The 72,089-nt window shown below is 33.6% G+C and overlaps 5 protein-coding genes and 1 long non-coding RNA gene across 13 annotated transcripts; 3 read left to right on the top strand and 3 right to left on the bottom strand.

Annotated features, from left to right (window-relative positions):
• Nucleotides 1-5,108: 5,108 nt before the first annotated feature.
• On the bottom strand, nucleotides 5,109-7,287 carry LOC145006572 (ATP synthase F1 complex assembly factor). 2 transcript variants are annotated; one of them, XM_078965656.1, is made up of 5 exons: nucleotides 6,908-7,287; nucleotides 6,117-6,413; nucleotides 5,742-5,821; nucleotides 5,552-5,610; nucleotides 5,109-5,476 (listed from the first exon to the last, which is right to left on the bottom strand). In XM_078965656.1, the coding sequence occupies exons 2-5, from the start codon at nucleotides 6,402-6,404 to the stop codon at nucleotides 5,172-5,174; spliced, it is 732 nt and encodes a 243-aa protein (XP_078821782.1). In that variant the 5' UTR covers nucleotides 6,405-6,413; nucleotides 6,908-7,287; the 3' UTR covers nucleotides 5,109-5,171. The 2 variants fall into 2 exon arrangements, with proteins under 2 accessions (XP_078821782.1, XP_078821783.1); XM_078965657.1 differs by lacking the exon at nucleotides 6,908-7,287 and adding an exon at nucleotides 6,588-6,817.
• A 25,406-nt stretch (nucleotides 7,288-32,693) lies between these two features.
• LOC145005144 (GDSL esterase/lipase At5g45950-like) lies at nucleotides 32,694-41,057 on the top strand. The gene is made up of 5 exons (XM_078964195.1): nucleotides 32,694-33,059; nucleotides 33,214-33,344; nucleotides 38,952-39,185; nucleotides 39,423-39,669; nucleotides 40,591-41,057. Exons 1-5 carry the CDS (start codon nucleotides 32,762-32,764, stop codon nucleotides 40,773-40,775), a joined length of 1,095 nt encoding a protein of 364 aa, XP_078820321.1. The 5' UTR covers nucleotides 32,694-32,761; the 3' UTR covers nucleotides 40,776-41,057.
• A 14,577-nt stretch (nucleotides 41,058-55,634) lies between these two features.
• Nucleotides 55,635-61,549, bottom strand: LOC145006738 (uncharacterized). Its single transcript, XM_078965795.1, has 8 exons — nucleotides 61,535-61,549; nucleotides 61,390-61,462; nucleotides 61,070-61,318; nucleotides 60,889-60,960; nucleotides 60,108-60,778; nucleotides 59,749-59,989; nucleotides 56,593-59,665; nucleotides 55,635-55,674 (listed from the first exon to the last, which is right to left on the bottom strand). Exons 1-8 carry the CDS (start codon nucleotides 61,547-61,549, stop codon nucleotides 55,635-55,637), a joined length of 4,434 nt encoding a protein of 1,477 aa, XP_078821921.1.
• A 2,497-nt stretch (nucleotides 61,550-64,046) lies between these two features.
• On the bottom strand, nucleotides 64,047-64,907 carry LOC145006138 (uncharacterized). The gene is made up of 3 exons (XM_078965236.1): nucleotides 64,592-64,907; nucleotides 64,211-64,502; nucleotides 64,047-64,137 (listed from the first exon to the last, which is right to left on the bottom strand). Exons 1-3 carry the CDS (start codon nucleotides 64,733-64,735, stop codon nucleotides 64,058-64,060), a joined length of 516 nt encoding a protein of 171 aa, XP_078821362.1. The 5' UTR covers nucleotides 64,736-64,907; the 3' UTR covers nucleotides 64,047-64,057.
• A 433-nt stretch (nucleotides 64,908-65,340) lies between these two features.
• LOC145006341 (uncharacterized) lies at nucleotides 65,341-65,933 on the top strand. Its single transcript, XM_078965431.1, has 2 exons — nucleotides 65,341-65,707; nucleotides 65,818-65,933. Exons 1-2 carry the CDS (start codon nucleotides 65,388-65,390, stop codon nucleotides 65,888-65,890), a joined length of 393 nt encoding a protein of 130 aa, XP_078821557.1. The 5' UTR covers nucleotides 65,341-65,387; the 3' UTR covers nucleotides 65,891-65,933.
• Nucleotides 65,934-67,257: 1,324 nt separating this feature from the next.
• LOC145005219 (uncharacterized) lies at nucleotides 67,258-69,627 on the top strand. 7 transcript variants are annotated; one of them, XR_013662525.1, is made up of 7 exons: nucleotides 67,260-68,116; nucleotides 68,320-68,418; nucleotides 68,523-68,618; nucleotides 68,751-68,817; nucleotides 68,963-69,094; nucleotides 69,165-69,214; nucleotides 69,307-69,627. It is a non-coding gene; the product is annotated as an uncharacterized LOC145005219 (long non-coding RNA). The 7 variants fall into 7 exon arrangements; XR_013662521.1 differs by having other exon boundaries at nucleotides 67,262-67,762; nucleotides 67,845-68,116; nucleotides 69,165-69,627; XR_013662524.1 differs by having other exon boundaries at nucleotides 67,258-68,116; nucleotides 68,228-68,418; nucleotides 68,526-68,618; nucleotides 69,165-69,627.
• The last annotated feature ends 2,462 nt before the right edge of the window (nucleotides 69,628-72,089 follow it).

Raw genomic sequence — 72,089 nt, 5'->3', positions numbered from 1 at the left:
ACTGCTACTCACTTTACCCCCATCAACTCCCCTCATATAAGAGTTATTGGCTTTTTGAACAATCCATAAGAGATTAAGCCTTTGGCTTAAACTCTTTTTATTTTATTAAATATAAAATACGAGACAAATGCTCCATCGAATGATACAACTTTGCCTTCATCAATACACGAATCCAAGCTCTTCCGAAGCTCTTCCGAACTGAAAATGAAAACTCATAATCAATTGTTTCAATACCATTACAAACATTGATAAGATATGGCCCATAAGGTTTTAATCATATAAACTACAACATTAACAAGAAAAAAAATTGAAGCTCTACAACATTAACAAGAAAAAAAAAATTGAAACTAAACCAAGTTAACATCAATAAAGAGCAGTTAGGTATTTTTCTTGTTAACATAATTGACTTATACATTGATGTAATATTTTGGTCACAGGAGATGATGCTATAAGTGGAATAGGTTGGCTCCTATTAAAATTAAGATATAATGATTTAAAAGGGTAATATATTTTTTTTATTTGTATATATTTGGTCACTGACTTTTTTTTCCTTCCACATTTACCCATTTAACTTGTTAAACTGTAAACAGTCAGCCCTTATGACCGGTTACTCCAAGTTAGCCGGAAAAATAACTTAGTATGGTAATATATTTATCATTTTGTACACATTTAGCCCTTAATATTTTTGTGCATATTTAGTCATTAATATTTTTTTTTGTTTCAAAAGAAGTCAATTTTGTTTTTTGTACTCATTCAATACTTATGAATGATTTCTTTAGGTTTTTCTCACGACATCTTATGTAGGACAATCATTGATGAAGTGTGTGAGACTATTGATGTTTATATGCAACGTCTCATTTTCACAAACACAAAATTTCACTTTTAAATAAGGCAAAATGCCCTAATTATAAATCCATTATTAAAAAAAACGTTTATTCCAAAATACATTTATCGAAAATTAGAGTAATATAAGAAACGCGAAATAATTAATATTGTTGATGGGTGTGTATAGTCATGTCTTCACCTTCCTATGATTAACAATAGAACTGGAAAACATAAACAATTGGGTAAACACAAACTTTAGTGAGTTTCCCCCAAAATACCCGATACAACAAATGTATTATCATGCATAACGGGCCCACACTCATCATATTGGAATACATTGGCCCAATCAGTCATCAGACTGGAATGCCAACATGCAACATGTCCAATCAATCATCAAACTGGAATACCCAGGGTTTGTCGGCATGCCACCTTAACCCAATTGCTCTTCTCGAGCCTCCGTGCCTACGTCTTACAGTCGGCCCGCACCATGTATCTTAGCCTACAACATATAGCAGGACCACCTCAATCTATCCTACCACCATATGACTATCCCACATAAGATGTCGTGAGAAAAACCCAAAGAAATCATTCATAAATACTAAATAAGTACAAAAACAAAAATAACTTATTTTGTAACAAAAAAATATTAAGGACTAAATGTGTACACAGTGAAAAATATACCCTATTAAATCATTTTACCGGCTAACCTGGAGTAGTCGGTCATAAGGAGTAAATGTGTACAGTTTAACAAATTGAAGGGGTAAATGTGGATGAAAAAAAAATCAATGACTAAATGTGTACAAATCAAAAAAATATATTACTCTTTTATGTCATTATCCCTAAAATTAATATTTTGGTGGGAGAACTTATATGGATTGGTTGCCTACTAGAACTAATTTGGATAAAAGAAAACAATAGATTTGGACTTTATTCTTTATCCTATTTGTGAAAATCATGTGGGATCGGTTGACCAATTATTCATGTCTTGCTTTGTGGTTTATCCTTTTTGAAGGAAAATTAGCCGTTAGTATGACATTGAGCTAATTTGCAACGGTAGTGTCTAGATGTGGTTCTTTAACAACTATATGAGCTTTCCACAATTCATGGTTTTTTAGATCAAAAGTTCTTAGGAAAGATGCAATGTTTGGACGTTATCTTGATTTTGATAAATTATTTAAAATAACTTATTGATAAACTATTTTATAAGTTAAAACTAGTTTTTCAACTGGTATTCCATATAGAAGCGTATGAGGTGGTAAACCATAATGGTCATATTAGCAATAAATATGATATTTACATTGGCTTGAAACTTGAAACCAAGACCTCATTTATGAATTATTATCTATTAATTTCAACTCTTAAAATCCATTGGATGGAAGAGTTACATGCGTTTTCAACAATCTAGGAAAAAGTAATCTTTTGACTTAAGTTTTTTTTATTGCTCCTATATTAAATAAAATATTGATCGACAGCTAGTCGACAACCCGATGCTCCATCAAATGATACAACTTTGTCTTCATCGATGCGCTGATACAAGTTCTTCCCAAATGAAAATGAAAACTCACAATACCATTACAAACATTAATAAGAGATGGGCCACAAGGCTTTTCATCATATAAACTACAACATTAATAATTAAAATAAAATAAAAATAAGGGGTTGCTATTTTAATTGTATCTTTAATTTTCTTTATTCCTTACCACCTGAATAACTAGAATGAAAAAAAGGGCAACATCAATGCATTTGGGAAAAAGCAATTAATGTCTCCGTATGAAAAGTTCATAATGTTAACTGAGTGACCGCTACTCCAATAGATTAACTTGCAATAATACATACGACTTCTCCTAATTCGACCAGATCATCATGAGTTGGACTCCGGCCATAACACAATTGACAAAGGGGGTTCAAATATAGATTGGTTGTGCTCTAAAAGTTATGAATCTCCTGACAACTCCAACCTCAATATCTTGATTTCTAGTAGCAATACATCATGAATATATATATATATATATATATATATATATATATATATATATATATATATATATATATATATATATATATATATATATATATATATATAGATCTGGTAAGAAAATTTTTTTGGTAGAAAGGTAAGAAGTTTTTTTTCTACATATTTTTTTGACGAACAAAATAAATGAATCACTAGATGATTCATTTGTAAGACGATTCATAAGAAAAAATTCTCAAAAAAACATCTTTATGATTCATTTTTAAGTAAATTAAGAAAAAATTCATTTTTATGATAATTTTAGTGAATAACAACAAAATCATTGTATAAATGAATCATCGAGATGTTTTTTTGAGAATTTTTTCTTGTGAATCATCTTACAAATGAATCATCTAATGATTCATTTTGTTTGTTCGCGAAAAAAATATGTAGAAAAAAAACTTCTTATATATATATATATATATATATATATATATATATATATATATATATATATATGAATTTAGGTCGTTTTTGGTCACTTAACTTTTTAGTTTTGTGCTCATTTAGTCACTTAAATTTTGGTTTTGTCACACTTAGTCATCTAACTTTTAAAATTGTGCTTATTAGTCACTAAACTTTTAAATTTTTTTAAGTTTAGTGATCAAATAAACATAATTTTAAAAGTTAGGTGACTAAATAAGCACAAATCTAAAAATTAAGTGATTAAATGTGATCAAACCAAAAGTTAAGTGATTAAATGAGCACAAAATCAAAAGTTTGATGATCTTTTAAAACTTAAAATAATTAAATGACCAAATGAGCATAAAACTAAAAGTTAAATAACCAAAAATGAGTTAAACCCTCTAACACAGGACAAAATAATGTTTTGATAAAAATCATGTCTGCCATCATTCCATTTTAAGGACTTACACAAATGCCTCGAACAGTGCCCTTTTATCTTTGGAAAATCATACAAATACCTCATGGGGAGTTAGTTGCGCCCACGAATGATATAAATACTACTATTGTTTTGGTTTTACTCACATTAGTGACATATTTCTTTGCAAGTCTTAGCAAAAACGGATTATATTATTTCGGTAAATATATTCAACCAACTCCAATTCTTTTACCTATTAATATCTTAGAAGATTTAACAAACCCCTTATCACTTAGTTTTCGACTTTCCAAAAATATATTAGCCAATGAATTAGTAGTTGTTGTTCTTGTTTCTTTAGTATCTTCAGTGGTTCCTATCCCTATCATGTTCCTTGAATTATTTACAAGTGGTATTCAAACTCTTATTTTTGCAACATTAGCAATGACTTATATGCGCGAATCTAGGGATGAGCAAAAGGACCGAACCGGCCGGAACTGGCCCGAACCGGACCGGAACCGGCTTTGGCCAAAATCAAGAACCGAACCGGTCCGGCGGTTCTACCGGTTCTTGCCGTGTCTTCAAATGTTGGAACCGGTCCTCGAAAAGTAGCATCATACGGTTCCGGTTTTTACCGGTTTTTGCCGGTTCTAACGGTTCCAGTTATATCGGTTCCGGTTCCTATCGGTTTCCGGTTCCAAAAATCCACAAAAATAACGTTCCAGTCCCGGCCCGACCGGTTCCATCGGGTTCCGGTTCCGGTTCCGGCCGGTTCCCCGATCCACATGCTCATCCCTACGCGAATCCATGGAAGCCACAATTGACTAGTTTTCTAAGAAATTATTACAAGTTAACATCAATATAGTAGACTTATATGTTGTTTCTTGTTAACCTAATGAACTTACACATTGATGCACTAGCTTTGGTCATGGGAGATGGTGCTACATGTGGAATGTGGAATACGTTAGTTCTCATTAAAATTAATATTTTGTGTTGGAGAACTTATATGGATAGGTTGCTTACAAGATTTCATTTGAATAAAAAAAAAAAATAGTGAGACTCGAATCCTATTCTTTACTCTATTTGTGAAAATCACATGGCGTCGGCTAACCACTTATTCATTTCGTGCTTGGTGGCTTAAACCATTTGAAGGCAACTTGGTTGTTCGTTGGACATTGAGCTCATCCTATAGTGCAATATCAAGATGTGGTTGATTTAACCAATAACAACTATACGAACTCTTTAGATTAATTTGTGGCTTTTAGATTAAAAGGTTTTAGGAAAGGTACAATTTTTTGAAGTGGTTTTGATTTTGATTTGTACGAGATAAGTGAGCCCATTGCTAAAATATAACTTTTTCTTTACTTTCATAATTCTTTTTTTAGTTTCAATGCGTTTAATTAAACAGATCACTTATATCGAAACTTTGAATACGAAAATGAAACTTCTTTCAAGTCAAAAAAAACAAACATCACATTATTATCATTCCTATAAAATAACATAACAATTCAAAACAAATTACATCATAGGCATGTCTAGAGCTCGTAAAACATCTTTAAACTCAAACTCACTTGTGTTTTTGTTAAATCGTTCAACCAATTTGTACCTCATGTCATTCAAATAAAAAGATTGTGCAGTTTCCAAAAGCCATTTCGCCTCTGAATCGGTTAATTTGCTTGTAAAGACAACATCACCTCTAATAAGAACTAAATCCTTTGTTTCACAAAACTCTTTGTAATGAGAAACAGTCAAATAAGGAGAAGCTTGAGTCCCTCTTGCTTTGTAATCCTCAAGTCCAGTAAAAAGAATATGTGGCATTTCCACTGTTTTACAAATCACAAAATATTAGAAATAAGACCAAAATATAATTAACTTTTATTTAAAAAAGGAAATCAAACCTTGCATAAACATGGTTGTATAACCGCTTCCTTTCCACACTGGAATCACAAAATATCGGCTGCAAATTACAAAATAAAAGTCCACTTGTGTAGTTGTGTAGGATTCCACAAATTAAACAACCAAATTTAATAACAACAATAATTGATGATGTCATGATGAAGATATTATGGAAGTTAAGATGTGACTTACCAATCAGCAGCTCTGTGTTCAAGCAATTTATACAGCTTTGTCTTCATTGATGCACCAATATGACCTCTTCCAATGTGAAACTGAATACAAAGTGTAAACTCACATTCAGTAACATTCATAATAAATATCTTCATCATGAAAAGGATGGAAATTGGAAAGTAAAACAAGATTTTAATATAATGGAAAACAGCTGTAATGTTCTATCAATCTTATGTTCCTGAAACTCAGACACCTGTCGTTGTCTAGATGACAGAGAATGGAGTAATTGAAGTAACATGTAATTGGAAATTAAAATTTAAAGAAAAAAGATAATTCAAAGAAAAGTATTGGGATTGAAATGGAAAGAGATCAGATCACAAAGTGAAAGGAACATACATCATCCCAAATCGAAGCTAGATCTTCTGGAGTTTGAAGCTTTGCTCTTTCAATATCAATGAGGGATTCCAATGGCTTGTGCTTCAATGGAGTGAAGCCAGAGGCAAAGCTTGAAAAGCTGTGGGTGGGAATTGAAGCCCGTTTGTGAAAGTCACCTGGAATGGAATGCTTTATTCCGGAGTCTATTCCCACTGAATTGGTGAAGAATGACTGGTTTCTGAAGAGTGATGAATGATATTCAGCTGAAGATAGTATGCGTCTTGAGAGTCTGGTTGCTACACGTAGCATTGTGATTCTCTGTTATGAAATGTAAAAGAAAAAGTTATAGATCTTTCAGAGCTATACAGAGAAGATATCAAGAAAGAAAGTGTAACTCTTTTCATAGTAATAACTACAGATCAATCGATATTTCACTATTTCCCAATCGAAAAGTTTCATGTTTGACATTGACAATCAAAATGCAGCTCTTACTGTTGCTATAGAGAGAGAAAAAGACGTTTCGAAGTTGGATTTGAGTATACTTTAACCTAAAAGCCACACGTGTCTTACACGGGCCTGATCAAACTTCTTACAGGCATTTCGTCGAACAGTTGGAATGCATGATATGTATGCAACATCGGTAATTCAGCAGAAAAGAATCGAAACATGTCACAGTCACGAAATTAAAAAAGACTAATTACAAGCGTACAGATCTTTATTCAACAACATACTTTTGATAGATCCACCTAAGCAACTTGTGAAAAAACTGTAAACTTTCCTATAGCTGTGTACATAATAATCAAATCAGTAACCTGTACTCTGTTGTTATACAAGAGAGCCAATCGCAGGAGCGGATAAACGGAGAAACAAGGAAACGGTGGCCGGAATGAGATGCCGGAGCTTCTTCGCTTGGTGAGAGAGACACAAGGCGTACGATGTCGTTTGAGCAGCTTCTCTGTTCTCCGATCGATTCATTCATTCCCGGACCTACAAAGGCTACAACTTGAATTTTTGCTGTCTGGATCTTGAGCCCAATAACTTAAATTTAATCCCAAAGTCAAAGCCCAAGATTTATTCGTAAAACTAGAACCCTAATCCATTATTATCACTATCTTGGCCAATTTTTTATGAAATTGATGTTTGGGGAGTGCACTTCAAGTGTCTTTTGATGTTAATGGTGTTATGGACTTATTGGGGAGTTTAATATCATCAAATCAAAGACTCCATAAATCAATACCAAATCAATGAATAAGACAATGAGATATTACTATACTAGATTTGGTAGTAAATTTGTAGTTTTGGTATTTGTTCGTTTATGCAATTGCCGACTTCCATACGACCAAATAGGGTCCCAATAAATATATCATAAAGTCATATGGGGCACTTAGACAACAATTTTGATATTTTTGTGTTTTGGTCTCTATTTGCATTCTAGTGGTTATATGGGGTCCTAAGATTTGTGTAAGAGGTATTAGAAGTTTGTATGTGTGACTTGATTTGGTTAATTGAGTCGTTTTGGTGTTGTAGGTGTCTTTAAGATTTAGGGGGTTAGGGGGGAACATTAGGTGGTAATTAGGGTGTTGACTTCTTTGAATACATAGTGTTTTCTTACCACATGTCCTATAAAATAATGTATTTTAGTCGGTGGCAAGTCTAGAATAGAAAACTATGTAGTTCACTAATTTTGTTATAGAAAATTTTATCTACAAATTCAAAGATTTTATAGGTACGATAGTTCTTAAAATTTTTTTAAGGGTAGATCATTAAAAAATTTCTATAGAAATTTTAAATAATTAAAAAAATTAGGTGGGTCATTGGATGCACCTTGGTTGCACTTAAGCTCGCTGTTGATTTTAGTTGTTGATACAATTTATAATAATATCTTTAAATTATGATGCATATGTTGTTGACACAATTTATAATAATATCTTTAAATTATGATGAATATTTAAAGTTTTTTTTTATCGTGCGGACAATGGTTTTGTTTGGTGTGACACAACTTATTTTTTGAGCATTTCTAAGTTGTCATGTTTGAAAAACCAAAAAATTGTTTTTTAAAAAGCTACTTGGACTAGTTTTATAAGAGTTTTTAATTTTTTTTTTTAAATATACCTTTAAATTAATTCTAAAAACGCTTTTTTTACATGTTCTTTTATGTCATTTTATATCTTTCAGTTATTTTTATCAAACGTTATTTTATATTAGCTAATTTTTCAGCTACCAAATAGCTTTTTATTTAACAGATAACTTTTCAGCTAGTACATCAAACATAACCAATATCATATATGAGATGCATACAGATTTATGGGGGACTGGTGTTTTGACTTTAGTGCGACTTGAACATTTGATGTCAGATATTAGTGACTCGATGATCACTTTCGTATTGCAAAGTACTAGTTGTTTTTAGATAGGTAAAAAGTCTGCAATTTGCAAACCATCTTTGTGACAATTGTAGAAGAAGATATGGATCAAACATCTGTAGTTTGCAAGAAGAATATTGTTTGTTTTTAAATTCTACAACATGTCAATATAAACTAACATTTAAAGAAATTAATTTTTTAAAACTTCAAAGAGTTTTTTTCTCGATTATTTTTTATCAGTGGTTATCTATAATTTATTTATTAAAAAAACAAATTTGATAATTCAAAATAATATTCATGTGTAACACCCGTGTTCTAGTATGGTTTAACTTTTAATCTCTAGGGCTAAAGATGGAGTTTTTGAGAAAAACTCTATGTCACGACGTGGAGCAGGGATACCCACGGCGTGACAATAGATAAATAACATGCGTATTTATTGAGTTGCCACAACGTGACCAAGAGTTGCTACAACATGGTAGCTGATCTTGCCCAAGCCCATCATTCTTTTAGGGTTCCTTTCGTATTTAAACATCTCTAAACCCATTTTAGGGTTCATTATCAGTCTCCAAGCCCTCTTTCACCATAGAAAACCCTAGCCTTCATCCCTTGTTTGATTCTTGAGCTTTTTGGAGCTTTCTTAACTTAGAAAAGAAGAGAAGAATGAGAAAAAGGTGCTCTATTATTGGTTCTTACAATGAAGCAACACCATCAATGTCTTTCATTGTTTCTGGACCTTTGTAAGTATCAAAGGCTCAAACTTTATGGCTTGAAGTGGTTAGATCTAAGATATTATACTATGTTCCTCATGTTTGAGCAATTTTGGAAGGAAGGAACTCAAAAGGTTGGCAACTTTATGATTCTCATGAGTCCCAAGAGTATTATATGTTATGGATCTAGTCTTTGATGGAAGATCTTAGATTTGCCTAAGTTTTGGCCTTTAGGGTTTATATTTTAACCTAAGATGGATCATAGACATGTATTAGACATGCATGTCTATAAAGCTTCCACCTTTATGATAGATCTGGTATTAGAAACCCTTATGGAGTAGTTAGGTTAAGGAAGTTTTAGGATTAAGGGCTTAATGATTAAGACATCATGGATTTTGGATATATTGGGACCTAGGGTTTGAGATCTTGATCTTCTTGGGTGTCATAATGGATAAAATTGGAAACTTTATCCATTTAGACAATAATATAGACCAGATCTAAACTTTGGAGCCCTTGGGATCTCCTCCGTTTTCCAGCCATTTAAACACATCCTCGCATGCGACATGGGTTGAGACTAACACCCGCATGACGGAACTCATATACCCACAAAGCAGCAACCTCAACGTCGGAGGCAGGCGGCAGCTGGACAATCCCATGATCATGAAACAGAAGAAGCAGCGACGACGAAATATGATGGTAGTTACAGTGGCTAGACCAATGACCTGAGTAACAGAACCGAGCCAAACGGTGACGATGGTCGTGACTGAGAAGAGACCACCATGAAATGAGGCAACGACGATGGCAAGAAAGAGAGAAGAGATGTGGTGATCACAACTGCCCGACGAACGGCAGCGGCGGTCCACAACAACAACTTCCGATGTAGATGGGTTGGCTCCGACGATCTCCATCTTTAATGGCATCTAGGAAGTCACGAATAAGAGGCACCTACAACATCAGTTCCTTATCTAATCTTCAACTGTTGCAGTGTCCTTTCCCCAGTTTCCATCGGTGTTCTCTATTACCGGTAAAAAGGGTCATTCGATGGTGCTAGGTGGTCAGAGCCGGCAGCGACGGCTGGAGGTAGAGAGGAAGGTGGAAAGGGTGGCAACTGGTAGGAGACATAAGGGGGTGACACCTGGAGGGTTTAGTTAGGGTTAGGCTTTGGGTTTGTATTGGCTATATACCCATGCCCTAGGAAGCTTAATTCTATAATGGCAGAAATGGTCCCTCCCCATATCATTTTCTTTCAACCATAATCCCATATTTACCATTTAAACCCCCAACATTAAAATCTATTACAGTTTAGTTACAAAATTTACCATTTACACCCCTCCTTCCATAATTCCTCTCAAATTTGATCCTTAATGTACCAAACAGCCCCTTAGCCTCCAAAATCTTTTCAAAATAAATCCCAAAATTACTCTTCAACCCCCGAATAAACCAATTTATAACATGTGGCTCCCCAAAACCAACACCCCACTAAATAATATGGATTTAGGGCGACTATTCATTCATCAATTTTATCTATTTATTTATTAAATAAACAAAATGTTACAACTCTCCCCTACTTAAATTATATTTCGTCCTCAAAATCATTCCTTATCATCCCTTACACGCCCGAAAACTTGGGCGACATGGTTACCATCCTGGGCACACCCTAGCCTTCCCAGGGTAACCGTGACAAACCTTCGTAAGGTTCTAGAACCCGAAGATGAACGAATTTCCCGTAACAAGATCACATCTACTCCGTCCGACTTTTGAAGTCTCGAGAGGGTTTGTCTCCCTGACAGACCGCCCGCACTGACTCATTGTTGAATTCATTACACTTATCTCCTAATTGGCTATGCAACGTCTGGTAACCTGAGGTTCCCACTAGAAAATAGAGCAAAATACCAAATTTCCATGCAGTACACTTATATCTGACCGAAGCTCAGATAATCCCTCGAAACAACGGACATCTAACCGATTGCTAAGCCAAAACACACTAAACAGTCTCATGCGACCTCTGAAGGATACCTCGTCCGAAAATAACTGCCCTAACTATACCGCCACTCATGGCTCATTCAATCCATTTGATCCATCCGATCATGATATGCTAACAACCTGTCACCACTGAATCCAACGCAAAAGGTGAGTGCTATTAGAATAACCGTAGTCTTACATCATACACGGTTTCCTTCGACCTACCCTTCATTGATTCTAATTATGTTGTGACCTACTCAAAACCTTGCGAACTGGCCATCCCTGGCCTAAGTCATCTATACGAATCTGTGAATGTCACGACTGCCCTGCAGTCTTTCTACACTTTCTACACTATCTAACTACTGGTGAATGCTACGGCTCCCCCGTAGTCATACAATACTTTCACCCCACTGACCATTAGTGAATGTTATGGCTCCCTCGTAGTCTTACAACACTTTCATACTGATTAACCATTAGTGAATGATATGGCTCCCCCGTAGTCTTACAACACTCCCATACCAACTGACTATTAGTGAATGCTACGACTCCCCCATAGTCTTACAACACTCCCATACCAACTGACTATTAGTGAGGGCTACAACTCCCCCGTAGTCTTACAACACCCTCATCCTAACACAACCATAGCCTAATACCTTACCCCTAATCTATTGATTTGAAACGCATACAGAGTCAAGCACACACTCCACCGAACACCCAAACTGAACTCCATTCATGATTGGAGCCCTAACCTGTCTCCCCAAATTATGTTATCAAGCCCCCATGAAGACGTGATTCACATGACAGGGAGTTTTACCGGACTCCAAACTCGAACAACCCTCAAACCAAATAGCCACTTGGGCCACCATTTTCCCTTGATGAGGACGAGAAGCCCAACCCGGTCTTATACATGTCCCTGTCCTGAATACCTGTGTGATTCTCCCCCACTTAGATTCGACTAAGTCTTCGCAATACATGAGATTTGAAGGATTTCCAATCCTTCTTACTCTTTAATAACCAACTGCTGACAACTTGTTTCTTTTCCGTGCGAGTGTTCTATTACGGTCCCAAATCCCCAAGGACCATGCAACTCTTGAAGATCGGACAAACACTTCCCAAATCCCAGCAAGACTAATAATCTTAGATGCATTGGAATGATGTCGCACCTATATCTTGAGGTTTGAATAATCGATGTCCAGGCCAATACTCAGCAGTAACCCACTTTCCCTAGAGCTTCTAAAAGCCGACTCGAGCATAATGGTCGAGTCACCAATCCTGTCCATAGGCCTTCCGCATCATGTCCCTGAACTGATCTCGACCTTAGACCCAAATAACATTGAACGTGCCAAACCAGCAAAGAGGGAAACAACTTTTCACTAACCGCCCCGTAACTCACGGTATGCAAGTGACATATGAAAAATGTTTGAATGTATAGTCTAAACTTAAACAGGGCAACACACCTAGGGATACTCTTACTAAAAACCCCAAAACAAAAACTCCCTTGTGCATTTTCCCACAAGTACCACACTAAATCCGACCCTGTTGGCCTCTCACAACTGACTCGAACCCTTGGGTCCCTTTCCGAGACCCTCCAATGTATGTACCTGATCTGATCCCCTATTCCCAATGTGCTCCAAATCAATACTTGTTCTCGAGCTCTAGAAATCAAATCATTCAGGGTCTCGCACCCTGGCACACTCACCAACTCAATCATCAATGGATGAACTGCAATAGTTGGAGCAACCTCTGCTCTATACCAGACTACTAACCATCCCCAATACATAGTTTCTAATCCTGAAAGTGAAATAGAACGCACAATCAATCTGTGTCGTCCGATACAAGAGATCCACGATGATCTCAAAATCCTGACAGTCCTTCTGCTATCTGGCTCATCACCGGAGCCGGGACCAAACCCTAGTCCTCCTTCATGTGTGCTCATCCTTATCTGGCAAAGCAGTTATCCCCACTATCATAACATAACCAAGAATTCCCCTTCCCATCAGCTTCTTAGATTCTCCAAGACTCTCACTAATTCGAGTATGGATCCTGTGCTTTCAGTAGTACGAGCTCATACTACCTTCCACACCTATCCATACTTTCCCCAGCAATCGTCCTGAATCCTTTAAGTCACCTATGCCACTGATGCACCAAATATCCGCCAAACAGCAACACAATATCCACTGAAGCACCTACCGTGCTCCCCCTAGGCTCCCAACCTCACTGAACTGCCCCACTAACTCACTGGAGCATATCCTAGGATTTCCTAGGTTCCCAACCTCGCCCTGCCATCAGCTGTTGAAAAACTCCCCATGATGCCAGCGATCCACCTCTTGGATATCGTCGTATCCACTTAATAAGTATTTTAAATAAATAATTCCAAACATCCACTAAATACTTAATCTTTTTTAGAGTGACTAATTAGTGTCTGGAAAAATAGAACTAATGAACTATTGAGGTGTGGGGGAGAAGGTGGGCCTCCGTGTTTATTTGGCATTTTGGCTTTTGTTCTATAGTCATTACATATACCAGATTTTTGAATTATTATGATTGGGCTGGCCCAGAATCTTGTGTCCTTTTAGTATATCTACGACTATCAGATAAATATACAAAAACATTTTTTAAAAATACATTTGCTTTTAGTATATCAATTTAACCTTATTTAACTTAATTTTTTTACTCGCTTATTTTATTTAACCGTACATGTTATATTAGTTATTTAAATAGAAAACATACGTTACAGTATTCTAGGTTTAATAATTTTTTTAATAAAATAGTTAAATATATGGTAATTATTTTGGGGCTCCTTGCAGGATATTCAGGATGGATCTTACCATATCAACTTTCACTCCTGCTCCAAACCTGAAAAATTGGGCCCGCAGAATCGGCTCCCACGATGATTTTTCACATCCCTAATCAGAGAATAAATTATAAACCAAATTAATATCTTATATAAAAAAACAAAAAAAAAATTACATCTTTAATAATAAAAATAGATATAAAATAATATTTTTTTAGTAGATGTACTACAATTTTTTTCTTTTGAAAAACGATATAATATACATTGTTTCTTTACAATACAAGGTACTATATAAATGTATGTTTCAGGTGACGAATTATAGCTTTTGTCTTATGGAGTTTGTGAAGAGACGCTTTTGCTTTAGATTGGGCTTCATGATATTTTGACAATTCTTTTAAAAGTAATGTCTTCGTTATTGGTTGGATATTATTAGTGAATTTTGCCAAAAATAGCTGATGTTAGAATATATTTCTGGTGTTTAAACTAGGTTTCTAAAGTTTATCAGAAAGCATACAATTGGTGATACAATTTAAGTCTAAGAAATTAAATATCGTCGTGTCTTTTCTTTCTATTTATCTTTCTATTTATGTGAAATAGTGATAAGTATCATTTTTTTAATAAAAAAATAACATTTTAAGACACTTATCACTATTTCGCATGGATAAAAGATAAAAATAAAAAATGAATATTTAATTTCTTTAAGTTCAAACATACTTACTTAATCCATAATACAACTATAAACCTATGATGTTTTAAAATAAAAATATAATTAAACATCCATTTTGAAAGTATGATTACAAACCAAAAATTGTTTTAAGATATCTATGTAAACTTTTCAAAATATTTTAAATATCTGATTATTAAGCAAAACGGTTCTATATTTCAAGCAACGAATAAAGAAATAAAAGTGTGGGGGAGGGTGGGCCTCCATCTTTATTTGGCATTTGTTCTTTAGTCATTATGTTTGCCAGATTTTTTGAATTATTATGATTGGGCTGGCCCAGAATCTTGTGTTGTTTTATTACATATATTTAATCTTTAGTATATTAATCTACGGACTACTGATAAATATAAAAACACTTTTGTAACATGTAATAAAATAATTATCAACTTATTTCATTTATTCATATTAAAAGTTATATACCATACATATCAATTTTTCCTAAACCGGATCATATTGAAATCAGTTTTTATGCTAAAAGTTGTTTATCTTACTGGTTTACATCGAGAAACTGGTTTTGTCTGATTATTTTTCTAAACCAAATATTTATCCGATAATAACCCAACGATAATTATGCAATTTGGTTCGGTTAATAAAAAAAATAGTATTAATGAAACCGCTTTAGATCGGTTCAATTTTTTTTTTAGTGGTAAATTCTATATTTTCATATAATACCATTTATTCAATTTGAGAATTTCGGATTTTCATCCACAATAATACAATATCATATTTTAAATTTGTCGCGCCTAACAATTATCTCACTACAATATCATCATTTTTTTAAAATGGTCATAATTATCACATTAACAACTATGTTATTGTTATATTTTCGAATGTTGTAAAAGTCGTTAGACATTACCAAGTCGGTCGACTAACAACTAGGGATTAGTCGGTCTAGTCGGGGACTAATCAGAGATCCTAAAATATAAATCAATTACATGTAAAAATAAATAAATATAACTAGTATCATAACAAAGTATGTAAATACCACTAATATCATAACTTAATATAAATAATACAACACCAATTATTTTTCGAATAGTTTTTTTTTAGATTAAACTTATTCAAAGTATTGAACATTTACTAGCTTCTACATATCCACTCATTGCCTATGTATGGACTAATCGATAAACACCTTTTAGTCGGCCGTGTAACACCTAGAGACTAATTGAAGATTAATCGGGACCTAATTGAGATTTTTACAACACTATTTAGCACAATATTAATTATGTAAAATAATAATTAATTCAATTATATATCAAAATAAATGTAAATATATAAAAGTTATATAAAAATAATTAATATAACTTAAATAAAAATTATTGTCAGAAAATATAATTATTAAATAATACAAAATATCTGATTTAATTTATTATATTTAAATAATTGAATTTAATTTGATTTAACAGCATATACTAATCATGTATGTATACTTGTGGCCCACTTATGACTTTAAAAGCCTTTCAATATTTAAAATAAGATAACCCATATGTAGAGATGAACATTAATGATTTTGGATTGTTTTCGAGTCGGTTTAATAACGTTTCAGTCTTTTTAGGTTAAGTTTTTTTTTTTTTTTTTTTTTTTTTTTTTTTTTTTTTTTTATATATATATATATATATATAGGGATAATGACTAGGAGACTATTGAAGTTTTACAAAAAACACCATTCAATTATTACATGTTCAAAAAATACAATCAAACTAAGATATATGTTCAAAAACACAACAAAATACATATTGTGTTAAAAAACTCAATATTTATGGTTTGGGGTAACATACATCTTTAGCCCTTAGCTTTTTTTTTCTTTAACTCGGACGGTTAGCATTTATATTTATTTTGCCTTCGGACCATGATCGAGTTAAAAGACTAATATACCCTTATTAGTTTTATTTAACATTTAGTTTTGTTAATTATTTATACAATTGATATATTTATAATAATAATAACATAAATTGTATAAATAATTAATAAATATTAAAAAAAATGTTAAATGAAAGTAATTAGTGTATATTAGTCTTTTAACTCGATCATGATCAAAAGTCGAATCAAATTTAAACTAAAGAAACCATCCGAGTTAAAAAAAGTTAGAGACTAAATATGTAAGTTACCCCAAACAATAGAGATGATGTTTTTTAAACAGAACATGTACTTCGTTGGTGTTTCTTGAACTTATGTCTTAGTTTGATGATGTTTTTTGAACATGTAATACTTGAATGGTTTTTTCTGAATGATTTAAAACTTCGATGGTCTCTTAAATCATTTTCCCTTTTTTGTACTAGTCACTTTTAATCTAGCCTTTTTGTCATTGATTTTGATAATTTTTTGATCCGCTCCCAAGGTTTTCCATTCGCCGTTTTCAGTTGGGTAAATGTCACTATAGCCTAACCATGTAACATGTTACGGTTTAAAAGTTTTTTTTTTTTTTTTTTTTTTTTTTTTTTTTTTAATTTTAATTTTAAGAGAACGAAATGTTAATTTACCGGCTGAATTGGTCCAGTTACATATTTTAAAAGGTAACAAATGCAAGTCACAATACACGTAAGCAAGTGAGTCAACTTTGAGTCAAATCGATGGCCATGTCGCTGAGTTGGGTCGACGTAGAATACTTGGGCCCTAACGGTTACAACTTATTGTGGACCCTCCCTTGTGACATAAAAGGAGGGGCAAATCGGTTGAAACCCTAAATCTTCGTTCCCTTTTTCCACTAAACGATACCAACAATCCAACAAACATCTCTTTCACATAAATCATGATGGCTACACCACCACCACAGTCACTTGAATCGGTATCAATAAATTCAAGGGACCGTCTCAACTTTGATGATTTGTATACTATTTTTTATGAATGTGGAGCTCAAATTGTGGAACAAAAACTTGAAGTGGAGCATCTGGAAGAAGAAATGGGTCGAGATTTGGTCATAAGCAAGGTGGACCTACTGGCATTGCATTGTCGGTTAGAGCAGACAGGGAAGAAGCTGCACTCCATCACTGTGTTCGTGGTCGGACTGGTGTTTGCCATATTTGGGTTTCTGGTGGCGAATGTTGTTAATGTTTTGAAGAAGTGATATATCCATCGTTGTGGTGTTTGTGTTGATCAGGTAGTATTGTGTTTGTTTTAGGGTTTATATGTTTATATTAGTGTTTATGTGTTTCAGATATGTTGTTGTTCAGTTTAGTTGGTATGTTGATGTTTATTTTGTGAAAGTGGATGAAAACCTATGTATACACGAACATTTTTGTATATCTAATGTGTGTAATCCTCTTTTGTTAATGGAAAATATGTCGTTATTATAATTTGATTATCTTATTTAATATATTGTTTGATTGTTTAGTAGCATTTAAAAATTAAATTATGTTTTTTTAAAGACAATAACCCTCACCACTACTTTAGTTAGTGCCAAAGAGGGGGGTGATTTCGTCCTTTTACATTTTACCCTCTAGTATATATAGATTTGAGACACAGATGTGGGCAATGTTACCTTTATTTGCTCTCTTATTCTTGTTTCCTTTCAACTGACATTAATAAAATAAAGGGATCGATGAAAATAGTGGCATGCTCATGTGGATTTGATACAATAATAAGAACGTCAACTACTCCATCCAACCCTGGTCGACTCTTCTATGCTTGCCCCAAAAAGGTACAATGTCACTTGCATTTTCATTCAACTGTTGACCTAGATTTACATAATCATTTTCTAGGTTTTGGTAACATACTCCTAAAACTTTTATTTTTAGGGTCCTCGTGATGGTTTTATATGTTGGGCAGATGAAGTGGAGACTACGAACATAAGTGGTGACGAATAGTTGTTTACAACTTTTGTTAGGTCAAATAAGAAGGTTCAATCGGATGTTAGGAAGTTGAAAATTTTGTTATTTCTAAGTTGGGCTATTTTCTTTGTCATATTAGTCTATAAGTTGTAATAGATGTGTAATGGATTTTTCTTGTTACGTTTAACATTCTAATTTCATATTTCCTTTTATGTTTAACAATGTATGTGTAAGGGATTTGAAATCATTTTTTTATTTAATGAATATGATATTGTGTTGTGTGCACATTACACATAAAATTATTTATCTTTGTGATATAAGTGTACATACAATAAGATCCAACGTGTAAATTACAATATAAAACAATTACATCCACATACAAATACAATAATATACAACATACAACAATTGTACTAGTAATGGGACCACATTATAATATAGTAACTTATAGTATGCTTCATATAACCATGCACGTACATTAGATTCATACATGCAAATGACAACAAACATATTAGTCTAACAACTAAGTTTCGTTCATAATATTCATCAAAGTTAAACCCAACCAACATAATAGTCTAACAAGCAAACTTAAATCAAACATTATATAATCAGTTTTCCCTAATCAATATCCACTGGATGCTCACCTGAATTTCCTTCTCCATTTTTCCCTTTAACTCTTTTAGCCAATTTTTTCTTGATAATCCTCCTAGAAAGCTTCATTTTCTGTGTACCCATTGTTTTTTCTTTCTCTCCAGCTTCATTTGATTTACACCACTACTTCCTTCCACCCCTTTAACATCTTTACTACTTGATTTCTTTCTCTTCACTCTGATTTTTTTGGGGCTTTATCAACGTTTTTGGGTTTCTCAACTTGAGGACATGTAACGTTGTTGTGACCAAATTGTTTACACACACTGCATAGAATTTTCTTCTCTATCTTTGATACAGTGTGTCTAGTAATCTTTTCACTTGGGTCCTTCCTTCTACTAACTTTTGGCATGACTGGAATTTTTCTCCTTAAAGGTGGCAGCGGTGGTATGAACACAGTGCATGGTCACATATTACTACCATTCATACCATGCATTGGATACTTGTAAGTGTTCCTGTAAACAACTCCAAAGAACATGGGATCCACATAACTTCCAACATCTTTGTTTAGGTAGGAGATTGTTGCATCTGAGTGCACACACCCATATCTATTTTATTTCTATACTCTACAAGGACATGTCTTCTTCTCTAAATCCACCACAAAAGACTGCCAAGTTTCTCATCTCAAACTAGTTTAAACCAGTTGGTAAAATTGCCAATATCTAATAACATTGTACGGAAGTTAGTCTATGTTTAATAGTGTTGATGTTAGTCAAACAATTTTTTTTTACCTTTGAGCTTTTTTCAGTTGATTATGTAATGTTGTAATTGTTGGACAAGCTTTAAACTTAGGCCATGAACTGTTGTTCATGCTCAAATTAAACTATCTTTCCATAACATACAATCTAATTTCTTCTATGATTGTAATGATTGGTTTTTTCCTTGATCTCTTATGACATTGTTAAAGCTCTATGACAATCCATTTTCTATTTCATCACACATCCTGTCCGCTTGAAAGAAAGCACCACACCATTATTATGGGTTGTTCTCCATTAGATATTTAAAGGTTGAAGGATTAAGAAGTTGGATTTCCTTCATTGTTGCATTGAATAAAGGCTCAGTAGATGTCTTGCATGCCTTCTAAAACATCTTCTCATAGTGTACTCCGGAGAATCTTTTCCTGAAGTTGGCAAGAATATGCCTTGCATACTGTCTTTGTTCAACAGTAGTAAAAATCGCTTCCACGACCTCCAACAGTCCCTACACATAAAGAGTTGAATTGGTAAAAAAGTATAACTAAAAATCAGTTAAAAAGAGAATACAAGTACGACATATACCTTATGTTGATCTGATAACAATGTAAATCCAAAACCCTTTGTCATTCCTAAGTCATCTTTTAAATTCTCCAAAAACCATTTTCCAATTCTCTTTATTTTCCACACAAACAACTGCCAAAGCAATTGGGAATATATGATTATTAGTATCTCTGCCAACTGCACATATAAACTCTCTAGTAGATAACCCCTTCATGAAACAACCATCCAGGTTTATTACTCTTCTACAACTGCCTAACCACCATGCTTTAGTCCCTCAAAACACACATAAAACTTACTAAAATATGTCTTCCCATCTTGCATACTATTGACATCCATTTCCACAGTAGATCCAGGGTTTGATCTTCTTATCTCCTAACCAGATGACCAAAACTTTGCGTAGTCCTCAACCAATGTGCCTTCAAGTAACTGAATAACATGCTTTTTTGCTCTACTACACTAACCTATACACACATCAATACCAAAAGTCAGTTTGACCTCTTCCTTAAGCATCCTAACACTTATTTTTTTTGTTTATGTAAGAGCTCATTTGTGAAATGGCTGCCAATCCAAGAATAACTAACAATTAAACCCAGTTTGAAGTTTCTTGCACAATTATGCTCATCTATTAAGGACTTAATCTAGAAAGAATGCTCTTCACTTGTCCATGAAGCCCACATTCTAAACTTACACTGCCCAGAACAACATTTAACTAAAAGTCTTCTACTATCATTTGTTTATAGCAGAATTGGTAGTCTTTAGCAATAACATAATTACATAACATATGCTTTATCCGTTTTCGACTATCAAATCGCATACCTAAGACAAGTATTTGTTTTTCCAATGCACATTTTCATTATATGTAGTTATATCCTCAAGATTTTCCTCATTGTCATCCATCTTAGCATATGGATCCTTATGAGGTGGATTGTTTGGGGTTGAATGCACGTTGGGCGTAGCTTGCTAAAAAAATATCATTCATGGTCTTAGTCATCAAAATGAAATCTACATGTTCAAGGTCATCGTGTATATTACATTGCAATTTATCCGGGTCATTCTGAACAACTCCCTCAATATGTACTTCTTCAATAACTTTAGTTACCCTTGAATGGTTGTCTTCCACACCACTTACATCAAATTGCTCGTCGATAATCCGTTGATGTATATTTACACCAAAATGATCCATGTATACATCTACGACACAAGCAACAACAAACCCAACTTCGATGAACTCCTGTTAGTCTATTTCATTAGCTAATATCCTCTATCCATTAGGAAACTCTATTTCGGGCATGTAAAAATAAACGTTCACACACCTCTCATTTGTAAAATTTTCAATGAACCCCACAAACTCGTTCCTATCCATTCTAATAATATTGACATCCTCAAACCTTTGATCAGCTCTATCCATCTAACTAATTATTGGGTACCTAGTAAAAAACCCAGCAAAGTGAACATCGATCTTGAGGCTTTAGGGGAACAAAGAACAAGAGAACGACTGTTATTTGTTAAAATATTTGTAGGGCAAGCTCATAAGCTCATTTAATGGTAAGGCGACGTGGAATCTTAGTTGGCATATTTTTTAAATGAGGTAGGATTAAAACCTACTGACTAGGACGAGGTTTACCAGCTCACCCCTTCAGTTTGAACATAATGGCATTAAGAATAGGTAAATTAACAATTCGTTTCCCTAAAATTAACAATTCGTTTCCCTCATCGATTTCTCAAATATGGTTAGATTTTCTTAGATCTGGTGTGTTTGGTGTAATGTCAAGCTTAAATATGGTGTATACGAAGCATTTCATGGTATCTAGTGGTGGTTCCACTACCGTATCAGATCTATTCAACCATCACCGCTCCTCACGTAAGATCATCGAAAAAGTCACCAACAACCATTAACCTTTTCAAATCTGAAGTCAAAGATGAATTGATTTCTCATATATGATGTGTTTGGTGTAAAACAGACATAGATGTGGTGTCTATGAAGCAGTTTATGGTGGCTAGCAATGGTTCTATCACTGAATCAGATCTGATTTGTATGGTGCTTATAGATCTAATTTATATGTTGCTTATAGCTCTTACATGTGTAGTGCACACAAGGTGTTTGATGAAATGCTTCAACAAAATCAGGTATGTTTTTAAACTGTAAATACTATGAATAAGAGTCCCGAAATGTTTTATTAAACCGTGAATAAAAGTCCAAAAATGTTCTATTAAATTGTGAATTTTTGTTGTGCATACTCTGAGTAAGTGTCCTAAAATTTTTATTAATCTATGAATAATGTTTTTGGAATGTAAGTTTTAAGTTTAGAATATAGGTATGAATGTATATTTTTTTTATGTATTAAACTGTGAATTTTGTGTATTAGATGTGAGTTGATTGTATTAATTTGTGAATAAATTGTATTAAGCTGCGATTTTTTTAATGAATTTTGTGTTTGATTCGAAATATGAGATGAAAGAAGCAATATACACATATATGATTTTCTCTAATTTTGAATAAAGTATCTAAAAATTAAACTATGAATATTAAAAAAGATAAACTTAAGAAAACACTAGCCTCCAAATATCAAGGTATAAATATAAGTTTTTAGGTTGAGATATGGTTGTCACTTGTCAATGTATAATTTTTGTGTATTAAACTATTAATTTATTGTATTAAATGTGAATTGACTACATTAAACTGTGAATTGACTGTATTAAGTTGTTAATTAACTGTATTAAACTGTGAATTCTTTATTTTAAACTGTAAATTTATTATATTAAACGATGAATTCTGTATATTAAATTGTGAATTTACTATATAGAGTTGTGAATTGATCATATTAATTTGTGAACTGACTGTCCACATTTAAAGGTATAAATGAATAAGTTAAGAATATAACATTTATACACATTAAGATGTGAATTTATTGTGTTAACTAGTGAATTTTGTGTATTAAATTGTGAACTAACTGCATTAAATTGTGAATTGTATTGAGCTACGATTTTTTTTTTTTTTATAAATTTGGTGTTAAAATATGAATTATTTATGTATGAATTTTGTATTAATTTTCTTGTAATTATATTTATTTTTTGTTGTATAAATATGTAAGAATATAGTAGTTTTATAATTGTTTTACATTAAACTCCAAATAAGTAAATTAATATGTTTATTGAACTGTGAATGTAGTATTTAAGCTATCAATACATGATTTTATATTCATACAGGTCTGATTTGGAAGGAATGATAGTTGCAACGGTGACAGAGGTAGTTAGTGACAACTTGTAGTAATGGGAGGTGATGGTAGAGTTTGAGTTTGACTTCTTTGGAATTTTGAATTATTGTAAGATAGATTGTGTTAAGTTGTGAATTTTATATATTAAAATATAAATGGACAATATTAAATTATGCAATAAATATATATTGTGTTTAAATATGAATGAAAGTATAAAATTGTTATAATTATGAAATTTCCCTTTTCTTACTAAAAAGACAAAATAAAAAAGGTGTAACATACACGTTTTGAAATCGTGTTTTGTAAATTTTAAAAGTGAATAATAATATGAAATATCATATAATTATGAGTATTGAGTTCTAAGAGATAGCTTTTACTATAAATAAAGTAAACTATGTTTAAAATCACTCGGAAAAATATTGAAAGTCATATGAGATTCCAATCAAAAGACAAATATTGAAATTTAACGAAAATATAAAATTTGAAATAAGTAAATTTTCATTACTAAAAGTTGTAAAGAATCTCGTTAGAAACATTTAGGTGAAAACCTCATCGAAATCCAATTTATAATGAAGAAGTTATGACTAATCGAAGATCCGCAACAAAACCGGCACGACGCCGAATGACGTAAAAAGTGAGTTTTTGATAAACTACTTTTTAACCTTGGTGATCTAAATGAAAGTCGTAGTATTTGTTAAACCGATAATTTTTATAAAAAGAACGTCTAAATCTGACTTCGTATGAAGAAGTAATGATTTTTCTAAGTTTCAGTATAACAGTAGACAACTAAAGACTCGAAATAAAGATCGAGTTATTTTTAGCCGACGCAACATAAACAAGAATCGAAGGTCTCGTCATTATTAGTACAACGGTAAAAAGACAGACAAAAATGGACGTCGGATGAAGAAGTTATGGATTTTTAACGGATTTTCATGTCCCGGTGTGTTAAAAATAATAATATTAAAAATAAAGTCAAAACTAGCCAATAGAGTCTAATCGAAAGTCGTAGAGCATAATTTCACATACGCGTGCATATAAAGAACATTAAAAACGGAGCTCGTATGCGAAAGTTATGGAATTTTGAAGTTCGGGGCACAAAATTCGAGAAAATCCTAAGAACCGAGAAATTTTGCATGAACAGGAACCAGCCACGTCGCCTTGCTTCGCTGCTGCCGCATGTCTGATGTCGTTGACAAATCCGAAGCCAGCTGCTGATGCGTGTCCGACGCATGTCGCGGAGCCTTGCACTCGAAGGCGCGGCCCAATCTGAGCGTGCCACCTGCCTTCCCCGTGTCTCGGTCTCGCATCAGCCACGTGTGCAGTCCTCGCATCTGACACATGTCTAGGCTTCGTTGCTGAGGCGTGTTTCTCCTTCCCTCCGGCCGAAGATTCGAACCTCTCACTATATAAGGGAGGGTGCGAACCCTCCTGGTTTTTGTTGGAATTTTGCATACTTTTCCCTCCTAAACCGTCTTTTAAGCTACTTAGCATCCCCCGAAGCCCCGAGATCATTCCCAACACCGAAACACGCCCCGAAGTGCCCAAAGAGCTTGAGAAATTTATCTTTTCGGTTTGAAGCTCAACCCTCACAAGGCCTGGTTTTCAATAAAGCTCCCGGTTTTCAGCGAAGAAAGCTATGTATTATAACGAAGTGCTGCACAAATTACTATTTTAACCCCCGATTAATTCACGGTGAGTTCAATATATAGGAACAATTGTATATTATGTGTTATATGTGCTATGTGCTTTTCCGTTGTTATTATTTCTGCTATTTATGATAGCAAAATTATACCTTTGGTCATGTGATCAGTGAAAGGACATAGATTCCCAATGGTATTGGTATGTAGCCTCTGACCGTGTAGAGCATGTCTCGTAAGAGAATGACTTCTATTCTATGGCATTAGCAGAAGGTTAGATAGGGCTGAAAGCCTGAAATCTACCAAAATGTTTAATCAGAAAGTGTATGTCTTCTATGCCATTTGGGCCAAAGCTTTATTGATGTATATCAAGTATGCAAATTGTTATGTATTATTGATTGTGTATCTTTAAATCAAATCATTGATTGATATGGAAAGCTTGCCACATGATTCACGTATGTCTTTGTTGTTCATTGTTTCTCTTTGCTTTTGCCATATTGAACTATATATATATATATATATATATATATATATATATATATATATATATATATATATATATATGGCATAACGTTATATTGTATCTATTATTGAACTCACTAAGTGTCACCGCTTACCCTCTCAATGTTTAACAATTGTAGGAGATAAGCATCCAGTATAGTTATATACTGATAGAAGATTTTAAATAGTTTGAAACTATTGTATTTTGTACTCCCGTATGTATAAAACTATATTATCGTGGGAAGTTATGTAATATATAACACTTTGTAATAGTCGGTTTGTATCTAGTCTTATGTAACCAAATTATCAACGTAAAATATTATTTATGAATATGCAAGTAGCATGTTTTGGAATAATTTGGAGTAACAATTGTCTTTAGTATGAAGGTGTGGGTCTTTCGATCATGGTATCAGAGCAGTAGCTTAAGCGAACTAAATGCCATGAATTGGTATTTAGAACTATTGGAAGTTCAATATATGAACTGATTCATTGTAATTATATGGATACAAACCTTAGGAAAGACTTAAGTAGAATATCAGGTAATGATAAACCCTAATAATACAATGTTACTCCATATTACCGAGCATTGGCTGAATAGGTGAATAGCCATACGCCAGAGGTGGGTGGAGATCCTCATCATGATGAATGAGATACTCCAGTATCCCCTCGTGAGGAGTGACTATTGGGTAAACTTACTGGTGTTATTCTACAGACTCTCGAAGAATACAAAAAGAGTGGTGATAAAGGAAAAGAGAAAGCCACCGGAGAATCTTCAAAAATGGAGGTGAAGCATCCCTCACTCAAAGATTTCAAGAGTAATGGTGCTACGGAGTTTTCAGGTGTTCTTAATCCCATTGTTGTTCTTACCTGGATCCAGAACACAAAGAAAGTGTTTCGTATTTCTCATGTGGATAATGAAAACAAGGCTAATTATGCTTCTACAATGTTCATCGGAGAAGCCTTAGTCTGGTGGGAAGCAACATATGAAGCTCTCAACGGGTATGACCAGGAGAATTTATCCTGGGAGATGTTCAAAACTTGTTTTCTAGAGAAGTATTATCCTCTAGACATGAGGAGGAGATTGGAGAAGGAATTCCTCGAGCTTAAACAGGGTGGAATGAATGTGAATGAGTATGCAACTTAGTTTAATCAAAGAGAAAGGTTTGCTATAAAAGTATATTCCAACTGAAGATGCGAAAATTTAGTTATTCATGGAGGGACTATGGCACAAAATCCATGATTTCGTTGTCAATCGGGATGTTCTATCATTTGATAAAGTCGTTGAGTATGCTCGAATAGGCGAGCATGACTTAGAAATACGTGGTGCCACTTTTATTGTTCCGAAGCATCCACATACTGAAAGAACTGTTCCTATTCCCTCTATTCCACCAGCTCAATTCATTTGATTTGAACTTAACAAGCAAGTGTAATCTCAGAGTGCTTTACGTGGTCGTGGTAGATCAAAATCTTTTTCTATTCAATCGACTTCATGTCGCGTTTGTGGAAGGAATTATCCGGGGAAATGCAAAATAGACAAGGAATCTGTTGTCTGTTATGCATGTGGAGAAACGGGTCACATAAAGCCAGCTTGCCCAAGAAAGGATGTTACTTGCTATGCATGTGGTATTACTAGCCACAAAAAGCATTTTTACCCTACTCTTACTAATCAGATGACAGGAAGTCAAGCTTTTATTCAACAACCGGTGAGAAGTCAAGCTTCTGTTCCACAACCAAAGGGTACTCCAACTAAAAAGGAGGAGGTGCTAAAAGCTAAGGGTCGTGCATTCCAGATTACCACAGAGGAGGCACGCGAGGATCCGAATGTTGTGATGGGTACATTTCTTGTCAACTCTACACCTACTCACATCTTATTTGATTATGGTGCCTCCGATTCTTTTGTGTCCCATGAATTTGCACATTCTTTTCAAATTGCTTGCTATGCACTCGCGCAACCATTTCATGTAGATACTGCGGGAAATATATCATTACTTGCTGATGAAGTCTATAGGGATTGTGTCATAGAAATTGAAGGTTATAATTTTTTTGCTAATCTGATCCTTATCTCCTTACCAAACATTGATATTATTCTTGGCATGGATTGGTTGTCAAAGAACCATGCATAACTCTTGTGCTATGAAAAGATAGTATGTATTCCCCTTGAAGGGGAGAATCCTATCTATGTCTACGGTGAACAAAGAATCTTAAAAATAATCTCTTTCCTTAAAGCTCGTAAATTCATATCGAAAGGGTGTTCTATCTATCTAGCCTACACAGTTGATGTCTCAAAAGAGGAGAAGAAAATGGTAAATGATGTTCCCATTGTTAACGAATATCTTAATGTTTTCCCCGATGATTTTCCTCGACTTCCTATATACAGGCAAGTAGAATTCTGAATTGACCTTGTGCCTGGTGCTACTCTGATTGCAAATACTCCTTATCGTCTTGCGCCTACGGGAATGAAAGAAATGATGATCCAACTGCAGGAATTACTTGACACAAGCTTTATTCGACCGAGTACCTCTCCTCGGGGTGCTCCGATATTGTTTGTCAAGAAGAAGGATGGATCGATGCGGATATGCATTGATTATTGTGAGCTAAATAAGGTGAATATCAAGAATAAGTACCCACTAACTCGCATTGACGATTTATTTGATCAACTTCGGGATGTTAGCTATTTCTCAAAGATTGATTTGAGATCTGGCTATCATCAGTTAAATGTTCATGAGCAGGATGTACCGAAGACTGCTTTTCGTACTCGATATGGACATTATGAATTCCTTGTCATGTCGTTCGGTCTGACAAATGCTCATGCTGTATTTATGGATATGATGAATCGGGTATGCCACCTAATGCACGATAAATCTGTCATCGTATTCATTGACGATATTCTAATCTATTCTAAGTCTGATGCTGATCATGCTATTCATATTCGTGCGGTATTAGAACTTCTTTGAAAGGAGAAAATATATGATAAATTCTCGAAATGTGAATTTTGGCTTCGCTAAGTTCAATTTCTCGGCCATGTTATTTCTGGTGACGGTGTATTCGTAGATCCTACTAAAATCAAAGCCATTAAAAATTGGGAAGTTCCCCGTAATGCTTCCGAAATTCGCAGTTTCTTGGGTCTCGCGAGATATTACCGGAGATTCTTTAAAGACTTTTCTCGTATAGCCATACCTTTCACGAGTCTTACACGGAAGGAAGTGAATTTCAAATGGGGTGAATCCCAAGAAAAAGCTTTCTCAACACTAAAAGATCTTTTGACTCATGCCCCAATCACTTCCAGAAGGTGATGATGATTTCTCCGTATATAGCGATGCTTCAAGATTGGGACTCGGTTATGTGTCGATGCAACGTCGTAAAGTGATAGCTTATATCTCAAGACAAATGAAAGATTATGAAAAGAATTATTCCACTCATGATCTCGAACTCGCTGCAGTGGTATTTGCCCTAAAACTTTGGAGACATTATCTTTTTGGTACAAATTGCCATTGTTTACCGACTACAAAAGTATCAAGTATATATTCATTCAACTAACTTTAAATATGAGACAACAATGAGCAGTGGAGCTAATCAAAGACTACGACAATGAAATCTTGTACCATCCTAGAAAAGCCAATGTAGTTGCCGATGCACGTAGCATAAAGGTTTATCGTAATAGAATGTGTTATACTATTACTCACACTACAGTGAAGTTCACCATTCTTGATGAATTAGAGAAATGGAAAGTAGAGACAATGTGAAGAAAGAAGGGATGGTACATTATGCTGATGTTTTACTTGATGATCCACATGGATTGAAGGTATTTAAGAATCGACTATGGATTCCAAAGATTGGTGGATTAAGACAGAAGATTTTAGATGAAGCCCATAAGTCTAATTTGTCAATACATCACGGTACAAGTAAAATGTACTATGTTGTAAGAGCTAATTATTGGTGGCCTGGATTAAAGAGAGACATTGGAAGATATGTGCAGGAACACTTAGTATGCTTACAAGTCAAAACAGAGCACCAAAAGCTTTACGGAACTCCAGAAAGTCTTAGCGTTCCTGTATGGAAATGGGAAAAGATGTCCATGGATTTTATTACCGAATTGCCAAAGACTGCTAGACAGCATGATAACATTTGGGTAATCGTCGACCACCTGATTAAGAGTGCACATTTTCTCGCCATGTGTGAAATGGATCCAATGGAGAAATACGCACAAGTATACTTGGATGAAATTGTTGCAAGACATGGTGTGCCATTAAAGATCATTTCCAATCTTGATACTTGCTTCACTTCTCACTTTTGGGAGAGTATGCAATGTGAAATGGGATCTCGAGTTGCCCTCAGCACAACTTATCATCCCCATACAGATGGTCAGACAGAGAGAACAACCCAAACAATAGAAGATAGGCTTCATACATGCGTCTTGGAGTTTGGTGGTAACTAGGATAAGTATTTACCTCTTGTTGAATTTTCATATAATAATAGTTACCACGCTTCAATCAAAATGCCACCATATGAAGCACTATATGGTCGGAAATGTCGTACTTCATTATGTTGACGTGATATAGGATAGAAAATCCTTAGAGGCGTTGAAATAATTCAAGACACCACCGACAAGATTCAAATCGTACGAGAAAGAATGAAAGCAGCCCAGGATCGACATAAGTCCTATGTAGAAAAAAGGAGACAACCCATAGAATTCCAGGTGGGTGATTTCGTAATCCTGATGGTATCCTCGTGGAAAGGCATTATACGATTTGGGAAGAAAGGAAAACTAAGTCCTAGATTTGTTGGTCATTTCAAAATCACTTAGAGGATTGGTAAAGAAGCATACCGCTTGGAATTGCCGGGAGAATTGGCAGGTATTCATGACGTGTTTCATGTGAGCTATTTGTGTAAATGTTTAAGAATATATGATGAAGCAGTTTCGTTATTCGATGCGAAACTGAATAATAAGTTAACTTATGTAGAAGAGCCTGAAGAGATCGCAAACGAAATAACGACTAAGCTACATAATAAAGAAGTAGAGTTGGTGCTTGTCAAGTGGAAACGCCATTGAGGCCCAAATTATAATCGGTAAAATAAGAATGAGATAAGAACGAAATATCCTCATTTATTTTAATCGATGTAATTTCGGGGACGAAATCCTCAAAACGAGGAGGTATTTGTAACATATACATTATGAAATCGTGTTTTGTAAATTTTAAAAGTGAATAATATTATGAAATATTATATAATTATGAGTATTGAGTTCTAACATATGGTTTTTACTAGAAATAAAGTAAAACTATGTTTAGAATCACTCGGAAAAATACTGGAAGTCTTTTGAGATTCCAATCAAAAGGCAAATATTGAAATTTAATGAAAATATAAAATTTTAAATAAGTAAAATTTTATTATTGAAATTTTTAAATAATCTCGTTAGAAACATTTAGTCGAAAACCTCATCGAAATCCGAGTTATAACGAAGAAGTTATGAACAATCGAAGATCCGCGATAAAACCGGCATGACGCCGAATGACGTAAAAAGTGAGTTTTTGATAAACTACTTTTTAGCATTGGTGATCTAAATGAAAATCTTATTATTTGTTAAGCCAATAATTTTTATAAAAAGAACGTCTAAAGCTGACTTCGTATGAAGAAGTTATGATTTTTCTAAGTTTCAGTATAGCAGTAGACAACTAAAAACTCGAAATAAAGATCGAGTGATTTTTAGCCGACGCAACCTAAATGAGAATCGAATGACTCATCACTATTAATACAACGGTAAAAAGACAGACGAAAACGGACGTCGGATGAAGAAGTTATGAATTCTAAATTGTAATGGTCTAATAATTACAATTCAGTCCCCAAAGTTGAATTAATCTCTTTTGTTCACAAAATTAATTCTAAATTAATTGTTGATCAATATTAATTAAACAAATATGATTTATCATTTAATATATTATTCATATAATATATTAATAAACCATTACAACCTTTTTCTCCATTAATCATTCAGTCAAGTTGCTTTGATAGTGGCAGCCCAAAAGGACTATGCTACAACCGAATCAAGTACATACAAAATATAGTTATGGATTTAGATATTAATCCAACAAAGAGTTATACGGAAAACAAGAAAACCCTAAAAATCATAAAAATGCATAAAAATAATACTTAGAGATCACAAACTTTTTTTGACTTTATATTTTTAAAAATTGCAGCTTTTTCTATAAATTCATTGAAAAAATTAATTATTTATTATTATTATTTTTTTTATCTAAATCTTTTTTCTTTTCTTTTTTTTACTTTATAGGGCTAAAGGCGCAGATTTTAGAACACATTCGTTGGAAAAAATTTATATGAAAAAATTAATTTTTTTCAGCGATGTTATAAAAAAAAAGTAAGGATTTTTATGTTTGTAAAGTAAAAAAAATTAAATATCTCAAACTATTTTTTATATATTTTTAGGATTTTTCTTAGGTTTATGCATTTTCTATTGATTAGATATCTCATCTTCTTTGGGCCCGATACGCCACAAATTGTTACAGCAAAAATAAATGATTGAATAAACATAATTTTTTTATTTTCAACATTTTTTATTTTTTCAATTGAACTTCTCTCTATTTCTTTTTTTTTTTCTCTCTCTCTCTCTCTCTCTATATATATATATATATATATATATATATATATATATATATATATATATATATATATATATATATATATATATATATATTGTAAAATCATATTAATTGTTACTACTAGATGAGCTATTAATTCTTTTGTAAACCACTTAATAATTCGAGTTGAATTTCTAATATGTAAAATAGTTCGCCGGCTCTCATTTGTACGTCCTTCTAATTCTAAAGTAACATTACACGCTTAATTATAAAACAACTCATGACCTAGCTCACTTGATCCCGCGATTTCATGTTCAAGTTTTAAGATAAAATATAATGTTGAACATAAACGTAGCTTTATTTTGACAGGGATTACTACTTAATACCCAAACCTACCAAAATTAAATGGCATGTCTATAAAAACCATGGTGACATAGCTACATGGAACACATCTCGATCACAATATTTTTCCAATCCTTTGTTTTCTTCTCAACAATTGAAAATGAAGCATATAACATGGGTGACACTTAACCTAGTAATAATAGTGATGTTCTTGTTCCAGGCTGTGGTCACATGCAATGCACGTGCCATGGGGAGTACTCAGAAGCTTAGGGTTCTTGCAGCCAAGTACAATGTTACATCCATTCTGGTTTTCGGTGATTCAAGTGTCGATCCTGGTAACAACAACAATCTTCCAAACACATGGCATAAAGGCAACTTCCTTCCTTATGGGAAAGATTTCAATCATTCCCTTCCAACGGGAAGGTTCACCAATGGCAGACTATGCACTGATTTCATTGGTAACTTTTAGTATAATTTTCATGTATGAATACTTGTAGCACAAGTTAAATCACCCTTTCACCATGCATTGATGCTTGTTGAAGGTGCCTTCTACTGTAGGTATATATACATTTGTTGAAGATCATGCTTTGTTGTTTGTTTGTGTGATTGCAGCTGAGGCTTTAGGTTACAGAAACATAATCAAAGCGTATTTGGATCCAAACCTGATGGAAGTAGACCTGTTGCATGGTGTTAGTTTTGCATCAGGTGGTTCTGGTTACGATGATTTCACTGCAAAGGTCACTGTAAGTGACATGCTTCGACATATAAACATAGGCGTGGACGTTCCATTTATTTACGCGTATATTTTGGCTATAGTTTTTATTTTAAGAAATATAAATGCTCAAAGTTACTCAGAGTATATATAAATTAACGCATATGAAATCTTCTAAATTAGTTTATTAAAATTAAGGTTATATTTTTAATGATGTAAATTTATATTTCTATTTAACTTATTAAAAATTTCAAATTAAAAAAAAAAAAAAAATAGACCAAAATTCTTGTGGGTCACCAACTCGATCTGACCCAAATTTGGTCAGATTATATTATTTTTCTACTCGTTAATTACAGAGCTTTACATAAATCAATTGACGCTTTCTTTTAATAAGGTTATTTGGTAGATATACCGTAAAAGTTTTTTTATAAATAGATGAATTAAACTAAAATATGTAAATGACAAAGGATGTTTTAAAGATTCAGTTTTTTTATGGTATAATTGATAAAAGGTATATTTGAAGAACCCCCCCCCCCCCCCCCTTTAATAAGCTAATTGAAATGTTAGTTCTAAGATTAATTTATATGTTTATTAAAAACGACATCTAAAAATGTTTGAAAAATATATTAGCTTTTATAAGGTTGTAACATATCAAATCTACTTTATATTTAATAATATATCGATTTTGCATTTATTAATTCCAAAACTTTACTGCAATTTTAATAATTTTACATCAAGTGCATATAACAATCTCCTTATGTTAAAGAAAAAGAATGAAACACGAATGGTAAATTTTATTTTCCTAAAAGTATTTATATCGTTAAGTTATTTTGAAAATTATAAATATGTATTAATATAAAAACAATTTATATCAATGTTTTTTTATGAGATAATCACAATAAATCTTTCTTAATAAATGAAGTTTTTTTTTACCACATGTCAATCTCTCATGAGTTTTGATACTTGTCATTTTGTGGTATTGTTGAAATAAATATTATCCACTTGTCAATTTCTGATTTGTTTCAGTTTTTAAAATTAAAATCATATATTTATATATGTAAAGTATTAAATATAATATATATGAAATTAAATTGCAATGAATATATTTTTCCTTTCTTATTTTAAAGTTTTACATTAAAAAAATATACTGTTTACATTTTAATGTTTAAATTTTTTTTAAATTAACCCGTATAATATACGGATCTCACACCTAGTTGTTATATATAACAAAATCCTTATTTATGAAGCCTATAATTATCTAAGAATCAATCTGAATCATTATACTTTTCAATCCAACATTCCAAAATAACACTTAAATTTAGACAGTACTAATCATTATCATTAGAACTAATATAAGAACTTTAATTAAAGCCATTCCTGACCATTAGATTAAGAAGATCAATAGACGAGACAGAATCTAAAGATATTCACTACTATCCGTAATTAAATGAGTAGTTTTAGGAAACCGTATCCACTATTGAATCTCCTTAAAACCAATTTTGTCTTATAATTTTTTTAATCTTATGAGTAGTGATTTGTAAATAACATCTTTATTCATAGATAATAATTTATATTTTAGATGATTAATTGTATAATTGTATAAACACACAACTTGTTGTTTATGATAAAAGAATTATAGTTTACATATCATCATCATAATCTAATAGGTAGGAATGGTTCCAAATTTCTTTTATATATACTAGGTGTGAGACCTGTGTATTACACGGAAAAAATATCTTCCCTTCTAACCTTGTCCCTTTTGGTCACACGTTTTTCTTTGTATTGTTCTCTGCTTTCTTTAGTTAATTAAAAATTTTTGAATTCGCAATAAATATTGATATGTATATATTGAATTATTAAGAACAAAAAACAATAATTAAATGAAAAAGAAGCACACGTAATATAAATAAAAATAGGATCAGGGGTTAATTTATATTTGATAACATTCTAACTATTATCCTCCTTTTTTATACCTAAATAACTATTATGTTTGATAAAACGTAAATTAGTAGATCAAAAAATAAAATTATATTCATCTTTGTTGCTTTAAACAAGTTTTAACTGTTATCTAAAATCTAAAAATTAATGCATGAGAGGTATACTTATTAATGTTTCTCTCTTCGTTAAAAACTTCTTTAGTATCAACATTCGAAATAATGTTTTTCTCTTCGTTAAAAGGTACTTGATTGCCAGTGTCCACAACAAGTTGAGAAACACTTATCAAGTTATGTTGTAAACCTTCAACATACGCTACTCGAATCACTGTGAATTTATCATTCGTGATTTTTCCATATCCTTTTACTTCACACTTCTGATTGTTTCCAAATTTAACAACTCTTGCATTCTTCAAGCTTCGAAAGTCTCTAAGATTCTCTTTCTTCCCAGTCATGTGACGAGAGCAATCACCGTCAATGTACAATTTATTATCGTATTGTTCGTCACATAGTACCTTCAATCATTGAAAGAATTTAGGTACCCAAGATTTTTTAAGTCCTTGGAAATTAGATGTTAACAAAGAATTAAATGAATAATGTTTGACCCATTCACAAAATTTAGTCTTGAGAATAATGTACATGATCAAAAAAATTCATTGTTGTTTGTTTTTAGAATTTTTTTTTAGTATAAACTAACATAACATGATATTTTCGCAACCACATAATTATGGTAGTAAAAAATGATAAAGTTTTAAATGAATAAACAAAAAGTAATTTACTACAAAATTTTTATTTAGGGTTTTATTAAATTGGCAAACATAAACATACAGTCTGAATATACTCATACTTTCCATATATATTCTAAACGAAACTTGAATATCCAACATTACTGAGTCATGATATATACCTATAATGTTAAGACAAAGACAGTTTGGTTCTTCCCTAAGTTAATAAATGAATACGAAGCTTTTCTATAACAAATTTAAAATATTTATAAGCGTTTCTTAGAAGTTTCGAATCATAATAATTAAATAAACAGTTCAAACAATATAATTTTAAAATTCTTGAAAATATCATGTAAATAATACCACCATAGCATAAATAAATAAATAGTAAAAATACTAATAATAAAAAATATTACCAAACCAATGATATAAAAAAAACATCATTCAAACAGTAGTAGAAAATATCATACATATTATTTTTTAAAGATTATGATATAAATAAATAGAAAGGAAAAAACATGTAATAATTGTTAAAAACTAAAATAGCAATTATAAACGTGATATAGAAGTTATTTAATCTAAATAAAAAATAAAATAAAATAATATTTAATTATGTCAAAACCAATAGAAAATTTGAGTCAGGATGGATTGACAATTGCATTTTTTATATTTATTTTATTTGATTTGATTGTCCATGGTTTCGACCAAACCATTCTAAATGGTTTTCAACCATGGTGTGTTTGGAATCCTTTTTATCTATCAACTAACTTTTTCAATTAATCTACGAAATCTAACATTAGTAAATTCAATTATATATATATATATATATATATATATATATATATATATATATATATATATATATATATTTTGGTGGATGTAAAATGTTACATATTTAATAAAAGAACATTTAATCTATCAGTCTAATATATTTGATATATTAATTTTAATTTGAGGTTAAATGCAAAACGTTAAAAAGCTAAATAAACTTATATAAAATATCAAAACATTATGTTTTTTTAAAAGTTAAACTATTAATATTATGTAGAATTTGAAACCTAAGCTAAAATGTCAAACTAAAAAATCAACAAACTATTATTTATACTAATGAAAATCTCGAAAATAATTATTATTTACTCATTCGTCTCATATTTATTGTCAAGTTTTGACTTTTCGAAATTTTATTCTCCAACATTGACGTTAAATATTTTTGTTATATATAATAGTTGATGCAAAATAAATGATTGAATTATATTTAAAATGTATTTTCATTGTTATAAGTTTTCTCAAGTAATTTATAAAACAAATACAAATATTAAATATGTAAAGCAAAAGTTATAAAACAAAAAGTTTAAAAGTAAAAAATAGACAATGCATATCACACAGAAAAAGTAACATTTATAAATGAATATATCAGAAAACTTAAATTTAGAAAAATATATCATGTTATACTGTAAAAAAGGATTAATATTTGATATATGATCACTATCGAAATTGAAAATGGTAAAAATTAGTTATATTTATAATAATTAATCTTAATAATAATTAAAAATAATAATAAAATAAATTTGTGCTTTATTTTATTTTTTACAAACCCCAAATAGAAATCATTAAGGTGACATGATTTATAGATGTTTAATTATCTAAATGAATTAAATAAAATGATTGTTAAAAATAATGATAAATAAAAAATAAAAAATATTTTTAAATTTACAACATTTTAGTGAAAACAATTTAGATGATATAGTTTAATATATATAAATCTTAATATTACCATATATTTACAGTAATATTATATAATTAAAATATTATAATGTTTTATAACATTTTAGTATAAAAATTATTGTTTAATAATTAATGATGCGTTTTATAACATATATTTGTTAATATTTTAACTATATATTTTTATTTAAGTTAATTTGAAGAAATTCTTCTAATATTTTAATATGTCAACTATCATTAATTTTTGTGGATATAGTTAACTTATTTGATTAACTGTTAAAATAAATAACTTACAAGCAAAAAAATATTTGTCCAACTCAATCAGCACGATATAGGGTGTATACAAGTCGAGCCGAGCCCGAACCTGACAAATCTCGAGTTTAGCTCGTTTAATTTTGAGGAAGCTCGAGATCTCAAACTCGTTTAATAAACGAGCCTCATATTTAGGCTCGAGCTCGGCTCAGATTCGTTTAATTTGATCTCGAGTCGAGCTTTTAACGAGTCGATCCCGAGTAGCTCGGCTCACTTACACTCCTAATATGACGATTTATTTGCGACGATGATATTACAAGTACATATACTTAATATAAATATTTATGGCAAATAAAATATTAAGGATAATGGACTTCTGTGTATTTATTCATTTGGAACTTTTTTTTTAATTTCCACCGAACAATTTATGAATCACAAACATCTTTTATCGTCTATGTCCATATGAAAGAAAATAATCCGTGTGAAGTAACACAAAAGCAGTCTAACTATTGTAAACGTGTGTATATATATATATATATATATATATATATATATATATATATATATATATATATATATATAATGTGTGTGTTGGGGGGGGGGGGGGGGGGGGGGGGGGGGCTTTTTGTTAAGGTATGCAAAGAAATAAATAGTTTTATATATTATATAAGTAGGCAAGTAGCATTTAGGCTATAAAATTTAATGCGCTTTACCCCTAAAGTTCACACTATAAGGTTGGTTGCATATTCATGCTGAAATCGAACACACATATCTTTATTTTAAAAAATCAAGTACAAATCATGTGTGAAAAACTACTACTAATTAAAGTTCATATAAGTCATCAGTTATTAGTTGCTAATAATTTAATCATGATTTTAAGTTGATTCAAGATTATTAAAACTTTGTTACGATATTGAGAAGCATTGAAATTAAATTATAATTACGATTTCCATATAAAAACTAATGGGTTGATGTTAAACTGATCATTTAATTTTCTCCATGTAGAATGTTATATCTCTTCAAAAGCAATTGGAGTACTTTAAGGAGTATAAGATTCGTTTAGGGAAGCTTGTTGGAGAAGAAACTTGTCATAGGATTGTGGAGAATGCTGTGTTCATTTTGAGCACAGGCACAAATGACTTTTTACAAAATTACTACATTGATCCTACTCGATCCCATAGGTTTACCATCACGCAATACCAACGTTTCTTGATCAATTGCATGGAAGCTTCCATAAAGGTAAAACATCATTCTCTTTCTATTTTTAGCATCTGATTAAAGTGAAGGAAAATTTAAGTGTTTAACAAGAATTGAATAATTTTTTTAGATAGTTACAAGTATAATGGAGATTCAGATTCATGATATGATGTTTCAGGAAAATATTACGATATACCATGTACATGAATCAAATATGAAATTACATGCTTATTAGTTTTTGTAAAACTTATAGGGTTTTCTTCTATAATAAAATTATAGGAAATGCATTTACTAGGAGTAAGGAGATTGGCGGTTGTTGGGATGGAGCCATTCGGATGCATGCCTATGATAAAGACATTAAAGAATAGTGTTAAATGCGATGAAACTATGAACCAAGTGGCTCTCTCTTTCAACTTTTTGTTGAAGGCAAAGTTGTCATCACTCGAAGCAACATTACAGATGAGAACTGTCTTCGTTGACATTTATGGTGTCATTCAAAACACTTTACAAAACCCATCAAAATATGGTAAGTACCTATTTCTACATCTACAAAGATTCATGTTCTCTGAAACATGCATGGAAACTTTCATTTTTTGTCTAGAAAATACATGACAGAACTTAGTTGGACTTGTTTCTACGATCGAGATATAGTAATAATAAACAGAATTACGTTCATCGTGGAATTTTCAATAGTTTGAATTTGATGTTCCAAAATTTTATAAACAACATTGACAAAATGGAACGTATTTTTAGTGTTTACTTTAATGTTTCTAGCTAGATCCTTTCTAGGGGCGGTGCCCTTTTATATAAATTCTTGCCAATTCAAAAGGAAAAGCCAAATACGATAACTAATGATTGAAGGGATAAGCGGAATTGGTTTGTCATAGATTATTTTGAGACGTAAAATTACATATAGTCTTTATATAATTAGATGGTTACAAATCAAAAAAATGGTTTACGTACTAATTATAAATTATTAATTATGATCGGGAAAAATATTGTTAATTACAACTAAATAATAAAGAGTGTTCATAGAACTTTATTAAATGCAAATAAATTATATATTTAATCTTAAGACACAATATATTATGAGTATTATTATACATATCTCCCCTAATTTATATAAATAATCAAATCATGGAGTACACACGTTATTATACTCACAAAGTCACAAATGGTGGTACACAAAGCAATATAAGGGATACATATAGAATTTTCCTACAATATCTAGATTAGAGTATAATAATAACACCTAATTTTTAATAATGTTTAAATAGAAAACATTACATGATTTCTAAGTAAAAATAAATTTATATTTAAAAATCATTAAGTATTAACAAAAAATGACATGTAAAATCATCTTGAATTTATTATTTATTAAGCTCAATACATAGAATCATCATGAGAAATTTTTGAATAATGTTTTTGGTCAAAATGAAATTGACAGGTTTTACTGAAACTGAAAAAGGTTGTTGTGGAGATGGATTAACAGAGTTCGGGACAAGTTTAAAGGGGCTGAGTACATGTGCGAATCATTCGAAATACATTTATTGGGATGCCGTTCATTTTACAGAAGAGATGTATTACATCATCGCAGATGAGGCTGTAAAATCTATAATCACAAGTCTTTAATTAGCACCGCATATGTTCATGTGTCATTGTTATGTGTTTATGTCATTGGATACATACGAGGAAAGAACACGATTTCCAAGATCATTGCTACATCATTTTCAATTCGGTTTTAGTACTTTATTAATGCAGTACCACATGTTAATTATCTAAGTTCCATTATGTTCTCATTCATGTGTTCATTGTTAAATAAGTTTTCTTGTATCTTATAAGTGGACACTAAGCCCTAGCAAATGTATGATTTTAGTTTTGTGTTTGAATAAATGTATAATTGTTTTTATGTGATTTTTGGTATCTTGTGAAAAATAAGATGTTGCATGAATCTCTTAGATATCATCTACTTCTAAAAGAGTATTATCATGAAATCTATATGGCAGCATTTGTAAAGAAATATTATGATTCAGACGATGACAAACACTATTTTGACACTTAATTATTATATTTGTTGTAATTGTAATGAAAGTACAAGAAAATACATATTGAATCTAATAATCAATATCGATTTATCCATCAATGGCCAAATCTCAAACATCATGGCAATAGATAAAACCTTAATGATGACAATGGCGGATTTACTATAGGGTACACGGTTGCCCGTGCAACACCTAACTTTTTCGGATGCAAGGTAAACTTTTCGTAAAATTTATTTTTTCTAGTATCGTGCAACCCATGGCCTTCCCGTGACACCCCTACTATAAAAAATTCTACGTCTGTCCATGAATGGTGATTTATTGATGAACATGGCGATGAGAACCTAAACATCAATCCGAAGATACATATATGATCAAAGGGATACACAACTCATAACTATTTAAGCAAGAAAGTATATTACTAGTCATAGATTTGGCTAATGTAAAACCTAGAAGATTTTTTTTATTTTGTGCTGAACAAAATTAATTAGTAGTTGAAGGCTTTATCTATTGAGGCTAATGATCAATATTTGGTACATTTGCAGAAGGCCAATAATGAAAAAAGACGTTCGGTAGATGAAAATATCATTGATAAGTAATGTCCCTTTAAACAAAATACATCACATTAGTTGGTGGCTATCGGCTGAAGTGAGAACTTGTATTCATATGAGTTGCTAATGTAGACTACTGTAGACGTCATCTAAACCTAAGTATTTCTAGAAGCAAGGTCTCTCTCTCTCTCTCTCTCTCTATATATATATATATATATATATATATATATATATGGTGTGAGACCCATGTATTATATGGGTTGTAACATCCTAAAATTCATGATAAAAAATTTCATTTTTAATATAACTAAAACACATTTGTAACTTGGTTCACACATTGAAAAGCATTTCAAATAAACATTTATCAGAGTTCTTTCCTAGAAATCACATATTGTGGAAAACACGGGAATATGCGTTGCGATCGTCCCGAGCTCTTTTACTTAAAAATTGGAGGTACCTGAAATCAAAACTGAAAACCGTAAGCACGAAGCTTAGTGAATTCCCCAAATACCACATACCATACAATAAACATACTGCCTAGTATATCTGAGTGCTCGCCTACCTCTTCGGTCTTTTTCTACTGGATATTACCATACATAATCGTGAGCCATACATATCATTCATATATTGTAATCAAATAAGATGCTAGGTGCTGATATATAGTCTTGCCATTATGCCATGGGCCGCCACGTGGTCTTTCTTGCCAAGTCGGGGGCCACCCCTGGGTCTTACAGATAAGTGCCAAGAGTCACCTCCTAGTCTTCCATGCAAGCATCACAAAGACAAGTAGTATACATACTACTCTACTTAGCTAATTAGCATACAGTGTGCCAGGAGCCACTTCCTGATCTTTCGTACATAATGCCTAGGGCTAACCACCGGGTCTTCCTATAATACATCATAGCATACAATGTGCCAGGAGCAGCCTCCTGGTCTTTCATACATAATGCCTAGGGCTAACCCCCCAGGTCTTCCTACAATATATTAACCAAATGGGCCGGCATTGGTGTCTTCGACTCATACAAATAGTGATGAGACTCACCTCGAATGTTGAAGCTCGCTGTACGAAATCCTTAGCTGGTGCCCTAACAATTCCTTGAGATATCAATACCAAAATATCACCCAATTAGCAATTGGGTTCTAATCCATTACTATAACTTCATACCTGAGGTAAAAAGACAATTTTACCCCTAGCATTTCCTTGTCCAAACTATGCTACAAACTATAATCTGAAAGGCCCAAAGGCCTATTAATCAACCAATGGCCTAAATTTCCAAATTCGGCCCAATCCTCTACATGGGTCTTACCATGAGGCCTAATCTTTCTTTCCAATCCAACATACTCTATATTCTGATGACCCAATAATAATTTAAACACTTAAGCCCAAAATGCTAAAAGGACACTCGTGGCCCAAACTATGGCCCAATTTTCCATTTTAGGCCCAAATCCTTCTGGGACCTTTTCAACATTACTAACAACCCACAATCTGATGGCTCAACGGGCCCAAGATAAACAAGTCGAACAACTGGCCCAAATCGAAGCCCAATAGTCAAAATTCCACCTGACTGAGTACGCGGAGCATACTCAGCTGTATGCTAAGCGTACGGGCTGTTTGGCTTGTATGATGCGCGTACGGGCTTGTACACCCAGCGTACTCTCCTGCTAAGCAAAAATCCCAAAAGAGCATAATCCTTTAAGATTTGAAGCCCCAATCACAAATCTGAGTCCATTAAAGGGCTTTAATCCATAAATTCAATTACTTGGTGGCTTGCATGCCCCCTAGTAAGCCCAAACTCAAAAAATGGCATTGTACTTCCATGAAAATGGCCTTAACTCTTGCATGAACCCATTAAGGCCTTCAATATGGAAACTTTCTGTCTTAAGGAATCAAATAGCACAAAGGGTGGAAACCCTAAGCCTAAGAATCAGATTTGAACCATAAAGCGTCGTCCTTGGGACCAAAAAGGTCCAAAAACCAAACACAAAAGATCTAAGGAGATAACCACCAAGTTTAAGACTTTATACCACAAATGAGAGCCTAAAGCTGGTGTAGTTCTGGATCTAAAAGCTCTATATTCTCCAATAAGTATTCAAGAATGAACACCTTTGATAGCTTCATTTTATTTACTTCTTTTTATAGTTTATTTTAGCATATTTCATTCATAACTTAGATAATTTCCATGCATATTTTCCTTTTTGTTATTTTATGACTATTTCGGGTACTCTCGAATCTTGTGAGCATAATTGCAGGTTTTCGGGTCTAGCGGAGCGGGAGTGTTCGGGACGTATAGGAGGCGATGAGATTTGGTAGACAAAAATGACGTTGGGCTTGATGGGTAGTGGAGATGATGCATGGAGTGATCTTGATGATTATTTGAAGACTTGGAGAGAAATAAACTTTAAATTTGCAAGATGCGGGGGAACATTCAAGCGTATGAAAATTATTAATCGGGCGAGTTCACGAGCTTTGGAGGATTTGGAGAGGTCAAATTGGGCTTTAAATGAAGAAAAACTTGAAGAAAATGGGCTAGGAGGTGATTGGATTCGATCTGGGCTAGTGGGATATGCTTTAGAGGCCCAAAATCTCAAAGAAGCCCATGTCAGGCACCACCCGCGCAGCAGCACGCGGGTCGCGCAAGGCCCTGCAGGGGTAGTTTCGGAAATTCTTCTTTTGAGCTATTTGAGGAAGGTTGGTGCCCATCTTTTGGATACTCTTGGACACCCGATTTTTGAAGATTCTCTCTGGAGTTTTAGAGACTTTTGAAGGCCAAGAACCCTTGAAGAACATCATATTTTTACCTCTTGATTCTTGCTTAATGTTTGGTACAAATTTCTCTAACTTTGTTTCTTTGGGTTTAGCCATGCTTGGCTAAGCTAATCTTGGTTGACTTTTGGTTAATCCTTTGAACTTTTGTTGAATGTTGAAGAATCCATGAACATGTTCTTGAATCTTTATGGAAATGTTTTGTGTTTTAACATCTTATCATTACTTGTATGTTTTAGTTCATGAGTTTAAATGTGTTTGTGGTGATTAGTTGGCTAATTTCTTGATTAAGTAAAGGATCCTCAAATTAGCAAGCAACAAATGATTTTTGTGTTGTTTTTGCTTCACACAATCATAAAAACATTTCCTCCAACATGGTGGTGAAAGCATTTGACCCCTCTTGGATTTGGTGACTTTTTGGTTCTTAATGCTAGTTGACTTTCACTAATTACATGCTATTTGGAATTAGTGACTTTGACTAAGGAAATTGTTATGAGCTTCTCTAGCCATTTCAACAATTAAGAAAAGTCTAGGTAATCTCAAGCTCCTTGGATTACTATAGCCAAATTGAGGATTTAAAACAAGTATTGCACCATTGAATTCTAATGATATGTTCATCAAAAGTCAAAGTGAGAAAACTTTAAGTCAACCATCTTTCCCTTATTGATTTTACATCAAATTCTTATTTTTGTTGCAATTGTCTATTTAAATCATAGTTAATTCTAGTTTGTTTCAAGTATTTCAAAACATCAAAGCCCCCATTTTTAATTTATTGTCATATTCCAAGTATTTTACAAAGAGATTTTTCATAGAGTTATCAAATTGAACCAGTCTCCGTGGATTCGATCCCTTTACCACTATAAACTATTTTAGTGTATAATAATTAGGGTTATTATTTGTGTTGGCCTCGACAACCACCAACCTTCTTCAAAAGCACCAAATTACTTTTCTAATGGCATTCTAAGCTCCAAGATCACTCAAGTATGGATTAGGGTTTTGTAGTAGCTGCTTTAGGGTGAGAGGGAAGCTGGTCTTTGAGGCATAATGTTCCTTATATAGTACCAAACCCTAAATTTAAGGCTTTTGGTCTGAATGGAGTATGCCCCATGTACCTCTTAATATGCCCAACGTACTCACGACGATACAACCTTCTACACCCGGCGTACTCACGGAACCCCTAAAACCCTAAACTTAGTTTGGCTATAACTTCTTCGTTCTAAGTCCATTTTCAACGAACTTTATATCCATTGAAAGGTGATGAGAAGCCCTATGCTTCTAACAACTCATCATTACCTAAAAACTTTTCGAACAAGAACCCAAAATCCCAAGAAGACCAAGATGTCAAATTACAATTATACCCTTGGCCTCCGAAGACACAATCAAACACTTAGTTCACGTATACCCTAACACCCACATCCGAAATGGACCAACTCCTTCCTTTCCCAAGGATCTAACCATTATGATAACTGATGATTGGACGGGCCACAACAAAGCACTTTCAAAACTAGGTGTTACACAAGTTGATTAAAAAAATTAAATATAAATATCCAAACATTAAAAAAAATTAAGTAAAATTTTGAAATAAATATGCCAGAAATAATGAATAAGTAAGTAATTCAGTCTATACTATTCAAAGAAAATTATTAATATATCTTAAAGAATTATCCTAAATCATAAATGTCTTATTGCTAAATTTATCGTCATTGTCTAAAATTAATATTTTCAATTCATCTTTCATTTTAACTCTAACAATGCAACATACAATTGTCTATGAGTAAACATTGGTTGTCTAAAAAACTATGAAATTTTAAGAACAATGTCGAAATCTGATGAACAATTTTGAAATTTCGACTGATTTTTTTTACTTAAATCTAACAGAAAAATTAAACAAATATAGTGAATGAGAATTATATACAATTTTGGGCATGAAATAAGACATTAGATTGAAAAACTGTGACATTAAACACTTTGAAAGTATATATCAAACAAGAGTAGAGAAATTTTGTAACGTCCCAAATTCACAATAAAAATTTTCATTTTTGAAGTAAGTCAAACCATTGTTTCAATCAAAAACCCAGGTGATAAGAAACCAAGTATCAAATACAAATATCCCAAAAAACCAATGTATCATAAATTCTCCAAAACATGTCATCAAAGGATGTGTACGATCATTTCTTCTCCTTGCCCCGATCATCTGAAGTACCTAAAACGTACCACTTAAACTGTAAGCCAAAGCTTAGTGAATTTTCCCCAAAATACCATCACACACAAAAATAATAGTATGTATGCTGGATCCACAATCATCAGACTAGATTACCCCTGAGCCTACAACATGAGTCTCACTTGCCTTTTAGGTCAACAACTCATGTCTAGATTGCTACCAAGCCCATAACATAAGTTTGGCTTGCCTTCTTGGCCCACAACTTATGTATTTCATGTTTTCAGGTTTGTTGGTTTCCTCATAGAGTAGTAATGCCTCAACCAAGGTTATAAAAAGCTCTTAATGGCTACACCATGGCGTGTCATGGCTCCAAGGCTTGTACATATTGCCAAGCTTTACCAAAATGCCACCTTAACTCATATATGTGTATAGAATGAATAATAGTTGAAAATACATATAAAAATATTAATTATATACAAAATTGCCGCCTTAAGTCACGCCTTACAAACGAAGTGGCTCGCAAAGGTTTGGAAAAGCTTGTGGCTTGACATTGCCTCAAAGTCATGTCTTACATTATTTAGAACCTTGACCTCAACCCATCCGCACTATATCAACATATACAACAAATAATCATATCACAACAACAGATAAAATTATAGATCATAACAAATCACTACAGAATAACAACATCCTAATCCATGGTACATAATCTATTGGGCCAACATTGGTGTCTTCGACCCACAAGTATAGTGAGGGAAAAACTCATTTCATAGTCTAAAAAGATAGCTGAACAAATAAATTGAAACATCCCAAAATACAACCCAAAATTTTTTGTTTAAATAATGCTAAAACCATAACATAGAATGCCATGAAATAAAAATCATACGTCAACATCTCAAAACCATAATAAAGTGTCGTGATAAAAACTGCATCAAACTGTGTCAAGTTATATCTAAGAAAAACTAAGCCAACTCCCAGGATAAAATTGAAGTTGTGGTGTGTGCGATGCCATCATCCCGAGCTCTTCCCTTCACTTGCGAAAGTACCTGAAACCAAAACTGAAACTGTAAGCACGAAGCTTAGTGAGCTCCCCCAAACTACCACATACCATACAATCATATAAACACATATTGGGCCTTGCCCACTGCATTGGACCGAAGTCCGGAAACTGCATCAGACCGAAGTCTAGAACTAACCAGGGTCTTTCCCTCTGCATCGGACCGAAGTCCGGAAACTACATCAGACCGAAGTCCGAAACTGTCTGTTACCTTGTCCCCTGCATCAGACCGAAGTCCAGAATTAATTGCATCGGATTGAAATCCGGAACTGACTGGGACCTTTTCCCCTACATCGGACCGAAGTCCGGAACTGAATGAGCATAACATAGCATAGCATAAACATATCAACTAGCATAAGCACATATACTGCATACTGCATCGGACCGAAGTCCGGAACACATAACACAAAACACGCTTGAATCACAAAGACATCAAGCAATTTAACTACTGCATCGGACCGAGGTCCAGAACTACTGCTAACTAAATGGGCCGGCATTGTGGCCGTAGACCCGTTTCTACTGGAAGGAAAACTCACCTCTAAAGCTGGCTGCTGAAACACTACTCGGGAACTGTCTGCTGCTGCTCCGGTCTCTCTAGGCTACAATTCCCATAAACACACTCAATCAACTACTGATAACTATACTGAGGGTAAAATAACTATTTTACCCCTCGTCAAAGTCAACCTCCTTGTCAAAGTCAACATAGAGTTGACCCGACTCGTCGAGTTGGGCCGCCAACTCGTCGAGTCCCTACTCTTATTTCTCATTCCTGCCCGCTAATACTCGTTGAGTTTGGCATAGACTCATTGAGTTCCTCTTCGATACTAATAAACAGTCTATCTTCATTTGACTCGCCAAGTTGTATGAACAACTCGTTGAGTTTTCCTTCATCATAAGAGTATTCTAGCCTGTGACTCACCGAGTAGTATGAACAACTCATAGAGTCTGTTCTTAAGGCAAGAAGATTGCCCTGGAATCGCCGAGTCAGGGCATTGACTCGCCGAGTCCCTCCATTGTTGAGTCTAACTTCCGACTCACTAAGTCCAGCTCCAACTCACTGGTTCCACTCGACATAACTCAAAAGGGGAAGAAGTGGGGACTCGTGACTCGACTCACCGAGTCAGAAGAAAAACTCACCGAGTCGCTTCCATGCAAACACTATACAGTCGATTTTGATCAATTCCATTGCATTCAACTTATAGATCTGGGTTCCTAAGGCTTGTTTCACACGTAAAGTTTCCAACTTTACGTGTGTAAATGCATCAATGAAGGTTTAAAGGCTCTAAAGGGACCAAAAGTGTAGATATTGGGCTTTTTATGCAAGAATGGTCCCATAAAGGCAGTAGATCTGAGCTTCTAGAGCTCAGACATGGTCAGATCTGATGGCTATCATCACTACATGCTCTCTATACTACTACCAAGCCAAAAATGGTAAAACAAGCTAAATAAGAGATCTAACTGAAGAAGGACAAAGGTTTGAGCTTGATACCTCAAAGAAGACTGCAATGCAACAAGGAAATCGGATCTACTTTGCTCCCCCTTGATTCTTCCTCTTCTCCTATCTTCTTCTAGCTTTAAATGCACCAACAACTTGCACAATATGAGAAATCACACCAAAAATGATAAGGAATGGCTAGGGCTTTAGTATGGAACTCTCTGTGGGTGAGGGAGGTTGATTAGTGCACAAAAAGTTGTTTAAATAAGGTGCATACCCTTATCTTTAGGGTTTCATCCAGACTGGTGGACTCGCCGAGTCATTGGCTCCAACCATGTGCTTATCCCGTCTCTACTCGACGAGTCAGGCTACTGACTCATCGAGTTCCTATTGAAAACTTGGAAAATTAGATATTTAAATACATACAAGAATTGGGGCGTTATAACTCTCCCCCACTTGTCTCAGACTTCGTCCTCGAAGTCTACTGCTGCTGAATATGGGAACAGATATGGGTAATGCTCCCTCATCTCCTCCTCTGCCTCCCACATCCACTCAGACCCCTTCCGGTGCTGCCAATGCACCTTCACCAATTGAACCACCTTGTTCCTCAAGTTCTTCGTCTTCTGATCCAAGATCGCTACGAGTCTCTCAATATAATTCAGACTTTTATCAACCTATATATCCTCCATGGGTACTACCGCTGTCTCATCCACCAAACACTTCCTCAACTGAGAAACATGGAAAGTGTTGTGGATCTGGCTAAGTTTTGCTGGAAGATCTAACCAATACGCAACCCGACCCACTCTAGCCAAAAATCGACAAGGGCAAATGAACCTGGGGCCCAACTTGCCCCTCTTCTAGAACCTAATAACACCCTTTCAGGGTGACACCTTTAGGAGGACCATATCGCCCACCTGGAATTCCAAGTCTGAATGCCTCCTGTCGGCGTAACTCTTCTGCCGACCCTGCGAAGTCTACAGTCTACTAGGAACCTGCTGAATTAACTTTGTCGTCTTGAGCACCACTTCGGTGCTCTCGATGACTCGCTGACCGACCTCACCCCAGCAAATCGGGGTCCTGCACTTCCTCCCATAGAGCATCTCGAAGGGAGGGCGGTCAATACTCGCATGGTAACTGTTGTTATATGAGAATTCTGCTAATGGAAGATACGTATCCCAACTGCCACCAACATCTAGGACACATGCCAGGAGCATGTCCTCGAGAGTCTGAATCGTCCTCTCGCTCTGTCCGTCTGTCTGAGGGTGGAAAGCGGTGCTGAAATGGAGACGAGTACCCATCTCATCCTGAAACCACTTCCAGAATCTGGAAGTAAAACGGATGTCTCGGTCTGACACTATCGATACAGGCACTCCATGTCGTGCCACAACCTCTCGCACATAAATATCGGCTAGCTTCTTAGATGTTATGCTATCCTGGATCGGTATAAAATGAGCACTCTTCGTCAATCGATCCACAATAACCCAAATCGAATCCACTCCACGTGCGGTCATGGGAAGCTTAGTGATAAAATCCATGGTGATATCCTCCCGTTTCCACACTGGAATATCTAACGGATGCATCTTATTGTGGGGCCTCTGGTGCTCTGCCTTGACCTTCCTGCAGGTCATGCATCTCTCCACATACCAGGCGACATCCTGCTTCATGCAGGGCCACCAATAATCAGGTTGAAGATCTCTATACATCTTCGTCGCCCCTGGGTGGATGGAAAATCGAGACTTATGGGCCTTGTCCATCAACACCTGCCGTACTCCGCCCTAGTACGGTACCCAAACTCTCCCACGAAGGGTTAACAATCCCCGTTTGTCATAATCAAAAGAAGCTACTCGGCCTATGATCCTCTTACACTTCTGTCTATCATCCTTGAGGCCCTCAACCTGTGCCTCCCTGATCCGCTCCAACAACGGAGTAATCACTATCATCCTCAAGCATATATCCTTGATTAGGACCACTGCCGTCTTGCGGCTCAAGGTGTCGGCCATTACGTTGGCCTTCCCCGGGTGATAAAGGATCTCACAATTGTAATCCTTCACCACATCTAACCACCGACGTTGCCTTATGTTAAGATTTGGCTGGTCCATGAGGTATCTCAGACTATTGTGATTCGTGTAGACGGTACAACGGACCCCATAGAGATAGTGTCTCCAAATCTTGAGGGCGAACACCACTGCCCCCAACTCCAAATCATGCGTCGGATAGTTAGCCTCGTGAGGCTTCAACTATATGGAAGTGTAAGCTATCACATGCCCCCGCTGCATCAATACTGCCCCATACCTGAGATCGAGGCATCACAGTTACAAAACAACATGAAAACCCTTACTTTCCATAAACGAATGTCTTATACTTTATTAGGTCACAATGAGGGTTTTTGGCCAAAACTCCCATGCATGATACTAAAACTTGATATTACTCTAGATCCAAAGCATCAATGGCCCTAATTTACCTAGAGTTTCCTAAATTTGAAATTTATGAGATCTCACTACTCAATAATTAAGGACATGAAGATTTAGGGACAAAACTCAAGATTTAACCACTTATCATGATAAAAATCGAGTCTAGGACACTTACAAGGGTCCAGACAAAGGATGATGGTTTGCTCGTAGATTCTAAGCTCACTTCTTCTTCTTCCTTTCTTCAATGGCTTCAAAAAGCACCAAAACATGGTTTAAACAAAGGAGAAATGGAATAGGGTTTTCAAAATCTCAAAGCGGCTGATGGAGGCTGAGGGTGAGCAAACCCTGTAATGTCCCAAAAATAATGACATAAAATTTCCGTTCTTAAATTAATAAATAGTTAATAAATATCTTTCCATAAAACCAAGGTAATCAAGATTTAGCAAAACATCATCAAATTAGAGTAATTCACAGAATTCGAAAACATATGGTGTGTGCTCTACAATTACCCCCAAGCTCTTCCATTTGAAAACCAAAGTACCTGAAACATAAACTAAAACCGTAAGCACAAAGCTTAGTTTGTTCCCCAAGATACCACATACCACACATGCATAAATCACATACTGGGCCCTTGCCCTCCATTAGGCCTCGCACGGTATCAAGGCCCACTCGGCCTCGGGCCCCTCCCGACATCGAGCCCCGCTAAGATTACAGATCTGTTATTCTTAGGCCTCGCCTGTGTTATTCTTAGGCCTCGCCTGTCACTGGGTCTCGCCTACTATACACATAAAATATAACACATAATCTTGCTAACACATAAAATGATCATAAAACACTAGCATATGTTCCGGTCATCGGGCCTCGCCCGACATCGAGCCCCGCCTGGTACACACATAACCATATAACCATATAATAATATAAACATATAAACAGACTAGCACATGCAACAATCATAAATACTATAGCATACTATAAATTCGTCGGGCCTCACCCGGTAAGCATAAAATCAGATACTAATAACTAGCATATAATCTACTCATCACGCCTTGCCTAATAAGCATACTATCAAACAATACATGCAAGAGTCACGCCTACATCTAACATCCTAACATATAAATCATGGGTTGGAATTGGTGCCTACGATCCGTTAAACCCAGTAAGGAGACTCACCTTGATCGACTGATAACAAAATCCCTCACTTGCTGCTGCTGCGAACCGACTCCACACACTGAGCCAAGCCAAACTAATCTAAATTAATATCTAGGGATAAATCAAAAACATAGGCCCAACGATGGCCCAATCTAATTGGTCTTACTAAGACCCAAACCCAAGTTAGGCCCAACCCAAACTCCTTAGGCCCAAACTAGGCTATTCAACCAGATAAGTCCGAACATGGATCAAAACAGAAAGTCCAACCCCAACATCAAGTCCAAAGCAAAAAGTCTAAGAGTCTACCAATGACCCGAATGCGCGACGTTCGCTAGACGAACACACGACGTTCCGACCAATGTCCAAAAATTACACCAATGACTTAATATGTTAGGTGCAACATCCAAATGCTCAAAATAGCTTCATATTATTGACATAACCCATAAAGTTGTCAACTTGGCACCTTTGCATGGTCCAAAAGGTCCCAATCATGATTTTAAGTGTTCTAACTCCATAAAGAGGCCAAGATGCAAACTTTTACCTTAAGACCTTAGTCCAAACTTCCAGATCTAATTCAAAGGGACTTCTTAAGTCATAAAGTTCCTAACTTTATGACTTCGCAAGACTTCATGGGACCCAAATCAAAACCCTAAGTACCAAACTTTACCAAAAGACCACCGAAACATGCATGAAAGGTTTATACTAATCAAGATCCAAACTTTAAGACTTCATAACCCTAACAAGGACCAAATATGAAGCTCAAAGGTTTTGGAGTAACTTCTACTCACAAGAACCACCACAAAGGGACCAAAACCAACTAGCTAGATCTACATGAAAGAGTTGCCAAGGTTGAGACTTTATACCTCTAGAAGTTAGATCTAGGTGAGCAAAGCCTAGATCCAAAAGCTCTAAGTTAAGTATTGACTCTTCAAGAAGTTCTTTCTTTCGCTTCAAGCACCAAAACACACAAAAATCACCATTAAGCTCAAGAAATACACAAATGGGGGCTAGGGTTTAATTGTTAGGGTTAAAGACAATGGAGGCTGAAGAAAGGAAGAGGTTTAGGTCCATAATGATGCTTATAAAGGGGCCAAACCCTAAAAAACGAGTTTTCAATCTGCCCAACGAACGCCCAATGTTCCCTTGAGGAACGCCCAGTGTTCCTACCTAAGCCAGCATCCAATTTTCCTTGAACGCCATGCGTTCCTATCGGGTACGCCCCGCGTACCCGGTTCGGCCCAAAACCCCTCTAACTTCAAATTGTCATAACTTTTACATCATTTATCCGTTTTCGATGTTCTTTATATCCATGAAAAGGTAACAAGAAGTCGTACACTTCTATCAACTTTATTTAGCCTGAAAATCAACCAAACTTAAATCCAATATTCATAAAAGGCCCGATCCAACGCCTTTAGCGATACACTTGGGCTCTACAGTACAAACCAAACTCTTTCATCAGATAACCAACATCATCCACATCCAAATGGGCCTAAACCTTTCTTCCCCAAGGCCCTAAGCCTTACGATAACTAATGATCGGACCATGGTCCCGAATAATGAAGCGATTCGAAACCGAGCATTACAAACCCTCACATCCTCAATCCTTTAAATAGGGAGCAAAACTTGAAAATAGGGTTTTGTCATTCATCAGTTGCCAAACCATGGCCATATACTGGCACGTCGTGGCAACCTTAAATGTACCTACGATTTTTCTTGAAGCGCCACGTCATGATGCCTTTCCGACGCCTTGTCAACCTTAAAATGCTTAAAACATTGGGAACTGAATTACCTTGGGACCTAGATGTTACAAATTTCTTTGGAATAAATATAAAAAAAGTCTGAAATTTAAAGATCAAATCAGAAATAAGACATTTGTGAGTAATTAGCCGTTTTTCAAAAACAAACAAAAATGACTAATCTCTTTAAAAAAAACTCATTTATAATTGTTATTTTCTTCTTTATTCCATTTTTAAATACAACAAATGGAATATTAAGGTTGTTAAAACGATATTTAATTTGTTTCCATTTTATGTACATTTTAAGCTAGTAGTTTGTTTCCATTTAAAACAATAATGAAGGTAGTTTAAAAGTAAAACCAATTTAAAGCCTATATTAATATTAAATTGTTAAGATGATTTGCAACTTTTAAAATATTAAAAAAAAAAAAAAAACAAATAGATGATAACTCATTTATAGTAAAATGTTTAATTTTGATTCATACGTATATTAATTTATGGGATAAAATTGTAAACCAAATATATTTTGGTCTTTTGTTGCACTCTCAAACAGATGAAGCAAAAAATATTTTTCTTTTCTTTGGGTTTATCGACATTCACAAGAGAAACAAAACAAGATATTGGTGAGGTTTTGTTTGTTTGGAAAAATCAGTTTTTCGGTTTGTTTATATCTAGGTAATTATTTCTTTTTTACACATATAAATGAAAATTTCTTGATTAAACTTCGACGCTACATATTTTACTAAATTAGCCACTAACTTTTAACAAAATTTTATAACCACCTTATCCTACTATATAACATGTTAAAGTTGTTTGACATAGAAAAATTTGTAAAACTTAACTTGAAGTCTTGCATAACTTTATTAGATAGAGTTTGTCGTTTCAGACATTATATGATTATATCAATAAACAAAGTGGACCCTTTCTACTATATTACAAAATTTGAATAACGCTAGAGCCAGAATTTGCACCAGAATTTATATCATATGTATTTCCCAATGGAAATACATTTCGAAGTTGAATTTCATTACACTTCAACTTAAAAAAAACCGCATTCTTACACAGACCTTATAAAACGTCTTACATGCATTTCTGGTATTTCAGCACAAGAAGAATCAAAACTTCTCGAATTTTGAATAGACTTAACAGACACCCACAAATGGTTCTTCAACGTCAGGCTATTGATAGATTAATTCACCCAAGTAAGTTGTGAGAAACTGTAAGATTTCCTATAATTGTGCACATCAAAATTTACATGTATTGAATTGATATACAAGAGATTTAATTGCAAGAGCAGATCAATGGAGGCACAGTGGTGGCGGGAATGAGATGCCGTAGCTTCTTCCCTTGGTTAGCGTTCAACGGTACGATGTCGTTTAGATGCCTTTCCCAGTTCGATCCATTTAAACCCGGACACATATTCGCTTCAGTTTTTCTGGTGTGGCCGTGTGGGTCATCAGCCCAATTTCAGGAAAAGAGCCCAAGAATTTGGATTATGCCAAAAGTCGAAGCCCAATATAAAAACTTTCTCTTCTAAAATAAGTGGGTCCCACTAAATTTATTTTCATTTAATAAATTTATGATGAAGTAGATATTCAAAGATAAAGTTTCAGAAAGTATGGTCATTCAGAATCAGAGTGATCATGTTATGTTTAATATATATATATATATATATATATATATATATATATATATATATATATATATATATATATATATATATATATACTAGCCGTCTACCCGCGCAAAGCGGCGGGGCACGTGAGTTCTTTCGGTGATATGTTTCCATTACAAAATTGTTATGTTAAAAAAAAGTACATGTTGAAGACAATATAATCAAACTATGGTGTTATTTGTTACATCATGCATCAAATAACCAATAAAAAGCAACCAGTCAAGACGACACAAAATATTAATCGTGCAATACTTCTTTATACACCACATTTGCTGTATAAACCCCATCACCTTTTGAATTTTCGTTAGGCTGTACTAATACTTTTGTATTGCAACGTGAAACCCCTCTGGACAATGCAACATAAAGTTGTCCATGCGAGAATACTGGTTCTGGAAGATAGATACCTACATATGGAATTGTTTGTCCCTGAGCTTTATTGATTGTCATTGCAAAGCACAATCGAATAGGAAACTGTTTCCTCTTTAGCTTGAATGGGAACATATCATCATCAGATGAACATAAAGGAATCTTAGGCAAAAATATCCTTGTTCCTGCATGTTGACCAACAGTTATTTCTGCATCAATAACATTTTGCTGAAAGCTTCTACATATCAATCGGGTGCCATTACACAACCCATTTGCTGGGTCAATATTCCGTAACAGTATTATCGGACATCCAACTTTTAATCGAAGGTAATGCGGAGGTAAACCACTAACACTGATCGAGTTTAAGAATTCCAACGGATAGAAGCCATTTTTATCATCTATGGCTTCATCGACACTATAGTAAATTCTCTCTTCTCCTTGAAATCGATCGATCATGTAATCGTTAATCGCATCGACACTATCATTTTTTGTAGATAATATTGCCCGCGATATGATATAATCTGATTCAGACCTATTAAATTCCAATGAGGGAAACACTGCATCAATCAAAGAATCTAATGATTTTTCTTTATCAGTGTATGGAATGACCATATCATCAGGGATGCGAATAAAACTTCCGTCCACTGTTTCTTCAACTCCATCACCAACCCGTAATAGAAAGTTTGAGAACCATGGATCAGTAAGTGCTCTCATATTTATTGTTAACCGCAACTTTATAATCGAAGACCAAAGAGGCGACATTCGTAGGCTAGAGTCTACAATTTGTGCTCGTGTCCCACGTCTTACGACTGGCAATACTTGTCTAAAATCGCCTCCCAGAACCATTATCTTTCCACCAAAAGGGAGTGCCACCCCAGTGATATCTTGCATTGTCCGATCAAACGCCTCCACCACCTGTCGCTTTGCCATCGATGCCTCATCCCATATGATTATTTTTGCAAGCCGAAGTAGTTGAGCGGTACCGCTTTGTTTTTGGATTCTACAGAATGAGTTATTATCTGGAGTTAGAGGAAGTTTGAAACGCGAGTGAGCTGTTCTCCCCCCAGGCATGTTATTAGCCGCAACACCCGATGAAGCTGTGGCGAGTGCAATATGACCAAGTTTGCGTATATTAGCAAGTAAAGCTTTGTACAGATATGTTTTTCCTGTTCCGCCAGGACCATCTATGAAGAACACTCCTGTACAATCAGTACACACATGCCTCATGATCTCATCATATGCATATTTTTGTTCAGGATTGAGAAACTCTTTGGCACGCAAATGGTCATCTTCCACAATTATAGAGCATTCTTCTTGTACCTCTCGAAAAACTCCAGACTGAAAATTCAAATCGGTGTTTACAGTCGGGAGATCAAAGTTATCAAGCTTGTTACCCATAGATTGTAGGAATACGCTTATGTCTGTAAGGACCATATTTTGTACTCGATTGACATTATCGTATTGTCTACTATAATCTTCGGAGAGAGAATTGTAGTGGGAATTCCATATCTTGCGAACATCTCCAGGATCACAAAAAACTAATATCGTTGCAAACAACCTTCTGAGAGCATTTGGAAACTGAAACAAGGAGGCCTCTACAAGACACTGCGATAAACTATCATCTGTCTCTATTAACCCTCTTTCAAGAGCCGCTTTTCGAAATGTGGGATGTCTTACGTTATTGACTGTGTACAGATCTTCAAAACATGTAGGACCCCTAACATGACATAATAACACACGTAGATAGTATCGCTCACCTTCAGCAGGATTTGCAGAAACCAAACGACCAACTGCTCGTGATACTTTTCGAGGATTCCATAGACGCGATTCTTTATTCCATGTGAAGTGTTTGGGAAAATCTTTGTATAAATATTCTCTTGCATTAACGTTATCTTTATTCATCTTGAAAAATGCAGTCAACATTGATCTCTTATCTTTCTCCCTCTCAACAACTGATTTCATTGCATCATCATCAGTGAACCTAACCAACTGTTGGTTTGGAAGATGCAATTGCAAAGTGATCACATTAGGGTGGATTTGATTAAGAGAAAAGCTAAAAATTCGCCATACTGCTTCTGGAGCGGAGACGTATCGTGCATCCTGAAAACGTTTTATCTCATTGATAACAACAGGTTGTGCATCTGGATCAATATGGATAACTTTCTTGTCATGACCCTTGTAAATATACTTAAAGATGTATTTCACTGATGTTATACTCGAGCAAACCTCAACATTTAGATGGCAGTTGAACATCATCAACAACTTTGGGTTATATGGGACAACCCATCTATTATCCATCATAATACCTTGTTTATTCACAGCAATTCCATTATCTCTCCTTCGATAAACCGGATATGTGTCCTTTCCTTGTGTTGTGGCTTCGTTGAATTGTCGAGGGTATCTAAAACGACAGGTTGGTGGATCACCTTGCATACAAGAACATTTTTTGTTTAATGTACCACAAGGACCATGTATCATGTGTGATTTGACCAGATCGTGTAGTATAGGATACTTTGTCGGGTTTGGAATTTCGGCACACACATACTTGTCATAATGGTCTGTATTGGTGAGCTTCCATTCAGGTTTCATTATTAAGAGAAAATGAGCATGTGGTAAACCACGTTTCTGGAACTCTATTACATAAACATATGCACTCACCACACCAAGGACGTGCCTCTTCAAGAGTTGTTCCTTAAGGTCATGTAACTTAGCACGAAAAACTCTTGCAACCAGATCTGGTCTATCTTGTGCTGTTTGAAAATGAAGTAACTCATTTTGGATTTCAGGCCAATTCGGATTGCACGTTATTGTAAGGAATATATCAGGTTTCCCTCCATCTTGAACTAAAGCCATAGCATCGAGAAATCGTCGTCGCATGTCACGAGGACCTCCGATGAAACTTGCTGGCAAAACAACACGTTGCCCAATCATACTTGCTTGTACCTCACCGGCATTGACACAATCCACAACACCTTGGTATAACTCCGCTCTTATTGTAGATTGGTTTTTTCTACAAAATTCCAAACGCGAAGTCTCAATCTTGATGTAGATATCTACCACAAATTGTTGTAATAATCTCCCTCCTAACATAATTACGTTCAAGTTTGATCGAATCTGCAACTTGTAATAGTAGTACTCCCGCATAGTTACAGTTTTCCTACCCGTTCTTATATCAGTCTCTACATAATGATTAAATTGAATAAATTATATCAATTTTTACATTTGTAAAATTTAACAATATTAAAATTGTGGCTATGCGTACCTTCTAGATCTTCATCGAAGATTTGGTCGTCATTAACCATCTCATTGAATGAAACCCCTTGCCTTAGTATGTTAGAATGCCATCCAGGCTCACCATTTGGAAAGAATAAAGGATAACACAATGGGTCATAACATCCCCAATAAGATTGAATTGTTTTTGGTTTGTCGGACCTTCCATATACTATAATACTTCTTTTATATGCGGTTATGTTGTCATTGCCTTCAATCCAAATACCAGCAACCTGTGAAATTATACAATAGAAAAAATATGATTAAAACTGGTACGTAATTTGCATAGTTATATTTAATACATGAAACATCTTTTTTCTCAAAAACATATGTACATAATTAATTTCAAACCTCGGATGTGGTTGGCCGGTTGTACACCCTTTGGTCTAGTTCTACTGATGCATTTAAAGTGACTCTGTAATTGTCGAGCGGTCCTAGATCAGCAAGGCTACGAAATATTGCAACGTATGGGTTTGTAGCAAGAACGCGAGTCAAAATTTCAACAATTGGTTTAGCAAGATTCTTCCATTCGAGTCTATTTGACATCTCAGCTTCAACATCGTAAAAATACAATTGTAAGAACTTAGGTTCATCCTTTTTCCTTGGAACTAACTGATCGATTCTATGGTATATCCCTCCATTCACACAAAAAGTGTATACCCCAGATGTCATATTGGCCATCGATTCATCCACTTCTACGCCCATTGATGCAAATGAATAGTTGGTGTTGTATGCACGTATATTCTTTCTAAACAATTTGCCTAATTTTGTTTCTGAGGTGAAAAGATTGTGTAATTCGTCAGGAATAGATGAGTCTGCCAACTTTGTCTTTCCACTCATGCAACAAAAGCCAGCAGATTCAAATTGTAGTCGTTTTGCCCCACAATATCTACATATATCATTGAACTTCACCACACGATGTTTTTTACGGATACCGGCGAAAACAAAACTATATGGATCATCCGAGATGCTACCATTTTGTACTGATGGAGTGACATTGCCATGGATACAACCTTGTGGATCTGTAGACATTTTATTCATTAGTTAAATGTAATATAAATAAAATTAAAATAATTACACATAATTATTAGCCAATATATATGATATTTTTCGGTAAAAATCAAATACTGACCTATTGATGTTGAAATTTGAGTTATCAATTCATCGCGTGGAGGTAGTATTACGTCAGGCTGACTTTGAATACCTACGTATAAACAAAAATTTCTCATTAAGAATGTAAATTATGAAAGATTATGGTTAAATGTAATGTTGTACTACTTAGATTGTAATATGATAACTTCAGACATAGTTACCTGGTTTTGTTATGGTTGGTTCCGTCTGACGTTGATAAGGGTTTCTATTATAAATCAACTTTTTTTGACCAAAATCCATTACACATGTAGGAGATGCATTGGTAATATCCACCAGATTCCTATTTACTGTTGGCACATTTGACAAAAATGTTGCGTTTTGACTATTTCCTTCCCCATTAGCTATTCGTCTCATTTTGTTTTTCTCCTTTCGTCGTTCGTAACATGCCTTATTATATGCTTTTCGTTTTTCTGCAACATTTTTTTAAATGAAAAATGTATAACGATGATATACTAATAATGATTGTAAATATGTGATATACCTTTTGTATTTTCTGCATCAATTTGGATAACATTATTATGTTTATTTTCTTTACCGTCAAACCTCATTGCAAACTGTAAAACACACAAAAAAATGTATACTTTATTTTATACATAACAAATCAAAAAGTATGATTATTCAAATACGAAATTTATTACCATTTCTTTTTGTTATAATAGTTTAGATCAAAACCAGATTTTATTTATGTGTTTCTGGTAATGTGAATGGTCTATAAGGAGATGATGCTTGAGTTGCCGACATATATTGGTTTGATGATACTTCTTTTCTTAGGTGAAGCTAATTACTTTGAAACACGTTGCATCTAACTAAAAAAATACTATAAATAGTAGACTTTTTCATCATATAGTACTTGAATAAGAGATAATTTAAAGTTAAATACACATACTTGTTTGATTTTGATGAATCCGATAGAGCAGATGGTTTTTGTGAAGCCGATAGAATATATGTAGTTTATGCATGTACAAAGGAACACAAAGTGAGTGTGAATGGTGTATAATCGAGAAAGTAAAAATCGTAAATAGTAAACATACGCAGTAGCAGACTGTAGAACCGATGAAGCCTTCTTATATGTTAAATTATAATTATAGAATATGTTTGCAATTGGCGCCTATGGTTCATCTACTACGCAAATATCTCTCTCTCTCTCTCTCTCTCTCTCTCTATATATATATATATATATATATATATATATATATATATATATATATATATATATATAGGTTAAAAGTTTGTTATGAAAGGATTACATATAGTTCATACTTATGTGTATATTTATAATAAAATTTGAAAATTCGTAATCCATTTTGATTTACTTTTATCTTATTAGTTGAAAAGTATTCAAAATTATACCGGGAAACAAAATAAGATTTTTTGTTTTGAATTGGTTTTACATGTAATTCAATTTTAATTATTATTTTTGTAGATTCTTAAAAAAAATAAATAGGAATTGCATGAAAAAACGTATAAAATTCTCTTACTTTTTCCTTGTTTTTTAATACAGGTCTAATAATTTAATCAGAGTTGGAAGTGGATACAGTTTGATGGACGAAAACCAGTTATCACTGAAAAACGATGAAGTAGCATATAGCTTTAATTATGGGTATGAATTTTTTATTTTTATTTTAGTAACCTATTTGGTTTTTTAGCATTTATTTATTTTTTTAAAATTTTAGTATGAATATAGGTTAATCCAGTTGGAAGTGGATGCAGTTTCATGGGGATAAACACTTATTACTGAAAAACGATGAGGTAGTTGATCGAGAAAGGATAGAGGTGAATATCGATGGATGTGGATTCGCATATGAAATCAATTGTGTTCGCATCTATGAAATCAGTTCGCATATGACATCAATTGAGTTCGCATTTGGTTTTTTGGGTCAAAACAGTTCGCATAAGAAGTTCACGATTTGTTGTTTGAGGTTAATTGATTTTGATTTCGCAAGCTTGGAGTCGGAGATCTGGATTGTGTTCGCATCTATAGAATGCGAGGAGAATTTAATGGTGATATTCAGTTCGCATTTGGTGACACAAGTACGTGGTTGATGATTTTTGGTTGGTTCGCATTTGAAATCAATTGGTTTCGCATTTGGGTTCGTATCTGGGTTTCTTAAACAACTGAAATGCAAATATGAGACAACTGATTAATTTCTCAGTTAATGCGATGAAATGCGAATGAACTCAAAGACGGATGGATGCAAGATGCGAAGAATTTGAATGAAAATGCGAAGTTTTTAATGTATAAATGCGAATTGGGGAAGAAAGCTAAGAGTTTCGCATTTGGCCCCTGATCTTTTCAAGAAATAATATAAGTGGTCCAACTTCGCAAAATGGGGTCATAAAAAGACAAAAGTGCAGAATTTTCATTTCGCATCCCTGTAGTCTTCGCAAAATGGAAAATTTTACCCAGTTCCACCTTATAAACCCTACTATAAATCCCACTGCCATGAAGTATTTCCCTTATATATATATATATATATATATATATATATATATATATATATATATATATATATATATATATATATATATATATATATATATAGTAAGTCAAAAAGAAAATAAAAACACCACATTCACGAATGAAAAGTTAACAAATTAACAAAACCAATAATAAAACTTAAAACTGATAAAAGATATAATGTGGTAAAACCATATGTGTTAAAAGTTCCACAACTGAATTGAAAACACGGGAATTAAAAAAGTTTTCAAGAAAATCTTTTTCTAATACTCTCATCAATATCTAGCTCTAATCCTATCAGCTTCATACATTTGTGGTTCAACATCAAAGTCGGTTAAAACAGTAGAAACCAATAAATTACCTGCAAAAACATGAAACATGTGGCATAAAATTTAATAATATGTATTTACAATTTGGAATATGTTGATATTAATATAAATTATATACTGATCATATTTTTTAACTGACCCAAATTGTTGTGGACCAGCTTCATGCAAGAAACATAAAGTATGGATTTGTTGTATGTTGCAACAATAACCTTAATCATAAGGTTTGCTGGTACGTTATACAACAATAACTTTGTTACGTTCCCCTTATTAAAAGGTAATGCTGTTTAAACTCTTATAATGAATGATAATAAATTTAATAAAAAAACTATGTTGTTTTAAGTGTTTTTTGAATACATATATACTTACGTCTCATCTTGGAGAATTAACTCAAATGATCGCAGCTGTCTGATTCGATTTCCCCATACTATTCTTCCAACCACATCTAAAAAACATATTTTCTTGTTAAATTTATAGTAGATGATATAAAAATGATTAAAAAAAAGATATAAATATACCAACAAGCCTTCTTTTATTTGTATGATCTTGTGCAACAGTTGTGACAGTAGACACAATTGGATAAAGTGGATATCCACTGGCAAAATCGCTTGCTAACCGAGTAAAAGTTGTGGCATGGTTTATCATTATCGCCTTATCACTGGTGCAGATTTTGTACTGTTGGTACATTGGATTGTCCAAATGGTATTCATCAACTTGGAAATGTTGCACAGAGAATACATTTCCTTTCAGATTCATGTTTCGATATCCGGGCACTAAATGGCGAGGTATGATTGCTAATATTTTTTCTCTCTGGTGTAAATAACAAAATGGTAATGGTATTATTTACAAAATTAAACTTTTAATAGAAGTTGAATATTTTAATTGGAAAAAAACCTTACCTGGCGATCTATCATCCACAAGAGCATCCTGTTGTTTTCCATGTCCTCCCAAACATACAATACTCTAACACTTGTAATGTTCCACCATTCATATATTTGCCCCAAAGCAGAAAATTCATTAACAGTAGTATGATAAATATCCATTTCAACTGAAAAACACTTCAGTTAATAATTGCTATACTTGATGGTTTTTCTAATACATATTGCTTGTACTATGAAATAAAGTAAAAGTTCAATACCTGTTTGATTCTGATATAGCATATAGAACAGATGGTTTTATGAAATCAATGGAACAAATGGTTTGATGGTAAAGTATGGAAGCAAGATTCGTAATCTTAAATATGTATATATGTACAGATTACAAAACATGTTTGTTATTAATGGATGAGATAGATTTAATGTATATCATCAGTTTTTTTTTTAAATGACAATTTAAAAAATCCTAATCAGTTTGGATAGAATTTGAAGTGCTTATCTGATAAGCACTATGATAATTTCGAAGTTAGTGTTATCTTTTTCTAATTAATAATGATATAAACTGTAAAGATAATTTCGAAATTAATATGTTGACTAACATTGATCCTTAAAATTTGGGATATGAATGGTTTTGAGCGGGAAAATATTGACACCTGGGTAACCCTCTACAATAAATACCTATGTTTGCTTCTCTGAAATTCGATATTGACTTGATTCTTCCACCTGGGAAGAAGGTATGTTCACATATTTTTTGTTTTCTCTTTTGATTTAATTGTTACGTTGTAACTAATACTACTTTTGACATAGAAAAACGGCCATAATGTCGAACTCAAGTAGCATTGTAAATAAGCAGGAATGTGATCAAATCATCCTTCAACTTTGTATGCATGAGAAACATGAGAAAGAAAAGAAAAGGGAATGGGCATTGCTAAATTGGAATTGGGATGAGGTTATTGATATTCTAAGTTCTGAAGATGAAAAGCTGGATGATGAAGCTGTGGAAAAGTCTGACACATTAGATTCAACAAAACCAAAAACTTTGTCACCACCACTGAAGAGACCCCGTGTCAAAGTTCAAAGCCGAAACAGATGTTATAGGCTTCGTGATGAAGAAGATGGTGAATTTCCTGTTGATGTCGGGTAAGATCATTTGTACTTTGTTTTACAAATGATCATGAAAAACTGTTTTTTTTTATATATTTCAAGGATCAAGAAACTTATGAATGCCTTAAATTTTATTTTTTTGTCAGGAGTGGTTTGATTACTGTTGCAGCTGAAAACCAGCCATCTCAGGATGATGAAGATGCAGTTGTTAACACCTAAGTTTTTTTAGTAGATTTATTTGATGTTGGAATTTTTATGGTTGTCTTTTTTTTGGACTGTTTCAAATAAGTAACATGTTTTTATGGTGTTGTTTTTCCTTTGCTATTACATTATTATTTTCTGGGGTATAAATGCATGCCTTGTTTTTATGTCTTTTAAAAGGCAACCAATGTCACACATATGACATTTAATCAGAAAATCGATCATTCTTCAAATATGACATTTAATCAAAAAATCGATCTAAAAATGAAACATTTGGTGTTTATCGATTTTTCAGGGTCGACGGGTTGTATGAAAAGCGAAGGCTGAGTAATTGAAAATTAGAGGATCGATGGTTGCTACTAATTGCTTGTAACTGGTATTGGTTTCATATCGATGGATGTGGATTCGCATATGAAATCAATTGTGTTCGCATATATGAAATCAGTTCACATATGACATCAATTGAGTTCGCATTTGGTTTTGTGGGTCAAAACAGTTCGCATAAGAAGTTCACGATTTGTTTGAGGTTAATTGATTTTGATTTCGCAAGCTTGGAGTCGGAGATCTGGATTGTGTTCGCATCTATAGAATGCGAGGAGACTTTAATGGTGATATTCAGTTCGCATTTGGTGACACAAGTACGTGGTTGATGATTTTTGGTTGGTTCGCATTTGAAATCAGTGGGTTTCGCATTTGGGTTCGTATCTGGGTTTCTCAAACAACTAAAATGCGAATATGAGACAACTGATTAATTTCTCAGTTAATGCGATGAAATGCGAATGAACTCAAAGACGGATGGATGCAAGATGCGAAGAATTTGAATGAAAATGCGAAGTTTTTAATGTATAAATGCGAATTGGGGAAGAAAGCTAAGAGTTTCGTATTTGGGGTAAATTTTTTTGAGAAATTGGAATATTTTCAAACTTTTTTTTTTAAAAAAAACACATTGTCTTCGTCTAAGAGAGGGAGAAAAACGATTAGGGTTTATAAGGGAAATACTTCATGGCAGTGGGATTTATAGCAGGGTTTATAAGGTGGAGAGAACAAACACACGTCTGCTATGAGATATTTTAATCAGCTGCAAATGCAACATTTAAAGGATATTTGTTGAAGCGTATTAGGATGAAAAGGTTTTAAATTTTGAATGACCATGAAATTAGGATTTTGCTGAGAAATATAAGGAGTCAAAACAAATTTAAAATTTAATATTATTTTATTAATGGTTGTTTGTAATATTAGCTTAATCGTTTGTACGTCTTAAAAAAATAATATTATTATATTCAATCTATTTATAGAAATAGTTAGATTTCTTTTATAAGTAGTAAATATAAATATATATATATATATATATATATATATATATATATATATTAAAGTTGGACAATCCTTAGGGTACTGTTCCTCTGGTTACTCTCCTTTATACCATGGTTGCTGCTTCTTGATCCTTCCCACCGCCTCCGTTATCAACGTTGTTATTCCGTTATGTTTTCATTTATTTTCCGATCCTTCCACTGTCTTTCCTTTTATCTGCCCACCGCTTCTTCATCTCAATTCTTCCACCCTCTGTGAGGGCGTCTCTTTAGAACCGATTGAGCACCGCATCACTACCGTCTACTTCCGTTTGTTACATTTTCCTCTTCCATGTTTTCTCATCTGGTCACCATCGCCTCCCCATCCTATTTACCTTACACCGCTTAAAAAAAGGCTGCTTAGAACAAGCCTAATGGAGTTGTCGGTCAGCTGTTTTTTTGTGATGATTTCTGCAATGAAGCAACAACACTTTGCTTCATATCTGCACCGCTTACTTCCTCCTCCACTTTCTCTCTTCAATATTAGTGCCAGCGGAAGAACTCGCTTCAAAGCTTTGCCTTTTCGCTTCTCAGTTTATAGGTGTGCTTATAGTTCTATGTCTTTGATCAGTTGTACTCACGTGTTATTTTGATTTTGCTTCATTGTTTCTTTACCCAATCAGGTTCGGATTTGTGTACTTCTTCACCTCTTCCCACCTTCCACCGCTTCTATTTTCCTTCCAATTGATTTAGATCCTTCTGGTAGCCTTGCCTCTGATTTCTTCCGATCATCTCTATCTCCAGTCCTTCTTTAACCCTCTGCTTTCAACCACCGTGTAAACCCAATTGATCTTCAAGAAAGCTACCGAAATATACCATCTCCAAGCTTTCAACTTGACCGACGAAAGGAAATTGGATGTAGATGGTAAGTTATGGATCACCGCTCATATAAAAGGTATGTGCCTTCGATTGTACCAGCATGCAACACCACCGCATGTTTCTTTTCCATCAAAAATTTTCCTTTTTTAAAAAGGCTCTAATCTCAGCCACCACCTCTAACCTTCAGCACGAGCAAACCAACACTCACCGATCACCATATTTCCATTCTGCAATTCGACTGACCACGTCTGCTCTTGCTTCATGTTTGGTCCGATTTAGGTGATTTCTGACCCAGTTCTGTTCGTTATTAACATCGAACTACCTGGATGATATTGCTGAAAGGGGAACTAACTAGATGATGTTGCTTTATGTTTTCAGGTAAATCACTCTTCAAGTTTTGATTTAGGTTTCTTTTAATTTTGGGATTTTCGACGATAGTGATAGTCGATTGAAATAGTTTTGATGTATTTTCTAACTTTCAGCAGAGGCAATTTCATATAGCAATCATGTCATCGTCGCCTTATTGGTAGTGATTGAACGGATGAGAATATTGTTGTCTCAGGTCTCTCCAACACACAGTTAAGTTTTACATGTTCTGATTTTTGTTGCTTTCTTTCCATTTCTAGGGCAAAAACAGGCGACTGTCCATGTTTCTGATTTCGTTCTTCATCTGCTAATTTCATCGATTTCTTTTTCTATTACGTTGGCAGTAATTATTCGGGTTGCTTTGAAATGTTATCCTAAGAACATGTTCCAATGACCCACTTCAAACACAAGGTTCTTTGAAAGTTTTTTGTTATTTTTTCCGTTTTTTTTCAATACTTACTGAAAATGAATCAGTATCTGTTGATTGTGTTTTTGACCATCTAATGACAGAAAAATCCTTAATAGTTTGTTATTGTGGAATATATTTTTTTGGCAGGGTGAAATGACATTTTTTCATACGTATTTAGGGGATTTTATACTGAAGACATAGATACTTCTACAGTAGTGATCGTCTACGTAAATCATGCCAACTTCGTTTTATTATCTTTTGGTTTTGGTGTTTATTCAGGTGTGAATTAGCTTCATCTCAATTCCTTTAGTTATTTTGGTTATTTTAATGAGTTTATCTCATGTTGCAGTTTGAATAAGATGAGGATTGACATTAATTTCTTGGATTAACATCATCAGGGTTGTTCCTCTCTTACAAGGACATATCTATTATTGATGCTTTCAAATTGAAATTAATTAATTAGTATATGATTCCTTTGTTTTGTTTGTAAGGTACTTTTGATGGTAACTCCACGAAGGTAGCCGAGTTATTGTTCAACAATAGGTTTAAAGAGGCTTATGTTATCTAAGGTGGAGTTAGTGGCAACAACGGGTGGCTAGTATCATTCACTTTTTTCTTCATGCTTCATTTTTTAGACATCAATTTTTTTAGCAAAGATTCTGAACAAAATAAAGACTTGATTTCATCCCCGAAAAAGAAAGAAATCGATACTTTGGGAACGTTTCACAATAGATTAACAGTAGAACTCTATTAGAAAAACATTTTATGTATGTTATCAATAAATCATAGACATGAGGCAGGGTTAAGCTTAAGCAACTATAAGTAGCCTTTGAAACAAACCTATAATAATAGTTTTTTCTAGGGGTACCAATTATAAAACAAAATGATATCTATCTCTTTTTAATTTGACAATTTTGGTGAAGGAATTTTCTGAAATTACTATTTAATGATGGAAGCATTCAGATAGAAGAATATTTGGAAAAAGTATGTGTTTAATTTATCGTAAGTTTTGGGTAGTTGGATACTCAGGTGGAAGCATACATACATGGGGTGCACTCAAGCACATTCTTGATAGAATTGCAAGTATTTCACCATTTTTTGAATCAAATACTTTTTTAATCTGATTATCTTGAACTGAGTATGCAGTTTTTTATGTTCAAATTAAATCCAAAATTTTTTTTTGGGTTAAAATTGACTGATTTTAGCAGCAAAAAATCCATATAATTTTTGTTATCGTTAACAGTTTTTTGACTAAACTACCTCTGTGTAAAGTTATTTTGTTCATATTTCAATTTTGTTGAAAGACTCGTCTGTCCCGACACTCAAATATGCCTCAGTGCAGTAAAATGGGATAGTATTTGAAGTTTTTTTATGTTCAAATTGAATGGGAAGGTTTTTTTTTTTTTTTTTTTTTTTTTTTTTTTTTTTTTTTTTTTTTTAAATTAAAATTGATTGATTTTATCGATAAAAATTATTTCTTTTATTGTTAATAGTTTGTGACTGAACTACCCTTATGTAATGGTTTTTTTTTGTTCATATTTCAATTTTGTTGAAAGACCAATTTGCCACTGCATTCAAATATGCCAAAGTACAGTAAAATTGGACAATGTATGTAGTTTTTTATGTTCAAATTGAATACAAAGTTTTTTTTGGTTAAAATTGACTAATTTTAGTAGTACAAAAATACATATTTTTTGACCAAACTACCACTATATAGTTTTTTGTTCATATTTCAACTTTGCTGAAAGACCAATATGCCCCTACCTTTAAATATGCCACAGTGCAGTAAAAAAATACATATTTTTTGGTTAAAGTTGAATGATTTTAACAGTCAAATAATTAATACATATATATATATATATATATATATATATATATATATATATATATATATATATATATATATATATATATATATATATATATATATTATCATTAACAGTTTGAAACTAAACTATCTTTGTGTACAATTTTCTTTTTAAACATGGTACTATAACTTCAAATTCGATTGCACATTCGCTTTTCAATGCAACAACTAGCAATGTACTTTATATTCCAAAAAGATTGCTTAATATTCTCAATTATGGTGATGTATTTTCAAATTTTATAATATCATTGTTTTCACAATATGATAGGGAAACAAAAAAAAATTATAAAATTATAAAATTACTTTCCCCTTTGAACCAGATATATAAGTAACCATTTTTTTTGATTCCGTGTTGGTGAAAATGAATTTCTAGAGTAAACAGATCACAATGATATATAATGCTTATTCTGCTCTCTATCTTCCAATAACATCAAACCATTCATCAACAGAAGACATAAAAAAATGGGTAGATAAAATTAAAGATTGATATATTTTCATGGAAACAAAAGTTTCAAACAGAAATAGTCCTTGAGAGAACAAAGTAAGTAACAGATTTTATGTAATCTATCTTAGATATATTTATTTATCTCATACTACTATTGCTACTACTATATGAGTTTTGGAACTATTTGTTGTTTACTATTTCTCACTGAGAGCAACGTAGAAGCTTCTTAAAGATACAATGTCCTTATAACTGTTCTCTTTTCATATAATCCAATTCCGTCACTGATTCTTTTTGTTTTCATGCTTAGATGTCCCAAAGTCCAAACTCCGTTGTTCAAACCTTGAGCATTCTTTGTTTCTGTAAACCTTAATTTATGTGATTCAAGTTATTTAACCCATTTTATTCCAACCCTTCAACAGAATCAACAAAAATAACAAACACCAGGTGTTACAAAAAGTCGAAAAGGATGTTTCAGTTGTGAAGGTTCAGTATATAGCTCAATTAGTAAATTATTGATTTGAAAAGTACTACTAACAAATAACGAAGTGTTTGTTTTTGTTCATTCATCGTTTACAAAAAAAGGCAAATTTTTTAGAGTTTGTTGTTATAAGTGATTTAAAGTTGATGTAGAAAAAGTAGAAAAAACCAAGTTGTAATTCAAAGATTGTTTTTTAGGTTTGATAATGCAAGTTTACGTTTTTTTTAATATGATTTTTGCCTAAGCCCTCATAATGGCTGTATCTCTAAATAATGATGCAGAAACTAAGGATTGCTTCATTGATTCCCTTGAAGAATGGAGAAAAGCCAAAAAGCTTGATAAGTTTATATTGCTTGGGCATTCTTTTATATGTTGTATCTAAAGTTGTTGGAGACCCAAAGAGTGACCAACTCAGGTAGGAATATTGTAACAACATAACACTATTATGATGTGACACTCAGGGAAATAAATATTGTTATTTGTT

This window comes from Lactuca saligna, chromosome 7 (genome assembly GCF_052625555.1).
Source record: "Lactuca saligna cultivar CGN05327 chromosome 7, ASM5262555v1, whole genome shotgun sequence".
Classification (NCBI taxonomy): Eukaryota; Viridiplantae; Streptophyta; class Magnoliopsida; order Asterales; family Asteraceae; genus Lactuca; species Lactuca saligna.
The sequence above is the reverse complement of the archived record's forward strand: the minus strand, read 5'-3'. Positions and strand labels throughout refer to the sequence as shown.

Excerpts from the sequence above, each read along its gene's own strand:
- LOC145005144 (XM_078964195.1), top strand. The coding sequence starts at position 32,762 with ATGAAGCATATAACATGGGTGACACTTAACCTAGTAATAATAGTGATG. Across the intron at positions 33,060-33,213 it reads ACTATGCACTGATTTCATTG|CTGAGGCTTTAGGTTACAGA; the intron begins GTAACTTTTAGT and ends GTGTGATTGCAG. Across the intron at positions 39,670-40,590 it reads ACAAAACCCATCAAAATATG|GTTTTACTGAAACTGAAAAA; the intron begins GTAAGTACCTAT and ends TGAAATTGACAG.
- LOC145006341 (XM_078965431.1), top strand. The coding sequence starts at position 65,388 with ATGTCGAACTCAAGTAGCATTGTAAATAAGCAGGAATGTGATCAAATC. Across the intron at positions 65,708-65,817 it reads GAATTTCCTGTTGATGTCGG|GAGTGGTTTGATTACTGTTG; the intron begins GTAAGATCATTT and ends TTTTTTTGTCAG.
- LOC145006738 (XM_078965795.1), bottom strand. Across the intron at positions 61,319-61,389 it reads TGATGCAGAAAATACAAAAG|AAAAACGAAAAGCATATAAT; the intron begins GTATATCACATA and ends AAAATGTTGCAG. Across the intron at positions 55,675-56,592 it reads TTCAAGCTAAAGAGGAAACA|GAAATCTTACAGTTTCTCAC; the intron begins GTTTCCTATTCG and ends GCACAATTATAG.
- LOC145006138 (XM_078965236.1), bottom strand. The coding sequence starts at position 64,735 with ATGGATATTTATCATACTACTGTTAATGAATTTTCTGCTTTGGGGCAA. Across the intron at positions 64,503-64,591 it reads TGTGGATGATAGATCGCCAG|AGAGAAAAAATATTAGCAAT; the intron begins GTAAGGTTTTTT and ends TATTTACACCAG. Across the intron at positions 64,138-64,210 it reads AAATAAAAGAAGGCTTGTTG|ATGTGGTTGGAAGAATAGTA; the intron begins GTATATTTATAT and ends TATGTTTTTTAG.
- LOC145006572 (XM_078965656.1), bottom strand. The coding sequence starts at position 6,404 with ATGCTACGTGTAGCAACCAGACTCTCAAGACGCATACTATCTTCAGCT. Across the intron at positions 5,822-6,116 it reads TAGCTTCGATTTGGGATGAT|TTTCACATTGGAAGAGGTCA; the intron begins GTATGTTCCTTT and ends CTTTGTATTCAG. Across the intron at positions 5,477-5,551 it reads TACAACCATGTTTATGCAAG|TGGAAATGCCACATATTCTT; the intron begins GTTTGATTTCCT and ends TTTGTAAAACAG.